The sequence below is a fragment of the Molossus molossus genome, unplaced genomic scaffold (assembly GCF_014108415.1).
Source record: "Molossus molossus isolate mMolMol1 unplaced genomic scaffold, mMolMol1.p scaffold_m16_p_3, whole genome shotgun sequence".
Taxonomy (NCBI): Eukaryota; Metazoa; Chordata; class Mammalia; order Chiroptera; family Molossidae; genus Molossus; species Molossus molossus.
Window position 1 is genome coordinate 95,907,242 of NW_023425366.1, and position 72,089 is coordinate 95,979,330.

The 72,089-nt window shown below is 39.1% G+C and overlaps 1 protein-coding gene across 4 annotated transcripts; it reads left to right on the forward strand.

Annotated features, from left to right (window-relative positions):
* Positions 1-7,939: 7,939 nt before the first annotated feature.
* Positions 7,940-54,719, forward strand: LOC118641936 (cytochrome P450 3A12-like). Of its 4 annotated transcripts, none has more exons than XM_036279590.1 (13): positions 7,940-8,094; positions 11,878-11,971; positions 13,596-13,648; positions 15,663-15,762; positions 18,629-18,742; positions 19,000-19,088; positions 20,390-20,538; positions 26,528-26,655; positions 28,226-28,292; positions 41,801-41,961; positions 45,117-45,343; positions 47,702-47,864; positions 54,529-54,719. In XM_036279590.1, exons 1-13 carry the CDS (start codon positions 8,024-8,026, stop codon positions 54,622-54,624), a joined length of 1,512 nt encoding a protein of 503 aa, XP_036135483.1. In that variant the 5' UTR covers positions 7,940-8,023; the 3' UTR covers positions 54,625-54,719. The 4 variants fall into 4 exon arrangements, with proteins under 4 accessions (XP_036135483.1, XP_036135486.1, XP_036135484.1 ...); XM_036279592.1 differs by lacking the exon at positions 7,940-8,094 and adding an exon at positions 11,635-11,717; XM_036279593.1 differs by lacking the exons at positions 47,702-47,864; positions 54,529-54,719 and adding an exon at positions 45,921-46,108.
* The last annotated feature ends 17,370 nt before the right edge of the window (positions 54,720-72,089 follow it).

The window sequence follows — 72,089 nt, forward strand, 5'->3', positions numbered from 1 at the left end:
AAAAATGTCATTATTTCATGAAAATAGACTCTAGAAAATGACATCTAGAGGCAGTTGTGCCCTAATGAGTCTTTAGAACTGCTGGCTTTTCTCTGATATGTGGCCGGGATTGGAACCAGTCATGCCCACCACGTTCAATACCTGCTTTGAATCTGGTCTACTGGAGAGCAGTGCCAACAGAGGTCTCCAGAAACTCTCAGAGCACAGTGAAGACAAGTCTTTTACATCAAAAAGTGTTTTGTTTTTCCCTCTTCTGGAACGAACACCCTCCTTAAATATACCGCTTCCCTAAATGGTGTTTGCATTATTTTACATGACTGGGATGGCTGCTCCAGGTGACCAGACAGATTCTTCTTGATCACTGTTCTCATTACTTGACAGTTCCCAACTTTATCTCCCTGGTTACTAGTTTATTGGCTGGTTACCAGATTAGGAGATACTCACTGTCTCACTTGCTACTGTTTTTTATTTGTGATGTCCAGCCCGTCCTTTGCTATCCTCCTGACTCTCATTAAACTTCATCGATTTCATTCATTGGGTCAGCCTTCTATTCTTTCAACAAACATTTACTAAAGGTCTGTGATGTGCCAGGCAGTGTAGTGGGTCAGGGATTTGGAATCAAGAAGTCAAAGTTCTTGCTCTGAAGGAGAAAACCCATGCACTGTGTATCTTATATCCTTTAGCAACTCTCATCCCTGGCTGCATGTTAGCGTGGCTTAGAGGAGAAGGTTTTTATTTTGGTGTTATTTTGTTTTGTAATACTGATCCTTTCTCCTACTCTCAGATAGGCCCAGGTGTCCATATCTTTTAAAGCTCTCATGCACATGGATTGTGCGTGAGGCAGTGGAATGATGCACTAGTTGACTCCTGAAGAAATGGCTAAGAATTCATCAGATGTAAGATGGTTGGCCTATTCCAGGCAGAAGAACAAGTGTCTCATTTGGAGCTCTTGGGGAGTGGCAAATCTAACTATTTTTTTAAAAAACATGGAAAGTGGACTGAGAGGAGACAAGGGTCGTGTGTTGGTACCCTAAGGCATTTATCCTATGGATGATGGGAGCTGTTGGAGGGATTTGACAAATGGAGAAATGTTATAAGATCCATGTTTTAGCAGATGGCCCCATAGAGGATTCTCTGCACATTCTCAGGCAGCTACAGTCAGACAAAACACGTTAGGAGGTTACACCAACAATTAGGTTAGACAGTGAAGGTGTTGTCCCTCTTTTCCAATACATTATGAGGTGCTTATCTTTTCCTTCATTTACCCTGCCTGTTTTATTAATTTTCTTCCAGGAGGTTTTCTGCAATTTACCCACCATTCTCTGCTTCCTCTTTCACTGGTTGATTTCATCACCTTGTACTTTGTTTTCTTGGAAACCTAAATTATTCTGGTTGTAACATGTCAGAATGTTTGCAATATCCCCTTTCTGCTGACACCACGTGTTTAGTGAATACAAGATTTAGTAATTTGTAGAAGGACGTGCATGTCATTTGGGGGTCACAACCAGCTCTATAGCATCTGTCAACTACAATGGAAGTGTGCTGGGAGGTGTGGAAGAAAAGGTTATCCCATGTGGGGCTGACAATCTGCCAAGTTATTTCAGGATGCCCCTTAGAATCAAAGCCTGCATGCTGCTGGCACAATTTGGAATCATAAAATCTGGCTCCATGCCCTGGATTAATGGTTTAATTGCTTGAAAAAAACTCTTCTCAATCCTGAGCTTCTGTTTCCACATCTGCAAATTGGAAATTAAAATAACACAATACTGCTGATCTCACAGAGTTTTCATGAGGGTTAATTAAAACAGACATGAAAGAACTTCTTAAACTGTACATTGAGGTAGAGATGTTAGTGGTTTGCTAATGAGGAAAAAGACACTCTGGGATGAAATAGAAAGTGAGCAGCCATGAGGAGTCCTCTTCCTCCTCTTTCTTTTGCTCTAGAGTCTATGGAAGTGCTTCTACTTTGAGGCAAGGAAGACTACATGGTGCAATGTGTGTGGCTCAAAAAGGATATATCCTGCCCAGCAGTGTGGCTCAGTGTTTAGATTGTCCACCAACATACTTGAAGGTCGCAGGTTCAATTCACATTCAGAGCACATACCTGGGTTGCAGGTTTGATCCCTGACCCCAATCAGTGTGTGTGTGGGGGAGGCAACCAATCAATGTTTCTCTCTCACATCTGTGTGTGTGTGTGTGTGTGTGTGTGTGTGCGTGCGTGCACAGTCCTCTGTCTCTCACTCATTTCTTTTCTCCCACCCATTCTCTCTGAAATCAATGAAAAAAAAATCCTCAGGTGATGTTTAAAAAAAAGAAAAACATACCCTTGCTTCATCCCTGCCCTTCTTCACAGGCTTGCTAGGGGCCTTACCTCATCTCTGTTGTGTTAGAGTGTTGGTCACAATCCTCTCAGAAGGCCTGGGCTCTTGTAATAGTTGCCCCACTAAATTTTGGGCAAGGTTGACCCTGGTTAAAGTTAAGACCTTGGGCTCTAAAGCTAGACAATTGGAATATGAATCCCAGTTCTGCTAGTAATTGGTGCTGAGACCTGTATGGTCACTTAAACTTTCTGTCCCACAGTGGGCTCATCTATAAAAGAGGGGTCATAACCATACCTATGTCATCGAATTTGGGGGTAGAGTGAATCAGTTAATGCATCCAAGAACTCAGAACAATAAATGTGAGCTATTGTTTTCTAAAGTTAGGTTTTGCTGTGTGTGTGTGTGTGTGTGTGTGTGTGTGTGTGTGTGTGGTGTCCCTTTCCCTGAAGTCCCAGCTGTGAAACAGTCTAGAATTAAGAGCTCAGACTTAAAAAGACATTTCTTCCTCCAGGTTCATCCTCTTTCATCTTTATTCTCCAACTTGTCCTCAGGTAGTCTTGGTTCCTGACTGGGCTGGGGGACCTAGGGACCCTAAATGACAGGGGGAAGAATAAAAGAGGAAAAGGGTGGGTTTAGAAAATGCTAAAGGGAAACCGAGCCTGAGAGAAACAGAGAGTGAAGAGGACTTGTGATTAGGATAAGGTCCTTTTAGGTCAGTTCTGGTCAGTTTCCCTTACAGAGAGATGAGGAAATAAGTGCAGACATGCCCCAGGCCACACACTTCCAATGCATCAAGTCCCATGGATTCTGTTGTCTTCATATCTTTCAAAAGAGAAGAGAGTTTAAGGAAAGAAAGAAAGTTCCACTGTACCAAATACTCTAACTTCATAGCATATGTCCAGATTTCAATTCGACATTTATTTGTGTGTTTAATTGTTTGGTGTCTTTACCTCTCGTTGCATCATGAGGGCACAGATCCTGACTTTTATATTCAGTCTTGGCCCATGGACTGATCACAGCAGGCATAGAACCCAATCAACATGGACTGAACCCAACCAACATGCCCACTTCCTCCACACTTTTCTTTTTTCAGTTAATTAATTAATTTTTGTTAATGATATTCCTTCTTTTTCTCCCACTGACTCCCTCCTCCCTGCTCCCATACCACCCACTTCACAGCATTGTTGTCTATGTCCATTGGTTATGCATATAAGTTCTTTGGTTTATCTCTTCCCACCTCCCCATCCTCTTTCTCTAAAGTTTGTCAGTCTGATCCCTACTTCCATGTCTCTGGGTCTATTTTGTTCATCAGCTTATTTTGTTCATTATATTCCACAAATAAGTGTGATCACGTGATATTTGTCTTTCTCTGATTGACTAATTTCACTTAGCATAATACTCTCCAAGTCTCTCCCTGTCATCTCAAAGGGTAAGAGATCTTTCTTTCTTAAAGCTGCAATGTACCACATCTTGTTTATCCACTCATCTACTGATGGACACATGGGCTCTTTCCTCCCCCATATTTTTTACCACTTCTCCACCAACCAGAGGCCCAGCCACCAAAACTTAGATACCACCGGTTACTGTGAATTAGCATGATCAAGTTTTACCCTACTGAGAAAAATGGGAGTTTGAGAGTTGAGTTAGACACATAATCTTGCTTTCATTTTTTTTGCATACTCAAGACTGTAACCTGTGAAATTTGAATCTAATGCATAAACCATTTCAGAATAACTCTGCCTCCTCATACTGTGAGCAATTTTCTTCCAGTGGGTGTGCCACTTGGGCTAACATTATAAAAGAACAGGAGTATCAGAACAGTGGTGCTCCTCACATCACTGAGTTCCTGACACCCTGTCCTATTATACTGATGTCTGAGCCTAATGCTTCCCTCAGTGTTGTCTGAGATTCAACTTTGTTTGCTAAGGAGACTGAGAAAACAGATAAGCTGTTCTCTGCTGATGAGGACATTATGTTTCTCATACCTATATAATTACTTTAACTTGCTTGTACTAAAATTATCTGTTAATTTGTCTCTATATCAACCTGTCTGGCTCTTAGTCATATTTGGACCCTAAGCATTTAGAGCAGAGTTCTGAAAGTAGATGATAAGCACATGAATGAGTAGATGAGAGACAGGATGTATGGGGTGTTCTCCCAACACACAGTGTATATTTTTATACTTTAGCACAAGTCTTAGTATGTAAGTCTTTACTTGTTAGTGTTTCTTTCTGTGGGATGAAGGGACACAAAGATCATGCCTTCTATTATTTCCCCTTGAGGAGTAAGGCCATTTGCATTGTTGAGGACATGGTACTGGCTACATTTTAGCCCTAAGGAATGACTATCCTTGGGATATATTTCAATCTGCTAGAACAGTCCCTAAGGTGAATAGGGCCAGGGGGTGGTCATATTAGGCTTAGTTATGAAATCAAGGCAGCTAAGTGTGATTTTAGAAGAAGAATAAATCATATTAGTTTTTATAGAAGATTTGTTTCCAAAAAGAATAATAAAGGCTTTATGTTTAGGTGAATGAATTAAGTTGTCAATAGTTATCAGATGAACCCTGCTCTTTCCTTGTTTGGATGTATTCTGTATACTTCTCTGGACGGGAGCATAGAGTGAAGATACTAACCAACAATACCCTTAGTAGTTATGCATCTGTCTTTGTTCCTACTGAGATGAGTTGGAGTCCTTTCTTCTGGAAGACCCATGGAGGTGCTTCAGTGGAGGTTGTCATGGAGAACCAATATTTTAATCAATTGCCATTGCAGCCTTGGGTCTCACTATTTCCCATAGTGATTCTCATTAGGGAACAGCAAAAGTTAAATATTGATGTTTAGGAGCAGCAGCAGGCTTTTCAGTTTCCATTCATATTAGCTTATTTCTAATATATTGTTGTGATCAATAGCTTTTGGGAAGCTACTTGCAGTTATAGAACCTCAGTTTATACATCTATAAACTGGGCATAGTAGCATGACCCTATTTAACGTTGCCCAGGGGTGGGCTGCAAAAAAGGGCAGACTAGTTGGAATTCCTGGGACTTTCTATGCTACTTTTTCTGTGGATCAACTTCTAACTTTCATGTCTGTCTTTTGTTGGTATTCAAGTTTGCAGCCCATTCTTAATTACCTCTCTGTATGGCTCTATTGTCCCAAGTCTTTCAGAGGTATGTCACAACCTGGGTACAGTTATTTGTCTCTCCCTCTTCACTGGGAAGCTACTCTGAGGATGGAGACTGTAAGGCTTGTAGCCCACAGCATGGATGATAACTACACATATCATCACACACTTGGCCTTGAATCAATGCAGAGATAAATAAATGTATTTGTTCATTACACTTTCCAGTGGCAACCATGGAGTTTAACAGGTGCCTCCTGAAGAAAACCTTAACTCAAAAATGACAAACTGTGATGATAGAAATTTCAGGCTGCATGACTAGCTTCCAAGTAAATGAAAGGAAGTGGGTAAGATAGTTGGGACTTTCTGCATTTTACCAAGGAGACATCCACCTACTCAGTCCCATGTCATGCAACCCTGAATAATTTCTGGCTGGAGAGACCTAAAGAATTAGCAATGGGTGAGTATGACATTTTGCAGAAGGGCTGAAAGCGAAAAAAAGGATAAAGTGAGAAGGAAGTGCACAAACACAGCACTTCCTGTTTCTTTGAGTTTTAGGAACATTTAAGGTTTCACTTTTGACATAATCCATGGTATCTCCAGCCAAGCAGACACAGAGCATGGGTCTGAGTGGTGATATTGAGCTGGTGGAATTGCTAGACCTTCAGTACTTACATCTCACCCATCAGGGATGTGGCAGAAAGGTCACAGGTGACACTGACTGTTATTGCAGCCTTCCTCCAACCAGCTCCTCTCAGCCCATTAGAAAATCCTCTACTGGTAAAAAAAAAAAAAATACATATATAAGAAGAAGAAAGCCATCTTCTCTAACTCCATTTGCTCCAGAAAAAAAGCTCATGTCATGTTTCTGGAATCCTGTGTGCTATGAATGCTGCCGGGAGTGACATCTGCCATATCAGTGCTGGCTAAGGTGTTCAGGGTTCACTTGGTCATCCAGCTGCTGTTCTCCTCGTCACACCCATTGTCCTTGGACTTTTGGTCTTTCCAGAGAGAGAGCCATCTTTTTTTTTTTTCATGAATCTATCTAACTCCCTACCTACTGCAGGACCCTCTGAGAGATGAGACAGGAAGCAGAATAAATTGACAAGCTTGATGTAGCCATGACCATCTTGTTGATGTTCTGCCTCTCCTTTGGGGGCCCCTTGTCAAGAAAATCCTGATTGATCAGCCTGAATGTGCAACAATGATGACTGAGGCATAGCCATGCCCTCTTGTATTAACAATCCAGGAAGATGAAGTGATCACCAAAGAGCCACAGGGAAAAGACATGCAGGGGACCCAGCAATATCACTTTTACCAACTCAACTCCTCCAACCTTTCTAAATACCCACTATGCATAAAGTATTCTGCTGGGGAATAGGAACATACTGTTGACTAATACCCAGACTGTGCCTTTGGGAAGCTCTTATTGGGTAAGGGAACTTGGTGTAGAGACCAAGATTGGTGCTGCATGGTAGAGAGGATGATACTGAATCCAGGTTTGGCTGTCTGCCTCCTGAAAGTCAATAATAAAGAAGCAAGGGCTGGTGCAAGGAAAGTCAGTTTATTCAATAGCCAGCAGCTTGAGAAGACAATGGACTAATGTTGCAAAGACCATCTTAACAGTTCAGTGCAGGCAGGTGTTTTTATGAGCAGGGGAAGAGGAAGGCAGAACAAAGGAAACCGGAGGGAGGGAGGGAGTTGTGGGCTCTCTGTTGAGGGTGCTGTGTTTGAGTCAGCACAGTCTACTCAATACCATCAAGGAGCCAGTCAAGTGATGGTCTGATTTTGTTATCCTGGTTTTATAGTCAAAGGTGAACAAATCTCCTGGAGCCAAAATGCCTGAGGGCTGGATTCTGCTTCTTTTCCTCCTAGACTCCTTTAAGCAAACAGGCTGTTTATCTGTAGCTACATGTGAATTTACAAGTCATAAGGTACAGAAGTGGTGTTCAAAAAATGGTGGCCTGGGTTACAAGGACAATAATAAAATTGTCTGCCAAGGATAGAGTTACCCAGAGGGGAAGCAGTTATGTCCATTCAAGGAGGTTAGTTAGGAAAGACTGCAACAGAAGGGCTTTTGTCTAAGCTGAGCTTTGAAAGATGAGTAGGGGCCTTGTAGGGGGCATGAAGGAACAAAACTTCATGGGTAAAGATCTGTAGACCTAGCTTGTTTGAAGCATCTCAAGTATTTTTTAGTGCAGGCAGCCATGGAGTCAAGGGCAGTTGAAAAATTTAATGCCAGTGACTTTACTTGAATTTCTATAACCTTTGGGTTTACTGATAAAACTGAGTGAGTTGTTTATTGATTTCCCACAGAATATGAACTCAAGGGAGATTAAAGTGGGAGTGTCCATGATGTTTTGCCAACTATCAAAGTAGAGAGGTCACAAGTAGTTTGAGCACAGATGGCCCTCCTACTGGCTGAAGCTCAAGCCCCACCCCCTCTCCCAGTGCATAAACATCCAGTCTCACTGAAGAGCCACTGAGTGGGAAGAGAAACTCCCCATGCACAGGCCTGCTAAGTAGAGCACACGCTGCTACAAGAAAAACTCAGAGGAGAAAATCTTGGAAGGAAAGTGGCTATGGACCTGATCCCAAGCTTTTCGGCAGAAACCTGGGTTCTCCTGGCTACCAGCCTGGTGCTCCTCTATCTGTGAGTTACTGTCCAGGCTCATGGCCTCTGTAGTCTTGGGCTTGGGGAGCTCATCAGGCCCCCTTTGCCTCATGTATTTTCAAGATCCAACAGTTAACAAAGGGGTGGTCGCTTAAGTGTTGGGTGCACAAACACCAAAGGGGTTATTATCGATCTTACCCTAATCTACTGAAGGACAAACTACCCTGTGTTCACCTGACTCCCAACTTCTGTAACCCAAGGGTTTTGGTAACATTATTAGCTCCTGGGAGTGATTTTGTGATTGAATGCCAGTTTGGGTTGACCTAGACTAATTAACCAGAATTCAGCAGAGGCAGATGAAAAACAACTGGCTTCTGTGCTTGGGGGTCCGCATTCCCTTTTCAGCTCTGGGGGTCCTGAGAGCAAAAGGAAGTGACCAGGGGTTTTGTCTCATTATCTTCCCTTCGGAGTTCTGTGTCTGCTGCAAGAGATGTGTGCAAGGATTGGCCCTTGTGTCACTAGGTTTGTTCCTGCTCCACTCCCTCTCCCTGCCTGACATAATTGACACCATGCCTCAAGGTGTACCCCAGACTTCAGAAGAGACGGAAGACTGCCCCTCTTTTCTTCCCACTAGCTCTTTTCTCTAGTCTGTGTCTCTCCCCTGACATTCTCCTCCTAAGACTCAGTTCCCATACTCTGTAATAGTTAGAACTATTGCCCCTAGATGAGAAATCTCTAGAGCAGAAGAAACTTAGCAGAAATCTTGAAATTGCCTTCTTTTCTTTCACCTTATTCTTCTAGTCTTTCGGGAGGGTTGGCATTATTATAGAGAGTCTCCCCCAATATGAATTGTTAATAATTTAGATTTAAATATTTTTCCATGAAGTTACAGTATAGGCAGATGAATCAAACCATCTAGCAGAGGAATTCCTTTCAAGTGTAATTTCCTGGAATCATAAAACAGGTTTGGAGAGGAGTTATTTTGGACATGTGGGTAAGGAAGGCCCCCTCCATGTCCCATTTTACCTCTACTTCAATTTCACTTTTACTAAGAGTAAGAATCATGATGACATGAATATAGAAAATATAAACTTTGTTTCTATTCCAGGAAAAAATATTATAAATACAATATTGTGACAACATGTTTACTGCCTAAAGACATTTAAAAATTAATAGATGGTGTTTAATTTCATTCAATATAATACTAGATTCTTTAGTGAGATAAGACTCTTCCCGGCATGTTCTTTTTGGAGGCTAAAAAGGGACTGTTTTCCGGGCCGGTTTGGCTCAGCGGTTAGAGCATCGGCCTGCGGTCCAGAGAGACCCGGGTTTGGTTCCCGCTAAGGGTGCATATCTCAATTGCAGTTTGTCCCCAGCCCTGGTTGGTTGTGCGGGTGACAGCCACTCAATGTGTCCCTTTCACATCAATGTCTCTCTCTCTCTCTTTCTCCTCTCTCTCCCTCCCACTCTATCTGAACAAAAAATGGAAAAAAAAAATGTCCTCAGGTGAGGATAAAAAAAAAGGCTGTTCAGATCTTTTGGTGTGTAAATAACCTCACTCATCTAGAATATCAGGACTGTGAGTCCATTGTACAAGTATATATTTCTATGACATGGATTGTATATATGTTTTTAAATATACCTGCTCAGCCACTTATTTTAATCTCACAGTACAGCAGCACAGTGGAATTGTGAGCTTGTGATGATAAGAGAGGCATCCAGGTAGCAGTCTGGATGGAGTGGGAAAACATATCTCCCAGATACCCTCGGCCTGGGCCCATAGGCAGCAGAGTAGGCATCTCATCTGTTTCAAGCCTTGGGATAGGGACACCATCTAAGTCACACTGTGTGGTCTTTGTGGTAGTAAGTCCTCTACTAGATACTGTCACCACTAGCAAAACAACACTAGCCTTAGAAGACACTGGTACAGCCAGGAGTCAGTAGCTATAGAGTAGACAATGCACTCTTATGGCAACACAGGGTAAATGCAATAAAAATGATAGGCTGTAATGTCAGCCCCTTCATGTGCACCCAAAGCAGCATTTCTCTACCCAAAAGAGGAAGCTAGAAAGGAAAATTCATCTAGCCCGCTCTGCCTTGATATGGAAACCATGTGAGTTTCAACACTAAAACAGATCACTCAGTGGGATCAATGTTGCTAACACATTCACTCAATTGCTTGGTCTCACTTGAGGGTTCATGTAACATTCTGAAAGTTCAGAAGCAGAAATGGTTGATTTTCCATGGTTGCCATGGCAAAGAAAGAAACTGGGGTGGGAATAACCAAGGGTACCTCAGGTATTGACAGTCGGTACCCACGACTGAACCAAATTTCTAGAGGAAGGATCCAAATACCCATGTGGGCCTGGCCCAGATGTCTCTGCTGTCCTTCAGCACAAGTCCTTTCATTCACGTTCTGGGTTTATTTTTCACATACAAGATTTTTTGGAGTTGTACAAAATATTTGGAACCTGTACTTTTCTTAAAAGTTAACCTCCAAAGAAGAGGAGACAAGGTTTTAATTCAACTTTCTGGAACATTTAATGGATGCTCATTTTATGTTGCAGAGCACATATTTCTCTACGAACAGGAAGAGACTGAGTTTGGAAGCCCCCTTTTAGCTGAAAGTGCTTGTAGGGCATATTGAACCATTATACAGAGCCTACTTTTCTAATTTGCCGCTATGGGGTGAGCCTTGTAGGCCTAGTAACTTCCTCCTTAAAATAGTTGCCAGCATCCTCTTTCCTCAGCCTCTCTTCATCTACTACTCTTCATCCCTCAGTAACAGTAGAGTGGGAAGGTTTGCAAGGATCCAGAATCCCCAGTTGAGAAATTCCACAACTGACACCTGAAAGATCAAATGCAGGCAGGCCTACCACAAGAAGGAAACACTGGCATTAATGGGAATTTGAGGTAGTTAACATGCAGAGGCAGTAAACTAACTGTTTTGTGAGTGACAGCTTAAAAATGAGTGAGCCTGGCACTGTGCTTAGCAGGTGAGCATCACAGGTTGGAGAACCAGATGCCATGAGGGGAAGATTGGTCTGGAAATGGATTCTTTATTCATTGTTTCCTTTGGACAGTTTTATTAGGAAACTTGTGGGTTGATCACTCTTCTATAGAGCTCAAGGTAACCAAATCGCCTGACAACAGAGACCTGGGTGTAGCTGAAAGGCACTCACATTTCTGTGATGCCAATGAAAGCCCTGCACACAGTTTTAATTCTGTAGAAATAAGTACATGGTGGCTATGCCAAGACCTCTTTATGATGATATTTAAGAAGAACCAGAACCTATACCAGGGTCAGGGTACAGAGGGAAGAAAAAGCTTAAAGGTCACTGAGCAAACTAAGGACTATATCTCAGTATGCTCATAGTAACTCTCTGTTGCTGAGGGCACAAAGTTAAGCAAAATCTTATCATTGGAGCAGACTGTTTTTTGCATGTGTTCATAGAATTAGAATCTCCAAAGTCATGGAAGAGTCAACTTCCTGAAAAACATGACTCAATTTTCTGGAAATATTCCAGCCAGAACCTTTCAGGCGCACTCCTATTTCGAAACATTTATCAAGCATTCACTCTGGGATTGGGTCCATGAAGACTTTAGCTGCTTCTATTTAATCATTACTTTTTGTGGGTCTCACACTGGAAGTGGGAAAAGAGGTGATTAGTGAATGTAACTATTGCTGTTGGAGTGGCTGTTATTATTTATCACCTACATGTTCATTCCCTAGCTTGATGTGCCGGTTCTGACGCAGTGACTGGCCAGCCCCAGCACCTATTCCATAAGTCCCATAACCTGGCTTTCTCTTCCACTTTAAAGATATGGGACCTATACACATGGACTTTTTAAGAAGCTGGGAATTCCTGGGCCGACACCTCTGCCTTTTTTTGGAACTGTTCTGGGCTACCGTAAGGTAAGTGTTGTTGGAGCTTCTCCTTTTGCTTCTCATGGTTACAGATCACAGCTTAGTTCCCCAGTGAAAGGGCCCTGCTCCAGGGGAAGTTCTGAGGTTTCACACTTTCCAGAAAGGGCAGCATAGGCACCCAGCAAGGGCCAGGTTTACCCCAGGGCTCTATGTCCCCTGTTAGGAGCCTCAGGGTTGCCTCAGTGGGGTGGCAGAGCTCTCTGGCTGACTCAGCTCATGACTTGAAACTTCAGTGTATCAGGCAGACCTAGTGTTCACCATCGGATAACGTGCACAATGTGTTTGAATTCTCTCAAGAACGACTAAATCCCTGCAGTTATTTCCATGACTGTAACTCACCCTTTGCTCCTCATGATGTCTTTGGGGGTTTGAGAGATGAAACAAGAGCTGTCTGCTTGGCTTCTCTTCCCTCAAAGGAGGCACCCTATGGCTGAGTCTTTAAGGGAGTAGGTATAACTGAGACAGATGGTGTATGTCTATAGACTTCAGATAATTACTTACACAAAATCACTAGAAAGGAAATGATCTGACCACATTATTAAACATTAATTTTTCTGAATGGAATGAACTCAGTGACACATAGACTGTGTATTTTGGTAGTCTTTGTGCTTGATCCAGCCCCTACCCCTGTGCAGAGGGTTCCGAGCTCACGTCCATAGGCCAGCAGGCAGGGCCTTGCATGCAGACTGCACTCTGCCTCAGATTCCCTTTCCTGCAGACCTCAGGCTTGTTCTCAGTTCCAATTCTCCAAGCTCAGATCTTCAGTGCCTCAGTTAGTTCAAGAAATCCTATACTTTTTTTTTTAACCTCTGAAGAGGCTAGAATTTCCTTTCCCCCTTTCCCAGGTGAACTCCTTATAGGTTCTCCCCAAAACCCACATTTCTAGGACTTTCCTTTGCATAGTTAAAACATCAAATATCACAGCTGAAACTTAGCAACAAAAAGATGTGTTTTTTAATTACATAAATGAAAATGCAAAGGAAGTGTTTTAATTTCTGTCCTGGAGTGTTGTCATTTCCCTATCTTTTCCGTGGTAAGCTGGAAAACTGGAAAATGAGTCACTTTGTCATTTATTCATTCACACACTCACTTTCTCACTCAATCAACATGCCCTAGACTTATTTAAATCTGCTAGACTAAAGAAGGTCACTGGTGTCTTAAACTTTCTAACTCTGCTAGGATTCTAGAGTGGATAATGAAATAGATTAAAAGGGTGCTTGACCAGAGGGTCAAAGAGTATGTACATCTCTCATACTGTCCCTCAGCTTCACTTCTGGAGTGTCTATGGAGGTAATAATTCCGGGTGTTGTATAATTTTAGAGACAACACATGCACAACAAAAACCTTTTAGAAAGACAAGGAGTTGCTTAGTATCATAGACAAGGGTAAGTCAAATATCAATACTCTTGGAGAAAATTCAAGTGACTTTAAATTCTCTGTTTCAGATATTTCCTCTATTTTCTTTGCTCCCCACGGCACCTCTGAATAAGAGCTTCCCTCTATCTGCCAAGACAGTAAACCTAATTTCAAGGGATTTGAGTAATTTTGATCCCAGTTGGAAGTAGAGTTCAGTACATTTAGATTAATCATCTAATTTTGTTTCTCCTTGCAGGGTTTTGGGAATTTTGACATGGACTGTTTTAAAAAGTATGGAAATATGTGGGGGTGAGTATTCAGGAAACTCCCATTGGATAGACTTCCTATTTTGATGAGGCCCCATGGTGCTGAGGACAAGCTCAGCTCAGAACCTCTTAGGATGAAGCCCCCTACTGTAAAGCATCTGAAGGCGTGTCCTACCAGGACCCCAGATTTCATCAGGTGTCCAGGTCTGCATTCTGAATCAAGCTGGGGACTTGCAGGTTATCATACTCTCCAGACTTTGATGGCCTAGGGACTCCTGACATCACTTTCTGTCCAGTGTCTCATTATTCCCCTTCTCTCCATTTTCCTCCCTTAGGTCTCATTTAATGGGATGAAATGCATTATTCCAGACCCTTCTAACATATGCCTATCATAACCCATTTCCTACATAATTGACTATTCATTAAAAGCTGAAATCTTTCATTTTAAATTTTATTTTGTTATATCCTTTTGAAAAAGCACTGTGGGTACAGGTAAACAGAATGGGAAACCACATCACTCAGCTTTGGTTTTCCTTCCTCCACAAGTATGGAGTTTGGTTTTAAAATTTTTTAAGCCAAGACTTCTCTATAGATGTTTAGTTTATACAAGCATTGCTTTATCTAACCTATTCTAAACCACACTGTTTCCTGGTGGGCTGATGGACTTGAGGATTTTGTCAAGTGGTCTCAGCGAGCTGCAGCAGCTTCCTTCGGAGCTGCTAGAGGTGTGGTGAGAGCAGCAGGAGAGGTGTAAGGTGGTGCTTGTGTCCTAGAGCCAAGTGGGAGAAGGCTTTACTTCTCAGTACTTTTTCATCCTCTTTGAAATCCTCAGAAACCATAAGTTCTACTGAGTTGGCATGGTCCAGAAAGGCTACGTAATGAAGAGGAAAGAACATACAGCAGCAGGTCCCTACCTACCCAGGTCCAACTGCCCTTCCAACATTGACTACTTGTGAGCTCTGAATGGAGTCGCTTTCTTTCTTTACAAAATGGTTCTCATGCTTGGGTGTGTATAAGAACCCCCTTAGAGAGCTTGTTAGGTATACAGATTCTTGGGGCCTACCCCCCGGAAACACCAAATCTGGGGAATCTGGACTGGGACCCAAGAATCTGAATGTTGCCTGGTAGTGTATCAAACTCTAAAGCTGGTGTGAGTTCATAAATGTAAAGACTTACCCAAAACCTTGTGTCTCTTCACCCAGGTGTTTTTGAAAAACACAGAAAGGGTCGGCTTTGTGTGGTACCTGTGTCAAAAGTGGGTTTGCCCTGTTGCTGACTGATGTCACCAACGTGGAGCCCAAGGCACCCTTAAGACCCACATATACAATAAATATAAGTAAAGAAAAGCAAATATTTTACAAATGAATTGTACATTCTCCTCTGTATTTATTCTCTTTGTCCTTTGTTTTAAATATTTCTAAACTTGATTCTATCAAGGACTTCTCTTTAATAGTTAAAAAACTTCTTTTAAGCAATATTAAACTAGTAAACAAATTTTAGAAAATAGGGCAAAGAAATCATTCATATTCCTACTATATCTTTTTGAACATTTCAAATATTTTTTATTTGCAGACACATTTTTCCATATTTGTGATCAGTATGTCTATGAAGTGGGGTACAGACGGACAATCCCCTAAAGAGGGGGGTGGTGGGGGAGAGATAAACCACAGAACTCTACACTTTTCATCTAATATTTTGTCATATACATTCTTTATATATCTTCAAAACATTTTTTAAGTGACCGATAGATGGGTTCTCCTTTTTATTTTGTTTTGTTTTTTCCTGTTTTTAAATAACTTACTGGCCTTTATCTATTTACCACCTTAATTATCTTTTTGATAATGAAATATTTTAAACATATAAAAAGTTATAAAGAATAGTATAGGAGCTACCAATGTACACACCATGTAGATTTAAATGGTCTGATGTTATTTCTAACAATGATCTCTAGGAATATAGATTATGTAGCACCAGAATGAACGTCTGGACTCCCAGGAGTGACTCCAGCTGCAGACACTGGTTTGTTCAATTTAATCAGCTCTGTTTTCCCGACACAGGTTCTATGATGGTCGACAGCCTGTGTTGGCGATCACTGATCCGGACATGATCAAAGTAGTCCTGGTGAAAGAATGTTATTCCGTCTTCACAAATCGGCGGGTAGACATCCATTCTTTTACAAATTAAATTGTTCTTTATTTTTAATTTTTAATATTGAATTAATAGATTAAAACAAAGGTGCTAAAAAATATACCCAGGTAGGTCCCATATCATGTATCCTTCATTTTGTTTCCTCCAATAGTGCTGTCTTATATGACTATATTACAATATCAGAGCAGAAAATCCACAGAGCTTATTCAGTTTTATGTGCACTCATGTGTGTACGTGGTGCTTATAAAACTTTATCATGTATGTAGATTTGTGTAATTACCACCACAATGAAGATACAGAACTGTTCCATCACCACAAGTCTCCCTCTTACTATTCTTTTATAGTCACAATGTGTAGCTCGTCTTTTCATTATCAGAGTCCTTACCAGTGCAACCATTTTTTTTTAATTGATGAAATTAATGCATCAATTTTTCCTTTTATGGGATGGGCTTTTTGTGCCAAGTCCAAAATCTCTTCACATAGCCCTTGGTCCCAAAGATTTTCTTCTTATTCTCTAAACATTATATAGGCTTATGTTTTACACTTAAGTACAGGATCCATCTTCTTCTTATTTTTGTATAAGGTGTAAACTATAAGACAAGTTTCTTTTTTTTCCCCCTATGGATGTCTAATTGCTGCAGCACCATTTGTGAAAAGGCCATCCTTCCTCCACCCCACACTCCACTTCTCTCAAGGGAAGGAGCCAGGAGCCAGCCCATGCAGAGCCAGGAGGAGAGTCTGGAAGATTTTTCTAGAACACGAGAGTCTCAGGCTGCAGAGTGGGCAATGGCAGGGGGAAGGAAAAGAGGGAAAGGAGGCCAGCACACAAATATAGGGACTCCTCTCCCAATGGCCCTTGTATTGTTTTCCTAAACAACTGTACCTGTGCTACCTCCACACAGTTACACTTAAAGCAGGCACACCTGCACACCCACCTGAACTCCAAGGTCCTTGGGTACATTCCCACATGCTTGAGAGGCGCACTTACCTGTGGAATAAAGTTAATGTTTCTGGTGGAGGCTTGAACTAACTAAAAACAGATTTTGTCTGAGTTTTGTTTCATTTGCTGGCAGGTGGAGGAACAGGCTCTGACCTGCCAAGTCCCCTAGCAATATGAATCTTGAGAAGAGGCAGACTGTGGGACCTGTTGGAAACAGGGCGCAGGTTGTTTCAGAGGTGCTGAGTTAGAGCATATTAGAAAAGAGGTTGGGTTTTGTTCTCTCCAGATGTGCATAGTTGACACCCTCAGGCAGCCAGCCTGATACTAAGCACTCACTGAAAAGCTGCAGGGAGTGGGCTGGTATTGTGCACATGCCCAGCCCCATATACCAGGGCTGGCTGCTGGAGTGGATCCCATGGCTCAGAGGGGTAGCACAACTTGGGGTTTCTCTTGTGGGTTTGGAGGGTGGTAAGTCAGGACTCAGAATGCTAGAGTCTGCAAATGTGAAAACATGTGGGACTATAAGCAGTGAAATCAGCTGTGCTCACAGTACAGGGTGTTCACAGTAGCTGTACTGACCATTGATTTCTTTCCTCAGCAGCTATTGAGGTCTGTTGTGGTCTTCATGAGAGCAGAACATGGAAAATCATGATAGCTTCTGACAAATAACTCTACTAGCAATTCCTACTCTTCTTCTTTGTTCTTTGATGTCACTAGATTGTTCTTTTCTATCAGTATAGTGGACACAGTAAAAACAAAGCAGGCCATTTATACAGTGCCCTATAAGTTTAGAAAAAAATTGTCCTTGCCCTGTTATTCTTTTCTCAGCAAGAGGAAGTCTCTCAGTCTGGTGTTTCCCTCTTGGCAACAAGCAGTGCAGGGACTGAGGGACGAGATGATGTAAGCGAAATGAAACTACCCTCCCTATTCATTTTATACAGTTATTCTCAGAGTTTTGGGTTTTGTTGTTGTTTGTTTGTTTTGTTTTGTTTTGCTCCATTCTGTTGCTGAAGATTCTTGGGTGAACTACTGAACTCTCCTAGGCCTATTTTTGTTTGTGAATCGCAGTCTAATTTTTCTTTGTGGGGCATCAGAAGCTGGAGTCTCTAAAGTTGCTATCTTGGTGATGTTACTCCAGGCTTTTATTAATAAATGTGATGTTAGCTGTATGTTTATTTTGTAGATACTCTTTATCAAGTTGAGAATGTTTCCCTCTATTCCCACTTGGTGATTTTTATCATGAATGATACTGGAGATATACATTTTAAGACAAAATATAGTGTGAAAAGATGGAAGAAAGTGTCAAGTAGGTTGTTTTGATAGGCCAGTACAACCTGAGAAATAGAATTACCTCTCCCATTATTTTTTTCTATCCCTGTTGGAAAAAATAAGGGAAAAGGATTTCCATGTAATTTTACTATTTTTTAAATAACAGCCCATAGATTCCTAATATTTTAAGTATTAACTACTTGTTAAAATAATCACTTAATAAGACATCCTGTGTTCAAATTGTTTATATTGTACATACAGGTAAAGATAGAACTGGTATGAGGCAATATACAGTTTGCTAAAGCTATCTGGCTATCAGTCAAGAATCCCTTTCTATCCTACACAGCCTGGGAGGGTGTACTAGGTCTTATTCCTATCTATTCCCCCTCGAAGACCAGTTTCCCTGACACATGATCATTTGCACTGAAAAAGGTGATTAGATAAAAGTCTGGAAGCCACGTCAGGTGGCTGGATGTCTCCTGTACCTTCATGAGGTGCTAGACATTTGGGTTAAACACTTATTGAGTATCTAGCATAGGGCCTGCTTCTAAGTAGACAGTCACTAAATATTCATTGAATAATTAATGCCCATTCAACAAATTGTCTACAACTGTTGAGACCTCCAAAACTTATGTAGGGAAAAATGTCATTTGCTTTAAACTCTAGCCTTTTGGTGCAATGGGATTTATGAAAAATGCCCTGACTATGGCTGAGGACGACACTTGGAAGAGAATACGAACATTACTGTCTCCAACCTTCACCAGTGGAAAACTCAAGGAGGTAAGAATATAAGAGGATATTTAACTTCAAACTTCAAGAATGCATCTGGGGACAAGTAGAAAATAAGTTAGTTTCTTTCCAAGGGAACCTTGCTGAATTTGAGCTTCCTAAAAATAGTCTTCTATCTTTATGTCCTAGAAGTAACATTGTAAGATTCATTATAAATATCACTTACTGCTCCATGATTGAGAAAGCTAGGCCTTCTAGGACATGAGTCTTCACATTTAATGTCGGGAGGTGTTGTCTTTTGTGTCTAGATGTTCCCCATCATTGGCCAGTATGGAGATGTGCTGGTGAGGAACCTGAGAAAGGAAGCAGAGAAAGGCAAACCCATCAACTTGAAAGAGTAAGTAGGAGTCCAGCTGCTGGGATTCTGAGCTATGACCCAAGACCCTGCCAGAGCTGAAATTCCCACTGTTGAGTTACTCTAGTGGCCAAACAGACATAGGTGTGTGGTGTTAGAACTCCAGTGGGCTACCCAAGAAGATGTGTCTCACCCAAAAAGGCAGGGAAGCCAGGAGAGAAAGATCTTCTATGTACATGAACCAGGATTAATTTGTCTGCTTAATTGTCACCTAGGATATTCTGGAAGTTAAAAATATATAGTTTAGAAAGAAGAAACATGATTTACCAAAGTTTCCAAGGTAGAGAGTGTTAAATTGTGGCAGGGAAGGCACAGGTACACACTGGTGGGCAGTGGGTGGGACAGAGAAGTTTCAGTGTGGAACCTGGAACAACTTAAACCCCTTCATGAGTTTGGTGAGGATACTAGCAAAATACTGACTATTAAATCTTACCACCACTTCTCCTTTCTTTAGTCTCAAAATAAAGAAGGTCCTCTATAGACTATGGGTAGGGTGAGCATACCATTTACTGTCTAAAGTAAGATAATTTTTAATTATGCAGGAAAAACATTGGTAAAATGGTACTGGTTTGGGAAAACTGGAGACATATGATCATTTATCTATGGAATTCCCCCAAATCGATTTTGGAGTGATTTATTATTATTACTTTTTAAACCAGGAATGTTCTTAGTTCTTATATTTTACTGAAAAGAGTCTGCCCTCAAGCAACTTTAGATCACTGGAGTTGAGGAGAGTGGGTCTTTCAGGAGCTTTAGCAGGAGTGCAGAGAAGGAGGGATGGCATTCCTGTCAACTCACACCAGGATGCCTCTGTTCTGTAATGTGCTGAAACAGAATCAGCTCTGAGTATAGATACTGTGGGAGGCAAGACCCAGTCAATGTCACCGTTCTTGATTCCACTAGGAAGAGTTCAGTATCTACCCTTTGTCCTGCTCGAGCACAGTGCAGCTACTACTGTCCAGACTCAAAACACTACTATAATTTTCTGATTATGGGTCTCCATCCCTCTGACTGCTCTCCCTGTGCTCACAGGTGGGTCTAACTTGCCTTAGTGTCCCCATAACCAGGCACAGGGCCAGCTGCATCACTGGCACCTGATAAACACCTCATGATTGAGTGTGACAGGAACACAGACTCTTTAGATGCTCCAGCAGATGGTTTTGACAGTTGTGTGGCTCTTTTCCTGATATTTGAATTTACATGCCCTTCTTGTTGTATATGTTTGATGAGGATAGTAAAGAGGTGATGATTTTAATGTTCTATGTCTTTCTTTCTCCATTCAGCATCTTAGGGGCCTACAGCATGGATGTGATTACTAGTACATCATTTGGAGTAAACATCGATTCCCTCAACCACCCACAAGATCCCTTTGTGGAAAATATCAAGAAGCTCTTAAAATTTAAGTTCCTTGATCCGTTCTTGGTCTGCCTAAGTAGGTGGACTAATATATTTCATTTATTTTTCCTTCATTTCCTTCCTCCTTTCCCCACCTCTTCTCTCTCTCTCCCCCTCTCTTTCTAGAAAAGCTCATTTGAGATATAATTCGCATACTATATAATTCATCCATCTAAAATGTACAATTCTATCATTTTTACAACCTAGTGTCTGTCTGTTGAATGATAAACTGATAAAAAAAAAATTGGCATAGATAGGTAGATAGATGATAGATAGAAGATAGATAGATGATGATGATAGATGATGAAAGAAAGAAAGAAAGAAAGAAAGAAAGAAAGAAAGAAAGAAAGAAAGAAAGAAAGAAAGAAAGAAGGAAAGAAGGAAATTATTCATTCATAAAAGGAAGAGAATCCTGTCATTTGTGCATTTGTGACCACAATGATGAACCTTGAGGGCCTTTTGCTAAGTAAAATAAGTCAGACAGAGATAGTCAAATACCATATGATTTCACTTATAAGGGGAATCTAAAAAAATACCCAAACTCATAGAAAAACAAGAAGTGATTTGTGGTTATCAGAGGCAGGGTTTGAGGGTGGGGGAATTAGATGAAGGTGCTCAAAAGGTACAAACTTTTAGTTACAAGATAAACAAGTGTAGATTCTTAAAGTCCTCATCGCACAGAAAGAAAAATATTTTTAACTATGTGAGGTGATTTATGTTAACTAAATGTACTATGGAAATTATTCCACAATGTATGTAACTCAAGTCATTATGCTGTATACCTAATCTTATACAGTACTGTATGACAATTATAACTCAATAAAATGGAAAAAATTGTTTTTAGTACATTCAGGAATATGTACAGCCATCATTATGTTAATTAGAACATTTTTGTCAACTTAGATATACAGTATTTTTTAACTTAAACATCCCAATACCCTTAGGCCCAAAGCAACCTCTAGTCTACTTTCTGTCTCTATGGATTTGCCTATACTGGACACTTCATATAAACTGAATCATATATGTGGATTTTGTGACTAGCTTTTTAAACTTTAGTATAATGTTTTCAAGGTTCATCCATGTTGTAGCATGTTTCTGTGCTTTATATTTTATTATGGCCAATTAATATTCCATTGTATGGACATTCTGCATTATGTTTATTTATTCATCAGTCAATGGATGCTTGAGTTGTTTCTACCTTTGGGCTATTGTGAATAATGCAAACATTCTGTACAAGTTTTTTTGTGATTATCTGTTTTAGGTGAGGGGGGGGGCTCTTTTGGTTTTAATTCTTCTACTCAGGGGTGGAATTGCTAAATCTGTGTTTACCTTATTAATCTGTATTTACCTTATTAAGGGACCGCTAAACTTTATTGTACAATAGTGACACCATTTTACATTCCCATGAGTAATATATGAAGGTTCCAATTTCTCCACATCCTCTCCAACACTTGGTTGAAATTTTTCTATCTTTTTAATTATGGCCATTCTAGTGGGTATGAAGTAGTATCTCATTGTGTTTTTTTATCTGCACTTTCCTAATGACTAATGATGTTGAACAACATTTTATGTGTTTGTTGGCCGGCCATCTTTGTATCTTCTTTAGATAAATTTTTATTCAAATTATTTGCACATTTACAGTTGTGTTGTTTGTCATTTTGTTGTTGAGTTGTAAGAATTCTTTATGTATTTCAGGTAAAAATTTCTTATCAGATATAAGTTGAGAATTTTTTTCCCATTCTGTAGGTGTTTTTCCTTTTCCTTCATAGAGTTCTTTGAAGCACAAAATTTTTTATTTTTATGATCTATAACTTATGTATTTTTTTTTCTTTTATTGCCGGTGTTTTTAGTGTCATGCCTAGGATCCATTGCCAAATATTTCATGAATAGTTACCCTTTGGGTTTTTTAGTAGAGCATAAAGTTTTCGCTTTTATACTTAATTTTGTATCCATTTTTATTTTGGTTTTGTATATGGTGTAATGTAAGAGTCCAACTTCATTCTTTTGCATATGGCTATCCAGTTGTCCCAGAATCATTTATTTAAAAGGCTGTTTTTCATCATTGAATAAACTTAGAACACTTCTAAAAATAGGCATTTCTCTAAATAAAACATACCGATGGTCAACAGACACACAAAAAGATGGTCAACATCACTAATCATTAGGAAAAAGAAAATCAAAACCACAATGAGATATCACCTCATACCTGTCAGAATGGCTATGATCAATGAATCAACAAACAACAAGTGTTAGTGAGGATGTAGAAAAAGGCAACCCTCGTGCACTGTTGGCAGGATTGGAAATTAGAGCAGCCACTATGGAAAACAGTAAAAAGGTTCCTCAAAAAATAAAACTACCATATGACTGAGTAATTTAGTTCTGGGTATTTATCCAAAGAAATCCAAAACACGAATTCAAAGACTTATATACACACTATGTGCATTGCAATATTATTTACACTAGCCAAGATATAGATGCAACTTAAGTGTCCATCAATAGACAAATGAATCAAGTTGTGATACATATATACAGTGGAATGTTAGCCATAAAAAGTGAAATATTTTTTTTTTATCCTCACTCAAGGACATCCTTCCATTTTTTACTCAGACAGAGCGGGAGGGAGAGAGAGGAAGGGAGAGAGAGAAACATTGATGTGAAAGGGACACATCGAATGGCTGACACCCGCACGACCCAACCAGAGCCGGGGACAAACTGCAAACGCAGTATATGCCCTTAGTGGGAACCAAACCTGGGACTCTCTGTACTGCAGGCAGAGGCTCTAACCACTGAGCCAAACCGGCCAGGGCGTAAAATTGAAATCTTGACATTTGCAACAACATGGATGAGCCTAGAAGGTATTATGCTAAATGAAATAAGTCAGACAGAGAAACACAAGTACCATATGATTCCACTTCTATGCAGAATCTAAAACAAAACAAAACAGAAACAAACTCATAGACACAGAAAACAAATTGATGGTTGCCACATGGGAGGGTGGCTGGGGGGATGGAGTAAAAGGTAAAAGGAAGTAAGAAGTACAAATTGCCAGTTATAAAAAAGTCATAGGGATGTACAGTATCACATAGAAAATATAGTCAATAATGTTGTATTAAGAACGTATGGTTTCGAATGGGTAATGGATTTATCAGAGTGATCATTCATAAGATATATAAATGTCTGATAAATATATTGATCACCAGAAACTAATATAATATTATATCTCAACTGTAATTAAAAAATAAATTTAATTTTTCAAAATTTTAGTTGACCTTAGACACATGAGTTCATTGGACCCTAAATTCTATTCTATATGTCTATCCTTGTGCCAGTACCATATTGCCCTAATTATGGTTTTGTGGTAAGTTTTGAAATTGGGAAGTGTGAGTTCCACAAATGTATTCTTTTTTTTTCAGATTTGACTATCCTGGGTCTTTTGCAATTTTATAAAAATTTTACATTTAACTTGTCAATTTTTATAAAGAAACAATCTAGGAGCCTGATAGAGAATGCTTTAGACTATAGATCTATTTGGGGAGTATTGCCATCTTAACAATATAGAGTTTTCTGATCCATTGAACATAGATGTTTTTCAGTTTTCTTAAATCTACTTTAATTTATTTCAACAATGTTTTTGTAGTTCTCAAAGTTGAGTTTTGCACTTCTTTTGTTAAATTTATTTCTAAGTATTCTTTTTATGTTATTACAAATGGAACGATTTTCTTAATTTCATTTTTTGGGATGTTTATTGCAATTCATAAAAAAAAACTGATCTTGTATTCTGAAACCCTACTGAACTTGTTTATTAATTCTAATAGGTTTTTAGTGGATATTGAAAATGTTCTGTATGCAAGATTATCTTATCTGAATACAGAGGTAGTTTTTCCTCTTCATTTCCTATGTCAATACCTTTTATTTCTTTTTTAAAAATCTACTTCCCCTGGCTAGAATCTCTAGCATAGTGTTAAATAGGATGGTGAAAGAGGCATTTTTGTCTGGTTCCTATACATAAGGGAAAGCATCTAGGCTTTCACTATTAAGTATGGTGTTCACTATGGGTTTTTCATAGATGCCCTTGAACAGGGTGAGGAAATTCCCCTACATTCCTAGGTTGTTGAGTGTTTCCGTTACAAAAAGGTGGTGAATTTTATGAAATGCTTTTTCTGAATTTGTTGAGATGACCATGTGGTTTTTGTTTTTTATTCTATTGGTATAGTGTACTACACAACCTCGCATTTCTGGGATAAACCCTATTTGGTTATGGTATATAATTCCTTTTATATGTTTCTGAATTGAGTTTGCTAGTATTTTATTAAGGATTAGTGCATATATTGGCCTGTAGCTTTCTTTTCCTGTGATATCTTTGTCTGGTTTTAGTGTCAGGGTAATTCTGGCCTTGGACAATAAGTTTGGAAGCATGCCCTCTTGTTTCTATTTTGTGGAAGAGTTCATAAAAAATGGTGTTCTCTAAACATTTGGTAGAATTCACCATTAAAGTCATCTGGACCTGAGCTTTTTTTTTGGTGGGTAGTTTCTTGATTACTAATCCATTATTTTTCTTTTTATAGGTCTATTCAGATTGTCTATTTTTTTTTAATCCTCACTCAAGGATATTTTCCCATTTTTATTCAGATAGAATGGGAGGGAGGGAGAGAGAGAGAGAAACATATGAGAGAGACATATCGCATGGTTGCTTCCCGCACGACCCCAACAAGGGCCAGGGACGAACCACAACCAAGGTACATACCTTTAACCAGAATCAAACCAATAATTCATTGGTCCATGGGCTGATGCTCTTATTGCTGAGCCAAATCAGCCAGGGCCAGATTGTCTATTTCTTTTTGAATCAGTTTCTAAAGTTGTGTCTTTCTAGAAGTTTGTCCATTTCATCTAAGTTATCTAATTAATTAACAAAGAGTTGTTCATAATATTTCTTTACAGTTTTTTTATTTTTTAATGTCAGTAGTAATCTCCTGTTTTTCATTTCTGATGCTAGTAGTTTGAATCATCATTTTTTCTTGGTCAGCTTATCTAAATGTGTTTAAAGAATCATCTTTAGATTTCATTGACCTTCTCTCTTGCTTTTTATTCTTTATTTAATTAGTTTCTTCCCTCGTCTGTATGATTTGTTTCCTCCTGCTTGAGTTTGGTTTTGTTTGCTCTTTTTCAGTGTGTTTATAAGGAAAGTTTGGTTATTAATTTGAGATCTTTGTTCTTTTTAAATGTAGACATTTGTAGCCATAAACTTCTCTCTGAGAACTGCTTTTGCTGCATCCATAAATTTAGTCATGTTGTCTCTTCATTTTCATGTATCTCAAAGTAATTCTTAATTTCCCTTTTGCTTTCTTGAGGGACCCATTTCTTATTTAGGAGGGTATTTTTTAATTTCCACAAATTAGTAATTTTCCCAAATTTTTTGTTATTGATTTCTAATTTAATTCCATTATGATTGAAAGACATACACTGTATTAATTCTATCCTGACTACCAACTCTTTTTAAAAAATATATTTTGGTTAATATTTATATTATTATACAACACACATTTCTCACAAAATTTTCAGAATTTTTTTAAAAGACAAAGAAGAAATAAAACTTGCTTATAATTAAACTCTCAGATAAAGTAGTTACTGATATCTTACTGTCTAGTGTTCTACTATGTCAATGCAAGTGCATCCAATTGCTATTTCTTGAACAGTGCGATTAACTAAAGTATCAGACTCTGGTGTGGTTTATTCAAAGACAGTCTAGTTTAATAGATAAAAGGAAAAGCTGTTCAGGAATGCAGCCCTGTTCTCTACTCACCCCAAAAAATGAGGAAGGAGCCACTTATCTCAATGCTATAGTGATGGCCCATATGTGTGGACTTGCCCCTGCTCAGCCATGGGCTGGGAAGTCTGAGCCAAGGTCAGAGAGGGACTGGCTCCTGGGTGAGCAGCCTGGTGTCTTTTGCTCATCTGATTGGTACAGAAAATTATAATCGCTCCAGGTACATTTTGTATTTTCATTGCACTTTCTTTTCTTCTTACAGCACTCTTTCCATTCCTTGGCCCAGTTTTTGAAGCATTTGATATTTTAATATTTCCAAAAAGTGTTACTGATTTTTTCAAAATATCTGTAGAAAGGATGAAAGAAAGTCGCCTCAAAGATCAACAAAAGGTAAGATCTGGTGGTAGTTACATGAGTGTGTTCACTTTATGATCATTTATTGAGCTGTATATGTATGATTTTGTGCACTTCTCTTTTTTAGATAGAGAACTCTAGGTTTACAAGAGGAAAGTTTGAACATTTTGTGGGGGAATGAAGAAGGTAGTGGTTAGAAAAGGAAATAAAAAATGAGTCAGAGACATTGTCTAAATGTAATAATGGGCACAAAGGTTAGTATATCACTGCTAAATATTATTGAGATTATAAATTTACCACTTCCCTTCAATAAACTGTCGAAGTATAAGAATTACTGTTTACAAATTATTTCCCTGATATCATAATTCCACAGATTTTAAATTGGCAAAGAATCATATCAATTCCAAGCCTGTTATTTTATACACTCTGCAGTGGAAGTTCCCATCAGGTGGAGTGTGCTCTGTGTTATATTGACACCTGCTGTGACACTGGAGAGGGCAGTAGTCTTCTCAGGACATTGAGGTCGCCAGCTGGCTAACCCAGCTTTGCCTTCATGGACTTGGAGGCCAGCACAAGAATGTTTTCGGGTCATGGTGATAGGACTAGAAATCCCAGGATTGCACTGAACATTGTGGCGAGTTCTGGGATAGTGGGGTATTTGAAGCAGAAAAACTGCCAACAAACTATTCAAATGTCAGGAGATTAATCCATGTCACCATTCATTAAGAATTAAGGCTAGAGGTGAATCAAAAGGATTGAGGTCAGGGAATTTTGTGAGCAAGCAGGCAAGACAGGAGAGATAGCAGGCAACTCTTTGGCCAGGAAGGTGTGTTCAAAAGCTGGTGAGACTGAAGCCTGGAGAGAATGAAGACCAAACAGCAGTTGGACATGATGGTTAGACTTCTCTCAGGGAAAAATCTTGTTCTCCAAGATTTGTAGCTGCATGTTTTTGTTTTTGTTTTTTATTAATTAATTTTTGTTACAGATGTTTCTACTTTCCCCCCCACTGATTCCCCCCTCTCCTTCCCTCCCTGCCCTTTCCCCAGTTTGTTGTCCATGTCCACTGTTCATGCATACATGCATATAAGTTCTGTGGTTTATCTCTCCCCCACCACCTTTCTATTTAGGGGATTGTCAGTCTGTATCCCATTTCCGCATCTCTGGGACTACCCCCTTCCTCAGACTGTTATGTTCATTATATTCCACAAATATGTGAGATCATATGATACTTGTCTTTCTCTGTTTGGCTTGTTTCACTTAGGATGATACTTTCCAGGTCCCTCCATGTAGTCTCAAAGGATAAGAGGTCTTTCTTTCTGACAGCTGCGTAGTACTCCATTGTGTATATGGACCACAGCTTTTTTATGTTTTTGGCTTTTGTATGTGCCCCAGCGGGAAACGAACCCCAGCCTCTGTGGTCCACAGGCTGATGCTCCAGCTGCTTAGGCAAACCGGCCAGGGATGTAGCTGCATGTTTTTATTCACTAATGACTCAAGCAACACTAGGCACACTTCTGAATTGAAAGGGGTCATCTTATCAGGAAAGAAATTTAGTACTGCACTCTTGATTTAATTCTAACATTGAAATGTTTCTGTTGGCTTCCAGCACCGAGTGGATTTTCTTCAGCTGATGATTAACTCCCAGAATTCCAACGAAGCGGGTTCCCATAAAGGTAAACAAGGCCTGCTTCAGAGGGCCAGTGATGGGGAGGCTCACAGGTAGAGGTGGTTCTGAAAATGTACAGGAAGGTTTCCATGCAGATAAGAATTTCTGGCAAATTGAAGACACATGCTCAGATATAAATGGTAGCCAGAGACACATGCAAGCACAGTTTTGTTCAAAACTTGATGGGTACCATAAACACGAATTTTATGCCCAGAATTCAGTCAGTGGTCTGTGGATCACCTACACCGGCACCTCTGGGAAGCTGGTTTGCAGTATCTATTCTCTGGTCTCATCCAGCAGCCTGGAAATTTGCATTACGGCCTTTCATCACATCAAGAAGCACTTTGCCCCAGTGTTGGTGACCTTAACTTGGAACAGCTGGTTATAACTGTGTTCACGCCCTGGCCGGTTTGGCTCAGCGGTTGGAGTATTGGCCTGCAGACCAGAGAGTCCCGGATTCGATTCCCGCTAGGGGCACATACCAAAAAACAAACAAACAAACAAAAACAAAAAAAACTGTGTTCACTAGCGTAATCTACTGTAAAGTTTTATTTTTCATTTGTAACTAATAAGTAACTTGTGGGGAAGCCTCTGAGACTAAGTAAATATTCTGCTCCTCTTCAAACTTTCGCCTACAAGTTTTATCATCCATAGATGTTTTTTTACTAATCATTATTACTACCATGGTTACAAAATGATGACTTTATAATTCCATTATTTCTTCTACATTTACAAGTTGATGTTTCATCTTAAGGAAGAACTTTCCATTCTCCCTCATTTATTCATTTATTTGTATAAATATGATCTCATATGTTATAAATTTACTCTCTTACATCATTCTTTTTTATGTCAAATTATCTCAGGTTTGTCCGCTGCAGTCCCTTTAAGTGGACTCTGGGTTTCTTCTTTCTTTCTTTTTAATTTTTTTATTTTTCCAATAGTCTTTATTTTTTAGGGTAGTTTTAACTTCACAGAGAAATTGAGTAGAAGGTACAAAGATTTCCAATATCCCACTACCCCTATCTATACACAGATTCCTCAACGCTCAAAGTCCCTCACAGGTGTGGATCATTTGGTACCATAGTGAACCTACAGTAATACATGGTTATCACACAAAGTTCACAGTTTCAATGTAAACTATGTATATTCTAGGGTTTTGACAAATGTATAATGACATATGCACACCAATATAATATACAGTGTCCTGTATTATTTTTACCTATCATTTTTTGTGCACTTCCTTGCTTTCTGGTATGAGGAAATTCTAGGTTTCTCTTTATTACCCCTGATCGGACCTCGAATCAGTCATTTCTCAAGGAGTTCTCGTTCATTATAGTGAGAAGTGATGTTTAAAAACCAGTATCTGTAATCTGGGAGGGCTCATTCCTACTATGGTTTTTTCTTCTAGATCTCCTTAGTGGACAAACCTAATAACCTCAAATATATTTACACAGGTCTGATAAACATAAATATTTCTATATATACCCATACCCAGGTCAGCGATGTAAACACATTCTCTCTCTCTCTCTCTCAAAACTCTGATTCATAATTTATTTCCATAATATAATAATTCAATTATGGTTTATTTTATATTTTTAAACTCATCTTTACTGCTGAGTGTATTACAGATGTTTCTTCTCCCTTTTTTCCCCATTCACCCCCTCTTCCCCAATCCCGCCCCCTCCTGCCTTCCCCACACTATTGTCAGTGTCCATTGGTTATGCATATATACATAGAAGTTCTTTGGTTTATCTCATCTCACCCACCCTCCCCCCTTCCTTTTGAGGATCATCTGTCTAACAACCTATTTGTACTTCTTAATTTCATCTTTTCACCCATCCCCCCAGGTCCCACGCATCTGGCAAATAAAAAGTTCTCTGTATCTATGAGTCTGTTTCTGTTCTGCTTGCTCATTTTGTTTGTAAATTCAATGGTTGATAGATATGTATTCATTGCCATTTTATTGTTCATATTTTTGTTCCTCTTTGCCTTCAATAAGACCCTGGTTTGGTGATGATGAATTCCTTTAGCTTTTTCTTGTCTGAGAAACTCTTGATATAGCCATTGATTCTAAATGATAGCTTTGCAGGATAGAGTAATCTTGGTTGTATGTAAGTCATTGCTTTTCATCACCTTGAATATCTCTTGCCACTTCTTTCTGGCCTGCAAAATTTCTCTTGAGAAATCAGCTGACAGTCTTACAGGAGCTCCTTTGTAGGTAACGGACTGCTTTTCTCTCTCTGCTTTTAAGATTCTCTCTTTGTATTTAACCTCTGGCATTTTGATGATGATGTATCTTGGTGTGAACCTCTTTGGGTTCAACTTGTTTGGGACTCTTTGCTTCCTGGACTTGTATGGCTGTTTCTTTCACCAAGTTAGGGAAATTTTTTATCATTATTGTTTCAAATATGTTTTCAATTTTTTGCTCTCTCTCTTCTTCTTCAGGCACCCCTATGATGCAAATGTTGGCACACTTGAAGTTGTCCCAGAAGCTCCTTACACTATCCTCATTTTTTTGGATTCTTTTTTCGTTTTGCTGTTCTGATTAGGTGTCTTCTGCTTCATTATATTCCAAATTGATGGTTTGCTTCTTGGCTTTATCTACTCTACTATTGATTCCCCATAAATTATTATTTATTTCAGCATCCTTAATTTCTGACTGGCCCTTTTTTATGTTGTTGGTGTTCTCACTAAGTTCCTCGGAGGTCTCCTTAAGTTCCTTGAAGGTCTCACTAAGTCCCTTGGATGTCTTACCAAGTTTCCTGAGCAACCTTGTAATTTGTGTTTTGAACTCTGCATCTGTTAGATTGCTCATCTCCATTTTGTTTAGTTCTTTTCCTGGAGTTTTGTTCTTTTCTTTCCTTTGGGACATGTTTATTTGTCTCCTCATCTAGGCTGCTTCCCTGTGATTGTTTCTATGTATTAGGCAGAGTTTCTATGCCTCCTAGGCTTTGTAGGGTGGCCTATTGTTGTAGGTGTCTTGTAGAATCCAGTGGCACAGTCTCCCTGATCACCCCAGCTGGGCCCTCAAGGTTCATCTCTAGTGTGGACTATACACCCTTCTGTTGTAATTGAATCTTTTTTTTTTAATCCTCAACCTAGGACATTTTTTCATTTTTTGTTCAGATAGAGCGGGAGGGGAGAGAGAAAGAGAGACAGAGAAACATCGACATGAAAGGTACACATCAAGTGGCTGCCACCCACATGACCCTACCAGGCCAGGGACAAACTGCAACCGAGGTACATGCCCTTAGCGGAAACCGAACCCGGGTCTCTCTGGACCGCAGGTCGATACTCTAACCGCTGAACCATACTGGCCAGGGCAGTTGTAATTGAATCTTGATTGCTGTTGGTACGTCAATGGGAGGGGTTTACTCAGGTTGATCAGCTGCAAGGACTGGCTGTGCCCACTAGCCACTGGACTCTGACTACCTTGGAGAATCAGCTGTGCAGGGGCCCACCACACAGAGCAAGACTTACTTCATCAGGGCTCTGGTACCCACTGAGTCCACTCAGTGAGTGTGTCACTTGTGGAGGTGGTTGGGTAGTGGTGTTTCAATGTGGTCTGAAGCTGTCCACCAGGTATGCTGGCTCTGGGGCAAGGTCAGCCACTGCCTGTGCTCTATCCAAGGCCACCCAGCATAAGCTACAAAGTGATCTGCAGATGGCTGCTTCTTGGGCTTGGCTTGGAGGTGTCCAGGAAAAGCCAAGTTGTGAACCAGAAGTTATGGGGACTTTTCTTCCTGGCACTGAGACCCTGAGCTGGGCATCTGGTGTGGGACAGGGACTCCTCACTCCTCAGGGAAGACCTTCCTGGCTGATGTCTCTCTTGATTTTTATCTGCCACACATGGGTGTGGGACCAGTCTGTCCGCACCTTCACCCCTCCTACCACTCTTGATGTGGCGACTTTTTAAATTTCATAGTTGTAGGACTTCCATTCAGTTTGATTTCAGGTGGTTCTGAATGATGGTTGTCTGTTTTAAACTACCAATAGTTTGACAACCATTTCGCAAAATGTCTGAATATTTAACATTTTGTTCTAGAGAACAGGGATGAGTGACTCCATTTCACCACTATAAATACATGGATATCTATGCCTAGATTTATGTATTTAGTTCTTCCTTTTTCTTCTTTCCTTCCTTCCTTCCTTTCTTCCTTCCTTCCTTCCTTCCTTCCTTCCTTCCTTCCTTCCTTCCTTCCTTCCTTCCTCCCTCCCTTCCTTTCATTATCTCTTTATCCATCTATCTATCTACAGTGGTCCCATACAACCTTCTGTGATGAAGAAAATATTATCTATATTATATATTTGTGTTGCTCAATACAATAACAACTAGACATAAGTGATTATTGAGCATTTGTCTTGTGGCCAGTGCAACTGAAAACAATCTTAAATTGTATTTAATTTTAATTAATTAAAATATAAATTTGAATAATCACTTGTGGCTTGTGACTACCATATTTGACAGTACAGCTCTAAACTTTGAATATTATGGGGTATATGCTAAATGGGGCAAAGTATTTGATAGTTGGCTAATTGGGGAAAATAATTTGATAGTTGAATTTACTCCCCCAAAAGCATCACAGAAATCTTCATAGAAAAATCAGATCTCTGTAGACCTTCCATAACCTTGTTTTATATACTTTTTTCTTTATTGATTCCAGAGAGAGGGGGAAAGAGAGACAGAAACATCAATGAGAGAGAACATCAACTGGCCACCTCCTGTATGACTCCCACTGGGGATCATGCCCACAACCTGGGCATGTGCCCTGACCAGGAACCAAACGGGTGACCTCTTGGTGTGTGGGTCAACACTCAACCACTGAGCCACACAGGCCGGGTGTATTTTTTTTTTATTGTTGAAAGTATTACAGATGTCTCCCTTTTTCCTTCACTGAACCCCCTCCTCCCCACTCCCACACCATTCTGCTTTCCCCAACCTAATGTCTGTCCATTGGTTGTACATATATGCATATAAGTTCTTTGGTTTATCTCTTCCCACCCTTCCAACACCCACCCCCGCCCATCCCTCTAAGGTTTGTCACTCTGTTCCCTTCTTCCATGACTCTGGATCTATTTTGGTTGACAGTTTATTTTGTACATGATGTTCCCTAAATAAGTGAGATTATGTGGTACTTGTCTTTCTCTGACTGGCTTGTTTTGCACAGCATCATTCTCTCCAGGTCCCTCTAGGTCCTCTCAAAGGGTAAAAGATCTTTCTTTCTAATCCAATTAAAAATGGGCAGAGGAACTAAATAGACACCTCTCTAAACAGGACATACAAATGGCTAAGAGACATATGAAGAAATGCTCATCATCACTAATCATCAGAGAGATGCAAATTAAAACAACAATGAGGTATCACCTCACACCTGTCAGAATGGCCGCCATCAACAAATCATCAAACAACAAGTGTTGGCGAGGGTGTAGAGAAAAGGGGACTCTAGTGCACTGCTGGTGGGAATGCAGACTGTTGCAGCCACTATGGAAAACAATATGGTGTTACCTCAAAAAATTAAAAATTGAACTTCCATTTGACCCAGTGATCCCACTTCTAGGAATATATCCTAAGAAGCCTAAAACACCAATCAGAAAGAATATATCTACTCCCATGTTTGTAGCAGCACTATTTACAATCGCTAAGATCTGGAAACAGCCCACGTGTCCATCAGACGAATGGATCAAAAAGCTGTGGTCTATATACACAATGGAGTACTACGCAGCTGTAAGAAAGAAAGATCTCTTATCCTTTGAGACAACATGGAGGGACCTTGAAAGTATCATCCTAAGTGAAACAAGCCAAACAGAGAAAGATAAGTTTCATATGATCTCACTTATTTGTGGAATATAATTAACATAACAGTCTGAGGAATGGGGTAGTCCCAGAGACGCGGAAGCAGGGTACAGACTGACAATCCCCTAAAGAGGGGGGTGGTGGGGGAGAGATAAACCACAGAACTTATATGCATGTATGCATGAATAGTGGACATGGACAACAATCTGCAGAAAGGGCAGGGAGTGGGGAATCAGTGGGGGAAAAAGGAGAATCATCTGTAACAAAAATTAATAAAATAAATAAATAAATAAATAAATAAATAAATAAATAAATAAATAAAATAAAAATAAAAAAATATAAAAAAGATCTTTCTTTCTTACAGCTGCATAGTGTTTCATTGTGTAAATGTACTACAGCCTTTTTATCCACTCATCTACTGATGGGAACTTAGGTTGTTTCCAGATCTTAGCTATTGTAAATAGCATTACTATGAATATAGGGGTGCATATTCTTTCTGATTGGTGTATCAGGCTTCTTAGGATATATTCCCACAAGTAGAATCACTGAGTCAATTGGCAATTCCATTTTTAATTTTTTGAGGAAGCACCAAATTGTTTTCCATAGTGACTGCACCAGTCTGCATTCCCACCAGCAATGTACTAGAGTACCCTTTTCTGCACATCCTTGCTAACATTTGTTTGAGGATTTGTTGATGACCACCAATCTAGCAGGTGTGAAGTGATATCTCATAGTAATTTTAATTTGCATCTCTCTGATGATTAGAGATACTGAGCATTTTTTTTATATGTCTCCTGGCCATTTGTATGTCTTGTTTGGAAAAATGTCTATTCAGGTCCTCTGCCCATTTTTATTTTTAATCTTATTTATTTTTTAATTTTTAATAATTTTATTAATTTATTTCTGTTACAGATGTTTCTCCTTTTTCCCCCATTGATACCCTCCTCCTGTCCCCAGCATTGTTGTTTATGTCCATGGTTACACATACATGCATATAAGTTCTATGATTTAACTCTTCCCTCCCCCCTGCGCCCGTCTATCTGTACCCTACTTCTAAGTCTCTGGGTCTATTTTGTTCATCAGCTTGTTTTATTTATTATATTCCACAAATAAATGAGATCATGTGATACTTGTATTTCTCTGATTGGCTTGTTTTGCTTAGGATAATACTCTCTAGGTCTCTCCATGTCATCTAAAAGGGTAAGAGATCTTTCTTTCTTACAGCTGTATAGTATTCCATTGTGTATATGTACCACAGCTTTTTTATCCACTCATCTATTAATGGACCTCTGCCCATTTTTAAATTAGATTGTTCGCCTTCCTTTTGTTGAGTTGTATGAGTACTCTGTATATTTTGGATATTAACCCTTTATCTGATGTACCATTGGCAAATATGTTCTCCCAGAGCGCGGGCTCCCTTTTCATTTTGATGCTGGTTTCTTTTGCTATGCAGAAGCTTCTTAGTTTGATGTAGTCCCATTTATTAATTTTTTCCTTTGTTTCTCTTGACCTAGGCAATGTATCAGTAAAAATTCTGCTACATATAATATCTGAGATTTTTCTGTCTACAATTTTTTCTAGGGTTTTTATGGTTTCATGGGTTACATTTAAGTCTTTTATCCATTTTGAGTTATTCCTGTGTATGGTGTAAGTTGGTGGTCTAGTTTCATTGTTTTGCATATAGCTGTCCAATTTTCCCAACACCTTTTATTGAAGAGACTGTCTTTTCTCCATTGTATGCTCTTGCCTCCTTTATTGAATATTAATTGTGCATACTGTCTTGGGTCAATTCTGGGTTCTCTATTCTGTTTCATTGATCTATGTCTGTTCTTGTGCCAGTACCAGGCTGTATTGATTATGATGGCTTTGTGGAATAACTTGATATCTGGTATTGTGATCCCTCCATATACTTCTTTTTCAAGATTGCTGTGGCTATTCGGGGTCTTTTTTGGTTCCATAGTAACTTTTGGAGTATTTGTTTTAGATCTGTAAACTATGTCATTGGTTCTTTAATAGGGATTGCATTGAATCTGTAGATTACTTAGGTAGTATGGACATTTTAATGATGTTGATTCTTTCGATCTCTGAACATGGTATATGTTTCCACTTTTTTATATCTTCCTCTTATTTCTTTTTCAATGTCCTGCGGTTTTCTGAGAACAGATCTTTTACCTCTTTGGTTAGGTTTATTCCTAGGTTTTCATTTATTTTTTGTTACAATGGTAAATGGGATTTTTTCTTTAGTTCCCTTTCTGAGTGTTCATAATTGGTGTATAAGAATGCCATTGAGCCATGGCCAGTTTGGCCCAGGTGTGGAGTGTCAGCCCACTGATCAAGTAGTCAAAGATTCAATGCCACTCAAGGGCACATACCTCAGTTATGGTTCGGTCCCCAGCCCTGGTCATAAGGGAGGCAGCCATTCAGTATGTCCCTCTCACATCATTGTTTCTCTTTCACTCTCTCTCTCTCTCTCTGCCTCCCACTCTGTTTGGGATAAATGGAAAAATATCCTCAGGTGAGCATTAAAAAAAAGAAGAAGAAGAATGCCATTGATTTCTCAATGTTAATTTTGTATCCTCCTACTTTGCCAAATTCATTTATTAAATCTAGTAGATTTATTATGGAGTCTTAGGGTTTTCTATGTACAGTGTCATGTCATCTGCTAACAATAACAGTTTCACTTCCTTCTTTCCAATATGGATCCCTTTTATTTTTTTCTTGTCTAATGCTGTGGCTAAGACTTCCAGTACTATGTTCAATAAGAGTGGTGAAAGTGGGCACCCCTGTCTTGTTCCTGTTCTTAAGGGAAATGCTTTTAGTTTTTGCCCACTGAGTATAATATTGGCTGTAGGTTTTTCTATATGTAGACTTTATTGTGTTGCGATATATGATCCTTCTATTCCCACATTGCTGAGTGTTTTTATCAAAAATAAGTGCTGGATTTTGTGAAATGCTCTTTCAGCGTCTATTGATATGATCATATGATTTTAATCTTTCACTTTGTTTATGTGGTGTATCATATTTATTGATTTGCACATATTGTACCAGCCTTGCATCCCTGGGATGAATCCCACTTGGTCTTGGTGAATAATTTTTTAATGTATTGCTGGATCAAATTTTCTAATATTTTATTGAGGATTTTGGCATCAATGTTCATCAGGGATATTGGCCTGTAGTTTTCTTTCTTCGTAGTGTCTTTATCTGGTTTTGGAATTAGGATTATGCTGACCTGATAAAAATAGCTTGGAAGTCTTCCTTCCTCTTGAATTTTTTGTAATAGTTTCAGGAGAATGGGTGTTAGTTCTTCTTTGAATGTTCGGTAAAACTCCCCTGTGTAGCCATCCAGACCTGGGCTTTTGTTTGCTGGGAGTTTCTTGATTTCATCTTTAATTTCCTTAGTTATTTGTCTGTTCAGGTTTTCTGACTCTTCCCAGTTCAGTCTTGGGACACTGTGTGATTACAGAAATTTGTCCACTTCACCTACGTTGTCCAATTGTTGGTGTATAATTGTACATATTATTTTTTAAACTATCCTTTGTATTGCCGTGGTGTCAGTCGTTATTCTCCTCTTTCATTTCTGATATTTTTTATTTGGATCCTCTCTTTGTTTCTTGTGAGTCTGGCTAAAGGTTCATTAATCCTGTTTACCTTTTCAAAGAACCAGCTCTTGGTTTCATTGATCTTTCATATTGTTTTTTTTAGTCTCTATGTCATTTATTTCCACACTGACCTTCACTAGTTCTTTCCTTCTACTTACTGTGGATTTTCTTTTTGTTTAGTTTCTAGTTCTTTAAGTTGTAGGGTTAGAAATTCAATTTGAAATTTTTCTTGTTTCTTGAGGTAGGGTCACTGAACCCCACAGATTTTGTGTTGTGTTCATTTTCATTGATTTACAGAAAGTTTTTTGATTTCTTATTGACCTCCTTGGTAACCCATTCATTGTTTAATAACATGCTATTTAGCCTCCAAGTGTTTGAATGTTTTTGAGTGTTTTTATTGTAATTAATTTCTAGTTTCATGCCATTGTAATCTGAGAAGATGCTTGATATAATTTCAATCTTCTTGAATTTGTAGAGACTTTGTTTATGTCCTAACATGTGGTCTATCTTTGAGAATGTCCTATGTGCATTTGAGAAGAAAGTATATTCTTCAGTTTGGGGGTGTAATTCTCTGTAAATATCAATTAAATTCATTTGATCTAGTGTATTATTTAGGGTCTGTGTTTCCTCCTTAATTTTTTGTCTAGAGACTCTATCCACTGATGTCAGCAGGGTGTTGAAGTCCCCTGCTATGATTGTATTGCTGTCAATTTCTCCTTTGATGTCCTCCAGAAGGTTTTAAATATATTTTGGTGCTCCTATATTAGGTGCATATATGTTTACTATGGTTATATCCTTCTGCTGGGTAGATCCATTCAATATTATGTAGTGGCCTTCTTTGTCTCTTGTTATGGCCTTCATTTTGAAGTGTATTTGATCAGATATGAGTATTGCTACCACAACTCTTTTTCCTTTCCATTTGCTTTGAAAATTTTTTCCCGTCCCTCTACTTTCAACCTGTGTGAGTTTTTGTTGTGAGGTAGGTCTCTTGAAACAACATATATATGAATCATGCTTTCTTATCCATTCAGCTACTCTGTGTCTTTTGATTGGATCACTTAATCCATTTACATTAAGGTAATTATTGATATGTACTTATTTATTACTATTTTTATTTATTATGGCTATTTTTTTTTCTCTATTTCTTCTGCTTATTGCAGCAGTCCTTTTAACATATCTTGCAGTGCTGCTTTGATGCTATTATATTCCCTTAGCCTTTTTTGTCTGTGAAGCTCTTTATTTCACCTTCTTTTTTGAATGATAGCCTTGTTGGATAGAGTAGTCTTGGATTCAGATCCTTGTTTTCATTACCTTGAATACTTCATGCCATTCCCTTCTGGCCTGTAGTGTTTCTGTTGAGAAACTGGCTGATAGCTTTATGTGGGTTCCTTTGTAGTTTACCTGTTGCATTTCTCTCTCTTTGTTTTTAATTTTGGGGATTTTAATTACTATGTGTCTTGGTGTGGGCCTGTTTGGTTTCCTCTTACATGGGGCTCTCTGTGCTTTCTGAACTTGTATACCTTTTTATTCACCAAGTTAGGGAAGTTTTCTGCCATTATTTCTATTTTTTTTTTTTTTTTTTTTATCCTCACCCGAGGACATTTTTCCATTTTTTGTTCAGATAGAGCGGGAGGGAGAGAGAGGAAGAGAGAGAGAGAGAAACATCGATGTGAAGAAACACATCGAGTGGCTGCCACCCGCACGACCGACCAGGGCCGGGGACAAACTGCAACAGAAGTACGTGCCCTTAGCGGGAACCGAACCCGGGTCTCTCCGGACCGCAGGCCGACACTCTAACCGCTGAGCCAAACCGGCCAGGGCTCTGCCATTATTTCTTCAAATATATTCTCTAATCCTTGCTGTCTTTTTTCTTCTTTGGTAATCCTATAATGTGGATGATTTTATGTTTCATGTTGTCCCACAGCTCTCTTAAACTGTCTACCTGTTATTTAATAGTTTTTTCTTTTTGGTTCTCTGATTGAGTGATTTTTTTTCACCTTTTCTTCTAATTCACTGATCTGATCCTCAGCTTCCTCTAATCTGCTGGTTATTCCTTCTAATGTGTTCTTTTTTTTTTTTTTTTTTTTGGTACATGCCCCTAGCGGGATCTGAACCCAGGACTCTCTGGTCCGCAGACCGACAGACCGACATTCCCAACACTGAGCCAAAGCGGCCAGGGCCTAATGTGTTCTTTATATCTGCTATAGCATTCTTCATTTCTGCTTAGTGGTTTTTTATTTCTAATTTGTTGATTTTTGTTGTTTCTATATCTTCACTCATGCTGTTGAGCTTCATCATAATCATTACTCTGAACTCTACATTTGATAACTTGCTTAATTTCATTTTATTTAGCCCTTCATCTGTAGAATTCTCTTCTTCTTTCATTTGGGATTTGTTTCTTTTCTTCATCATTTCAGCTGTTTCAGTGGGTTTAGGAGCCTGCCAAATCTTCCCTGTGAATGTCAATGTTCCGTTGATTGTGAGTCCCTCTGCTGGGTGTGAATGATTATGGAAGGGACCATGCTGAACAGTGATGTCTGATCTTCCTTTCCTGGGTAGAGTCACAGGCCAAGCAATGATTTAATTATCCCAGAGGTTTTGCCTGCAGGCTCACTATTACCCTCAGTTAGTTAATGAGCCTAGGGTTGTAGCCCTCAGCTGAATGAAAAATCCCACAGGGAGGCAGGGTAAGATTGACAGCAGGTGGGGCTATTGCTTTCCCCTTGGCTAAAGTTGCTTTGAGCAGGAAATGGTTGCTGCAGTGTGGGTTAATGGCTCTGCACAGGGACCCAGGCCTCAGCCTTTACAGCTTAGTCCCCAGAGCCATGAAACCCAACACTGAGAGCCAGGTCCAAGACTTAAAGCCTTCAGAGGCTCTTCTCTGCCTACTGGTTGGCTGGTAGTTTCTAGCTATTAATGAGCCTCAGGGTACACTTCTCCAGGCAAGGTGGTGGTAAATTCCCAATGGAGGGACAGTTGTTTCTCCCTCTAGGCTAAAGCCACTCTGATGGAAGGGGCTTCTTGAGGAATATGGCTACTGCTGTGTGGGCACAGAGCTCCTGATGGCCTCCTTCCCACATCTCTCCTCAGTTCCATGAACACCTGACTCTCCCCACACAGCTCCAGTCCAGTCCACCCACCCTCTCTGAAGCCCAAGGTGAGTGACTGTAGCTGTAATTCAGTGTGCTAGCGCTTTGGGGAAGTACCAGTGTTCCCAGCGCCTCTCCCTGCCAGACAGAACCTTTGTTCTGGTGAATTTCTCAGCCAGGTGTTATGTGGACATCTTTTTCTGTTCCACCACACTGTGCTGGGGAGCCAGCTTGGCATTTAAACCCCCAACTTCTCAGAGGGAGCTTCTCACAGCTAAGCTAGCCCTCAGCTGCTGCCTGTGAAAACTCAGCAAGCCCACTCATGCCTCCAAACCTCCTATCAGTCTTAAGTTGGGGTCCTCTTTACATCTCTGGTTATAAGGGTTATCTACAGCTGCTCTTCAATTGGTTTTCCAGATGACTTCTCTTTATTTTAGTTGCAATTCCAGTCTGATCCTGGGAGATGGTCTGTGAGGCTTCCATTCATTCCACTGCCATTTTCCCTCTATTGTCTTGTATTGTTTTTAGTTGTCAATGATATAATTGGGGTGAGCACCATGTTTATTTAATGCTCTAGGTATCTAAAGGTTATAATATACTTCAAATAGATTACAGCCTGACCATGCTTAGCTTCTCTCAGGAAAATATAAAAAGAGGCCAATTTAATCACAAGGGCTATTTGCTGAGCATAAAATAAAGCAAAGAGAGGGGGCATGTATGAGAAAGATGACATTCAGGTTATGACTGAATAAACATTGCTAATTGCATTCACTGGACCCTATAGGAAAAATTGGAAGAGCAATTCAGCTTAAACTGGAAGTGTTTTTCACTCTGATGTGAATGTTACAAAGCCAGAAAAAGGCAAACATTGTCTTAATTTAGGTTTTCCCAAGATCTGTTCTATTCTTGACTACCTGCTTCTGGTTATGCCACCCTTCTAGAAGTTTGGAGTTTCATTTGGATTTCTCATCATCTAAACTGTGATGATGTACATTGACCTGCTTTACCTAAAATGTCTTTCTTCTCCTTTTAGCACTGTCTGATCTGGAGCTCATTGCCCAATCTATTATATTTATTTTTGCTGGCTATGAGACCACTAGCACTTCTCTCTCCTTCCTTATGTATTTGCTGGCCACTCACCCCGATGTACAGCAGAAACTTCAGGAGGAGGTTGATGCAACATTTCCCAATAAGGTGAGTGGGTGATACCTCCAGTGGGAGGGAGAACATAAAACCTTCGCACGAATGCCTCCTCACCACTTCCTAGGAGAATTTTTGCAAAGAGCAAAAGCATCAATTATTGTACTCGTGCTAGTTAGAAAGGATGGCAAAAAACAAAAACTAGCCCTGGCCGGTTTGGCTCAGCGGTTAAAGTGTTGGCCTGCGGTACAGAGAGACCCGGGTTCGGTTCCCGCTAAGGGCGCGTACCTCGGTTGCAGTTTGTCCCCGGCCCTGGTTGGTCGTGCGGGTGGCAGCCACTCGATGTGTCCCTTCACGTCGATGTTTCTCTCTCTCTCTCTCTCTTCCTCTCTCTCCCTCCCGCTCTATCTGAACAAAAATGGAAAAATGTCCTCGGGTGAGGAAAAAAAAAAAAAAACAACTAACAAATAAATATAGGTAATGTTTGCTATTCACAGATATATAAGATCTTTGAAAAAGTGTTGGTCCTGTTGTATCAGTTATCTGTTATCACAGTAATGTCAAGTGAAAAAAGAAACCTCGGGGGCAATTAACAATAGGAATTTATTGCTCAAGTGTCTGGATAATTATCTGTGTTGATACTGACTGGACTTGCTTTGGTCTGGCTCTTGGCTAATCCAGGCTGGCCTTGGCTAAGCTGGCTGAGGACATCTAGCCTGAGTGTGTTCTTCTCAGGCAATGACAGAGGGAAAGAGCAATAAGCCCAGTCATATGGGTGCCTTTCAGAACTCTGCTTGCATGACACCTAGCTAACATTCCATTCATTCAAAGCATGCCACATGGCCAAGCCCAGCATCATAATAGGAGGGTACAAAGTTAGAGGACTAAAGGGCATAGACATTGGAAGGGATGGAGAATTGGCACTATTACTGCAATCTACTATCCTTGGTAAACTTTGCAGTCTAGAAGAAGCCAGGAAAGAACATAGGGTAAGAAATGGAAGACATGAGTTTGAGTCCAGACTATTATTTTGGATAGATCTTAAGACCTTTCTTTGTCATAGTTCCTTCAAATATAAAAATACATTTTAGGGTCCAACTAAATTAGAGATTATCTTTCATCTCTGGGTAAGCCTATATTGGTATCCATCAGTAAGATGGAAAGGTCACTAAGAGACAAAGACTAACTAAAGCATTGATATTCTCCCCTCTTTTTTTAAAATATGTTTTTATTGATTTTTTTAGAGAGCAAGGAAGGGAGAGAGAGTCATAGAAACATCAATGCAAGAGAAATACATCAGTCAGCTGCTTCCTACACGACCCCCACCAGGGATCAAGCCTATAACCCAGGCATGTGTCCTGACCGGGAATCAAACCAGGACCTCTCAGTCCATGGGACAATGCTCAATCCACTGAGCCACACTGGCAGTGTGGCCACACTGAGCCCCTCTTTATAATAATAATTGCAATGGCAACAACAACACTAATAGCTAACATACACTTCCCACTATATATGTCTTTTCTAAATGCTGTATATTTATAAATGATTTTAATATTTAAAAAACAGGTGTTAAAAATAGAAACAGACTCATAGAGAGAGAACATACTGACAGCTTCCAGAGGGAAGGGGCGTAGGAGGCTGGGTGGAAAAGCTGAAGGAATTAAGAAAAAAAGAAAGAAACTCATTGACACAGACAAAAGAAGAATGGAGGGTAGAGGAGATAGAAGAGGGCCTAGAGGGGATAAATGGTAATGAATGGAGACTTGACTTGGGGTGGTGAACACACAATACAATATACAGATGATGTATTATAGAATTGTACAACTGAAACCTATTCAATTTTATTAACTAATGTCACCCCAATAAATTCAATTAAAAAATGATACATATTAGTAAGGACAGGCTAAGTTATGCCACAGCTACAGATTGGTCCTCAAATCTCAGTGGCTTTACATAACAAAAGTTTACTTCTCATATTTGTATGTTCAACATAGATTGTTAGAGCAGGATGAGAATGGGAGTCTCTGTTCCACACAGCTACTCAGAAATATAAGCTAAAAAGATCCCACTTTCTTGTAGCTGCACTTTCTAGAACACAATGCCTTCATGTTGGTTGGGGAATTAAGAACTAGAGTGTTGCTCACTGGATTTTCATATATTTTGGCTCTGAACTGAACCTCAGCTCACAGCCCATTCTTAAAGCAGATTTCCCCGAACTTCAAGTGGGCTGGGAGATGTGGAGACTACATGGATATTGGGTGAGCAGTGAATGTCTCTGCCACGCAACCCTATGAAGTGTCAGCTCCAATTATCCCCATGAAAACTGAGCTACTGAATGATGAAATAACTTTCATACACTAGTCATGTAGCTAGTGGTGAATAAGCCACTAGCCAAACCCCTAACCTCTACCATATTGCTTCTTCAATATAACCAAGGGATAACCACATATTGCCCACACTGATTTCAGGTATCTGACAAAAATGGTACTCTCTGTGGTGTAAAGAGACTGGCCTCTGGGGCTGGAGAGGCTTGTTTGAGATCTTTACAGCTTACAGTCAAACCCTGAAGCAAGAGCTAGGAGACTTTTCCCACAAGGCAGCGTGGGGCTGAGTGGGGTTCCACTTCTTTCTAACTTTCACTAGAATTAAATTGTGTGCCCTGGTAGCTATCATCCAGTTATACCCTTCTTTTGCGATATTTGGTTTAGAAAGGAACTTGTTTCTCTCCAAGTTATTTATAGAGTTGTTATATGGTATTTCTCTCCAAATTATATATAATCTACAGAGTTATCAGGCAGGATTTTCAACTAAAAAAAATTGTTTCAAGTAGGGATTTTGCTCTTTTACACATTCTCTTTTCTTGCTACAGAAGTGTGGCCTCCCTTTTGAAAGGAAACAGTGACTTTGACATATTTTGGTTAAGAATAAGGGTCATAGTCTATTAGTCACATTTGTTCCCACGAAATCACTACATGGTAATGTGAGGGATTTGGGGTCCTGTTTGAGATCTTTGGGAATTGTCCCCAAGGTTTCCCATAAATACTACACATGTCTCAATGGGCCATTAAGCAGGTCAAAGGAAATGTCTATAAATCATAAGGTCCTTTACCAAAATAAGTTATTCTTTGAAGCACCTTTAGAACTACATAGACTGGATTGAAAGTTGGTCTCAAATCTCAATTTATCAAAATCTGTTTCTTTCTTCCTAGGCACCTCCCACCTATAATGCCCTGGTGCAGATGGAGTATCTTGACATGGTATTGAGTGAATCTCTCAGATTATTCCCAATTGCTGGTAGACTTGAGAGGTTCTGTAAGAAGGATGTGGAAATCAATGGAGTGTTCATTCCCAAAGGGACAGTGGTGATGGTGCCAAGCTTAGTTATTCACCAAGACCCAGTGCACTGGTCAGAGCCTGAGGAGTTCCGTCCTGAAAGGTACTGGGTTCATGGGAAAGGGAACCCACTCTGATCCAGGCTGGCAGGGGCATATTCTGGTGTCTGTTAGTAAAATCATTTATATCTACATCATTTTTATTTTTAGAAGTTTGTCTTTTTACAAGAGTAATCATTGTTTGTTGACAAAATTTTACAAACTCTAGACTAGATAAAAGAAAATTGTATCTGTTCATAGTCCTAATATCTTAAGATAGGCCTCATTAACAATATGATATGTGTCATTATTGATATTTTTTTCTAAGCATATATAGATTTTTAAGATTAAAAATAGTAATATATTGTTATTTATAACTGTTTACTCCATTTAACAGTAATCTATAAACATTGTCCTATTATATACAACCATCACATATAGGTTTACATACATATAAATATCTATGTGTATGTGACTACATGCATATGCCATACATTAGTTAACCATTATCTGATTTTAGGGATACAGGGGTTTTTATTTCTTTAAGTTTTTCTGTGTTCTCTTTAGCTCTCTGAATTTACCACTGTCATTCCCACATTCTGTTTTTCTTTTTTTTCTTCACATGGGCTGCTGTTCCTTTAGCATTATTGGGAGCGTGCAGGCTGACAACCTGAGAGTTCCTCATCCCTGATGATTTAAGCAGCCCCAAGAGAACAGAGGTGAACACAGGTCCCCTGGTGCTGTCTTTGGCTGCAGTCCCCTGCCAGCTTCTTCCTACTCTCAGTATTTGGTGACTTCCAAAGGAAAATCACCTGCTCTCTAAATGTTGAAGACACTCCCCCTAGGATGGTCTTCAGCATGTTCTTCTGGAAATTCAGAGCCAATGTCTAGTTTGGGGCACAGCTTGAACTCTAGAAAGAGCTGATGGTTCCCATTTAGTGTATTGGTGAGAAAAATTGAAATGAACTATTGAGGGCACTATATGTGGGATCTAGATTTTCATTAGCCCTACTATAAGATCCCTAATGGCAAGGACCCTCTCATTTGCCATGGTGTTCTTAGTTCTGGCTTATTGTCTACACATAGCACTTGTTGAAAGAAAAAGTTAGAGATTACCAAATCCTCTGTTTTCTGGACCAAGGGATTTCTGTGGTTCCTCCCCGCTCAGCAGTTTCCTCCCCTTGTAGCTTCATGGACATAAAACCAGAGATCACTGACTGTACTTCTCTTTGATCATTCAGAGAGTAACAGCTTACCATGTCAGGAAGTGGGAAAGGCAGTGAGCAATCCAAATTTTAAATGCCTATTACGAGAATTTTTGACATTTACACAAATATATGTGTATTTTATATATACAAATGTATTTTCTTTTTTTTTTTTTTTATCCTCACCCGAGGACATTTTTCCATTTTTTTACTCAGATAGAGTGGGAAGGAGAGAGAGGAAGAGAGAGAAACATCGATGTGAAAGGAACACATCGAGTGGCTGCCACCCACACGACCCAACCAGGGCAGGGTACAAACTGCAGCCATACAAATGCGTTTTCTAAAGACACAAGTTTGAGGAATACTTGTAATGCATCTATGTGTGCCCATCACATGCCTTACAGCCATCAACCTATGTCCACTGCTCCATCCACACGCCCCTTCGACCATCTTCCTGAATCCCATCTTGTGTTAAGGCACACCATCTCTAAATATTCCAATGTTCTCCAAAATATAAGCACTTTTTAAAAATACATAACCACAATGCCATGATCACTTTGCCAAATCCACATTTTTTCTTAAAATAATTAAATATTGAGGAATCAAATTTGAATAAAACATAGGCCTAACCTTCAAGCAATTTATAGCCTAGTGGAGATAGACAAGGATATCAGAGATTATATTAGAGTAGAGGAGCATCATATGCCCAGACAAGTAATCTGATTCAAACTATTCATTGGGAGAGAGAGGGACAGAAGAAGTAAAGGAAGGAGAAAAAAGAGAAGGGGATAAATAACTATTTAACTAAAGGGAAATATGATTCCTACTTCCTTCCTCCATAAACATGTGACCAACATGAGTTTGATGGAGGCAGGAACCTACTTTTTCTTCAATCAGTCTCATTCCCTACTTGCCCTTCAGAGTGTAAACATCTCAACACCCAGAATGTAATTTAGTGTTTAAAGAAAGATAAATGTTCCTTGAAATAGCATTTGTCATCTCTTCAATGAGACTGAAAGCTCCTATAGGGTAAAAGGAATTAAAAGGATCATTAGCTTAAAATTCTCACAGCAAAATAACCACAGCAGGATCTCACTAGCTAGCCCACAGTAGTATTCTGTATACTACTGGTTGAGAAGCCTAAGTAAGGACCACAATATGTAGCTCTTATGGTGTTTATGTTTTATTAATTGTTTTCATCTACTGTTGTGAAACCAGGTTCAGTAAGGAGAACAAGGACAGCATAAATCCTTACATATACACGCCTTTTGGAAGTGGACCTCGAAACTGCATTGGCATGAGGTTTGCTCTCATGAATATGAAACTTGCTATCGTCAGAGTTCTGCAGCACTTCTCCTTCAAACCTTGCAAAGAAACACAGGTCAGACACTTAACATGTTACCACTCTGCATAAATAATGCTTGATTGAGAGTTTTCTTAAACAGATGTGTATATATATATATGTACATTCATTGCTTAATAGTTTGTTCTGTTGGCCAAAGAATCTATTTGGAGTCATCAGTGACCGTTAAGATCCCAGTATACTAGAGTGCTAAGCCTTTGGCTTTATAAATTCCCAACTATAACGGTCATCTAGAGTCAATGCAGTTAGCATGACATGATAAAATAGAGTCTTTTCAGAAAAGTTTAAATTTGGTTTCAAGTCTACTGGAAGAAAGGGGAAGAACTGTGCAACTCCCTGAAGTACAGTGATAATAATTGGGGCATGACTTTTTTTTGTTTGTTTTAAATAAATTTATTTATTTTTGTTACGGATGTTTCTCATTTTCTCCCCACTGATTCCCCCCTACCGCTCCCTCCCCACCCTGTCCCCAGCTTTGTTGTTCATGTCCATTGTTCATGCATACATGCATATAAGTTCTGTGGTTTATCTCTCCCCCACAACCCCCTCTTCTGGGGATTGTCAGTCTGTACTCCACTTCCAAATCTCTGGAACTACCCCATTCCTCAGACTGTTAGATTCATTATATTCCACAAATAAGTGAGATCACATGATACTTGTCTTTCTCTGTTTGGCTTGTTTCGCTTAGGATAATACTTTCCAGGTTCCTCCATGTCATCTCAAAGGATAAGAGGTCTTTCTTTGTTACAGCTGCATAGTACCCCATTGTGTATATATATACAACAGTTTTTTATCCATTCCTCTAATGATGGACACCTGGGCTGTTTCCAGATCTTAGCTATTGTAAATAGTGCTGCTACAAACATGGGGTACATATATTCTTTCTGATTGGTGTTTCGGGTTTCTTAGGGTATATTCCTAGAAGTGGGATCACGAGGTCAAATGGAAGGTCAATTTTTAATTTTTTGAGGTAACACCATATTGTTTTCCATAGTGGCTGCACCAGTCTGCATTCTCACCAGCAGTGTACTAGAGTCCCCTTTTCTCCACACCCTGACCAACACTTGTTGTTTGATGACCAACACTTGTTGTTTTAATTTGCATCTCTCTGATGATTAGTGATGTTGAGCATTTCTTCATATGTCTCTTGGTTATTTGTATGTCCTGTTTGGAGAGGTGTCTATTCAGCTCCTCTGCCCATTTTTTAATTGGGTTCTTTGTCTTCCTTTTGTTGAGCTGTATGAGTACTCTATATATTTTGGAAATTACCCCATTGTCTGATATATCATTGGCAATTATGCTCTCCCATACAGTGGGTTGCCTTTCCATTTTGATGGTTGTTTCTTTTGATGTACAGAAGCTTTGAGTTTGATGTAGTACTATGTGTTCCTTTTCTCCTTTGTTTCTATTGCCTTAGGTGATGTATCAGTGAAAATTCTGCTGCATATAATGTCTGAAATTTTGATGCCTACAGTTTCTTCTAGTATTTTTATGGATTCATGAGTCACATTTATGTCTTTTATCCATTTTGAGTTTATTCTTGTGTAGGGTGTAAGTTGATGGTCTAGTTTCATTTTTCTGCATGTAGCTGTCCAATTTTCCCAGCACCATTTATTAAAGAGGCTGTTATTACTCCACTGTATGCTCTTGCCACCTTTGTCAAATATTAATTGAGTATATTGCCTTGGGTGCATTTCCGGGTTCTCAGTTCTTTTCCACTGGTCTATATGCCTGTTCTTGTGCCACTACCACGCTGTTTTGATTACAGTTGCTTTGTAGTATAACCTGAAATCTGGTAATGTGGTCCCTCCAACTTTGTTCTTCCTTTTCAAGATTGCTGTGGCTATTCGAGGTCTTTTTTGGTTCCACGTGAACGTTTGAAGTATTTTTTCTAGTTCTGTGAAGTATGTCATTGGTATTTTGATGGGGATTGCACTGAATTTATAGATTGCTCTGAGTAGTATGGATATTTTAATGATGTTAATTCTTCCAATCCATGAACAAGGTATGTGCTTCCACTTTTTTATATCATTCTCTATTTCTTTTTTCAATGACCTGTAGTTTTCTGAGAATAGGTCTTTTATTTCCTTGGTTAAGTTTATTCCTAGGTATCTGAATATATTTTGCTGCAATGGTAAATGGGATTGTTTTCTTAGTTTCTCTTTCTGTGAATTCATCATTAGTGTATAAGAATGCCATCGATTTGTTGACATTAATTTTGTATCCTGCTACTTTGCCAAACTCATTTATTAAGTCTAGTAAATTTTTTATCGAGTCTTTGGGGTTTTCTATGAATAGTATCATGTAATCTGCAAATAATGATAGTTGTACTGCCTCCTTTCCAATTTGCATCCCTTTTTCTTCCTGTCTGATTGCTGTGGCTAAGACTTCCAGTACTATGTTAATTAACAATGGCAAAAGTGGGCATCCTTGCCTTGTTCCTGTTCTTAAGGAAAATGCTTTTACTTTTTGCCCATTGAGTATGATGTTGGCTGTAGGTCTTTCATGTATGGCCTTTATTATGTCGAGATATGATCTCTCTATTCCCAGAATACTGAGCATTTTTATCAGAAATGGGTACTGGATGTTGTCGAATGCTTTTTTTAGCATCTACTAATATGATAATATGATTTTTATCTTTCATTTTGTTTATGTGCTGTATCACATTTATTAATTTGCAAATATTGTACCAGCCTTGCATCCCTGGGATGAATCCCACTTGGTCGTGGTGAAATATTTTTTTTATGTATTGCTGGATTCGATTTGCTAGTATTTTGTCCAGGATTTTGGCATCTATGTTCATCAGGGATATTGGCCTGTAGTTTTCTTTCTTTGTAGTGTCTTTTTCTGGTTTTGGATTTGAATTATGCTGGCCTCATAAAACGAGTTTGGAAGTCTTTCTTGTTCTTGAATTTTTTGAAATAGTTTGAGGAGAATGGGTATTAGTTCTTCTTTGAATGTTCGGTAAAATTACCCCGTGAAGCTGTCCTTGCCTGGGTCTTTGTTTGCTATGAGAATCTTGATTAAATCTTCAATTTCTTTTGTCGTTATTGGTCTGTTCAAGTTTTCTGTCTCTTCCCAGTCCAGTTTTGAGATACTATGTGTTTCTAAAATTTTTACATTTCACTTAGATTATCAAATTTGTTGCCATATAATTGTTCATAATATTTGTTAACAATCCTTTTTATTTCTGTGGTGTCAGTTATTATTTCTTCTCTTTCATTCGTGATTTTGTGTCTAGTTATGGTCTTCATTTTGAAATCTATTTTATCAAATATGAGTATTGCTACCGCTGCTTTTTTTTTCTTTTCTGTTTGCTTGATAGATTTTTTCCATCTCTTCACTTTCAACCTATGTGAGTCTTTTGTTGTGAGGTGGTTCTCTTGTAAACAACATATATGTGAGTCATGCTTTCTTATTCAATCAGCTACTCTGTCTTTTTATTGGAGCATTCAAACTATTCACATTTAAGGTGATAATTGATATGTACTTATTTATTGCCATTTTTGTTTAGTGTGGGTATATTTTTCTTCCTTTTTCTTTTACTAATTACAGCAGTGCTTTTAGCATACCTTGCAGTGCTGGTTTGGTGTTTATATATTCCCTTAGCCTTTTTTTTTGTCTGGGAAGCTCTTTATTTGACCTTGCTGGGTAGAGTAGTCTTGGATTCAGATCCTTGTTTTTCATGACATTGATTACTTCATGCCATTCCCTTCTGGCCTGTAGTGTTTCTGTTGAGTAGTCAGCTGAGAGCCTTATGGGGTTTCCTTTGTAGGTAATCAGTTGCTTATCTCATGCTGCCTTTAGGATTCTCTCTTTGTCTTTAATTTTTGGCATTTTAATGACTATGTGTCTTGGTGTTGGCCTGTATGGGTTCTTCTTACTTGGGGCTCTCTGTGCTTCTTGAACTTGAATACCTTCCTCCTTCACCAAGTTAGGCAAGTTTTCTGTCACTATTTCTTCAAACATATTCCCTAACCCTAGCCCATTTTCTTCTTCTTCAGGGACTCCTATGATGCAAATGTTATTATGTTTCCAGTTGTCCCACAGTTCTCTTAAGCTATTTTCCTGTTTTTAATTATTTTTACTTTTGGTTTTCTGATTGGTTGATTTTTTTCACCCTGTCTTCAAACTCACTGTTCTGGTCCTCTGCTTCCTCTACTCTGCTGCTTAGTGTTTTCAATGTGTTCTTTATTTCTGCTATGTCATTCTTCACCTGGGGAGCTCCACTACTGTACACCGGTCTGTGTTGACACAGAGTGTCCACTTGTCCGATGTTGCCAGGTGCACTGGTAGGCTCAGGTTGCTGGGCCCTAACTGCTCCCACTGCCTCCTTTTAGGGAAGACCTGGATCTTCCCAAATGGTGGGACCTCCCCATGGCACAGGGAGAAGCACCCTGAGGAGCTACTTCTTGTGGTAGCCGGCTGCTCCCATCCTCAGCACAGGGACTTTCTGCTTCGTGACTCTGCACTGGTCGAGTTTGGTTGTCCACCTTTATGTCCACTCAAACTCTCTCACACACCAGCTCACTCTCTCACACATTCACCCTCTCTCCAGTCCTGCCCGTCGCCATCTCTCTGGGTCATGACTTTTGAATGCTGCTCTTTTCCACCAGAATTTACAGAAGCTCTTGTGATAGTGGTTCTCAACCTCTGGCTATACAGTGAAATCAGCAGGGATTTTTAAATATCCTACGCCTAGGTCATTTCAAATTCTAAATAATTTATCCTGTGTGGCTTTATCATTATTATTATTACTATTATTATTATTATTATTATTTTGTATTCCTCACCTGAGGATATATTTCTATTTATCTTCTGATAGAGTGAGGGACAGAGAGAGAGAGAAAGAAACATTGACGTGAGAGGGACTCATCAACTGCTTGCCTCCCACACGACCCCGACCAGGGCCAGGGACGAACCACAACCGGGGTACATGCTCTTGACTGGAATCAGACGAGAATCATTGGTCTATGAAATGATGCTCTAGCTACTGAGCTAAACCAGCCAGGGCATCCTGTGTGGCTTTAAAAGCACCCCTTGAGTTCTCATGAGCAGCCAAGGTTTATTAAAGTATTTCTACCTGATGTAAGAACTCCCACAGTCATAGCCATCCTGGCTACTTGATACCTGCTTCTGGGAGCCATGTTGCAATCAATTTGAGTCCATTTACATCCTAATAAGAACTCTGTGATGTTCTTCTCACTCTTCTCCCATTCTGTTCTCATCCTTCAAATCCTAGTGAACTCCCAAAGCCCCTTCAGGAGCCTTCCCCATCTAGAGCCCATTCTTTCCTCAGCTCTGTTATCGCTACTGTAGAATGGTATCCATCAGTCATACCACTTAACCTAAAACTTTGTCCTTAAACCATCCAATGTGGTTCTCTATATTTTCTTTCTATCTAAGAATGTCTTAAACTCTAGCACCTCATTTTATTCCTTTCATAAATTCCCAGTGGCACCTTTCAGGAAATGCTTAAATGGTGATTTGTAGTTGATTTGGAGACCTTAGGACCTAATATTAAATTATTTAATTTGAAAAATTTAACAAATAACATTTGTAGTGTCCATTTTCTATGTGTGTTGGTCTGTGTACAGGGGAAATATATACATGCCATTTGAAATTATAAAATAGAAAGGTTTTTCATTAATAGGAAGATCTGGAATCTCTCCTCTGAAGAACATAAAGAACAATTGCCATTGATTCATGTCAAGCAAGGCCTTATATCTAGGAATCATGCATTTATTATGCAGCTCCTTTCCTTAAGTAGGCTTTCTCAGAGAAGAGGAGCAGGATGGAGATGGTTTCCATCTTATTTGTGGCTTTTGGCAACTGTGTAGCAGTCCTGCAAGTGTGTACAAATGGGGGACTCAGCCTACAGAGGAAGTGGGTTTCTGGCACACCTGGGGTGGGAAGACACTCCCTACAAGCTCCGAGTCATCTATGGCTGGTGCTCCTCAATCTCCATGACAATTTTCTTGCCCTTCAGTCAACCCAGATCAGAAGGTTACTGTGTTGGTAGCTCTCCCAACACTGAGGGAGTGAGTGGGTGAGAATAGAGCTAAAAAAAAAAAGTAGTTAAAACATTTAGGTCTTCAGAAGTTCACTATTTATACTACACTTGGGAGCCAGGAGATGTTAAAAACAGGCACAATGCTTCATAAAGACCTTTACTCATCAGGAAACTGTATGGCTTCCAAAGGGAGAGGTGACTAGACTCTTCAGACTTTAGAAGTCATGGATAATTCAAATAATTAAAATGTATAATACATACTCAGGATTGCCTTGCAAGTTCCAATATGCACAAAATTAATTCTATATGGCTTTTATTTTCTATATGGCTTTTTAAAATAGTTTTTCATAATGCCTAAGAATTGGATTTAAATTTTTAAAATGTATTCTTTTGCTTAAAATTTATACCAAAAATAAACACAAACCTACAAGATTTTGTCTCTGGTCTGGTAACAAATAGGTGCTAGATTGATATTTTCTTGAATGTATTAATGAATGTTTTCCTTAACCAGTCTTGAGACAGCTTACTAAATAAGCATATATATTGTGCTAAAAGTAATTTCTATATATTTAAAAAGCCTTAATTGTCCTCAATGTATGTCATCTACTTTGCTTCTTTTGCTAACAGTGTTTCATTAATTGGTTCTCATGTGGTGTTTAACATTTGCAGATCCCCCTGAAACTAGATTTTGAAGGAATTATTCAACCGGAAAAACCCATTGTTCTCAAGGCTGAGTTGAGAAACGAGACTGTAAGTGGAGCCTGACCTTCCGTAAAGACTTACACTTTATTCTTCAAAGGAGCTGTATTCCCTGACACCAGAGATCTAAATGTACTTTGTGAATAAAACCCAGAAATAAAGATGGGCTTCAAGCTCTATCCAGTTTGGCTCAGCGGTTAGAGTGTCAGCCTGGGGGCCAGAGAGTCCTGGGTTTAGTTCCTGCTAAGGGCATATATCTTGGTTGCAGTTTGTCCCCGACCCTGGTTGGGGTCGTGAGGGTGGCAACTACTCGATGTGTCCCTTTGACATAGATGTTTCTCTCTCTCTCTCTCTCTCTCTCTCTCCCTCTCGTTCCCTCCCACTCTATATGAACAAAAAAAGAAAAAATGTCCTCAAGTGAGGATAAAAAATTTTTTTAAAAGATGGGCTTCACCTACTGCACTTGATGAATGACTAGGGAGTCTGTACATTCATTGAGTTTTCTCAGTATCTATACAGAATATTATATATTGTGTAATATAAGGGAGGTGACTAAATAAGTGTCAGATATGTAGACCCAGCTTACTGTGTTCTTATTATACTCTTTCTATCTATCCCCACTAAGTACCATTTACTTCCTAAGCACTAACCAAGAATACAAATTTCTCTATGATTTTATCAACAAACTTTAATAAAAACAAGAATTATTGTAGTAACAGCAGTTTTATTTTGAATATCATGTTTTATTTTGAATATTCTAAATTATATATTATATTGAGCAACTCAATAAACATCTCTTCACAATAGTACTATCTAATGATTTTGTGCACAGTGTGGGGGGCCTATGGAAGCAAATCAGTGGGAGCCAGTGACTAAATGTTTTTGACCATCACAATCACTAATTGGGAAAGACCTTTTTCAGAATTCCAATTTGATATATTAAGATAGGTGACAGCTACTCTACTGTGATTTTTCCATTACTTAGAAACCACATTCATAATTTAATTCTACCTCTTTTGGAGCACATAGTTTTTATAACAGTCAGCTGAGGCACTTATTATTATATTATTAGTTTTGATATAATGTTTCATCTCATCTTTCCTGGCATTTTTGGAAGACAGGAAACATGTTTTCTTTCTTTCTTTTTTTTTTTTATTCTTGAAAGTATTACAGATGTCCCCTTTTTCTCCCCATTGACGCTCTCCTTCCCGCTCCCACCCTGCTCCTGCCTTCCCCAGCTTAGTGTCCTTATCAACTGGTTGTGCATATATGCATATAAGGTCTTTGGTTTATCTCTTCCCACCCCACCAACCCTCTGAGGTTTGTCAGTCTGTTCCCTATTTCCATGATCCTGGATCTTTTTTGGTCAACAGCTTATTTTGTTCATTATGTTCCCTAAATAAGTGAGATCATGTGGTACTTGTCTTTCTCTGACTGACATATTTTGCTCAGCATAATACTTTCCAGGTCCCTCCATGTCATCTCAGAGGATAAGAGATCTCTCTTAAGTTTGATGCAGTCCCATTTATTAATTTTTTTTTTTGTTTCTCTTGCCCTAGGTGATGTGTCAGTGAAAATTCCACTACATGTGATGTCTGAGATTTTTCTGCCTACATTTTCTTCTAGGATTTTTATGGTTTCACAGGTTACATTTAAGTCTTTTATCCATTTTAAGTTTATTCTTGTGTATGGTGTAAGTTAGTGGTCTAGTTTCTTTTTTTTTCTTTTTTCTTTTTTTTGCATCTAGCTGTCCAATTTCCCCAGCAGCATTTTGTTTTAATCCTCACCCAAGGATTTTTTTTTTTCATTTATCTTTAGATAGACCAGAAGGGAGAGAGGGAGAAAGAGAGAGAGAGAGAGAGAAACATCAAAGTGACAGAGACACATCAATTATTTGCCACCCGCACAACCTACACCGGGGCCGGGGACGAACTCCGCCAGCAGTGAACTAGTGCTTTCTTTTCTCCACATCCTTGCCAGAACGTATTGTTTGTTGATTTATTGTCTATTTCTTCTTCTTAAAGAAGGTCCTTTAATATTTCTTGCAATATGGATTTGGTGGTAATGAACTCCTTTGATTTTGGGGGGGCATCTCGAAGCTCTTTATAAATTCAAGAAGATTTGTATCATATCAAGTATCTTCTCTAATCATAATGGTGTAAGATTAGAGATCAATTTCAAGAAGGAAAAAAAGAACAACGTTGAAAAACATTCAAACACATGAAGGCTAAATAACATGTTACTAAACAATAAATGAATTAACAATGAAATCAAAAGTTACCCTGAGGCAAATGAAAATGAACACACAAAACCCCAAATCTATGGAACACAGTCTTAAGAGGGAAAGTCATTACAGGCCTACCTCAAAAAGCAAGAAAAATCTCAAATAAACAATCTAACCCGACACCTAAAAGAACTAGATAAATAAAAACAAAGTCCAGAGTAAGTAGAAGGAAGAAAATAATAAAGATTTGAGCAGAAATAAATGACATAGAGATGAAACACACACACATACACACACAAAAACAATATAAAACATGAATGAATCCAAGAGCTGGTTCTTTGAAAAGATAAATAAGACTGACAAACCTTTAACCAGACTTGTCAAGAAAAAAAGAGAGAGGACATGAATAACTAAAATCAGAAATAAAAGACAAGTAACAACTGACACCACAGAAATATAAAGGATTGTAAGATAATTAAAAAACTTGTGCTTCAGTGTCACCTACTACAAAATAATAAAAATACTTCTTATTTTCCATCTATTAGGGGAGTGTTATTCATACATAGATGCCTAGACAGAGAAGGACTCCCTCAAATATCATGAATTACCGAGGTAATGACGCAGCTCCAGAAGAAAATAAAAGATCTCCGTAAAATAAATTTAAAGACATAGAAATATGTGACTTAAATGGCAGAGAATTCAAGATTGCAGCTCTGAAAAAAACTCAACAAGATGCAAGAAAACACAGATAGCCCTGGCCGGTTTGGTTCAGTGGTTAGAGCGTCGACCTGCGGTCCTGAGAGACCCGGGTTCGGTTCCCGCTAAGGGCGCGTACCTCGGTTTCAGTTTGTCCCCGACCCTGGTTGGTTGTGCGGGTGGCAGCCACTCGATGTGTCCCTTTCGCATCGATGTTTCTCTCTCTCTCTGTTCCTCTCTCTCCCTCCCACTCTACCTTAATAAAGAATGGAAAAATGTCCTCGGGTGAGGATAAAAAAAAAAAAAAAAAGAAAGAAAACACAGATAGGCAGTTTAATAAATTCAGAAACAAAATCAATGAGTACTTTACCAAAAAAGTTGAAACTTTAAAAAAGAGCCAAATAAAATTCTGGAGATGAAGAACAAAAAAGATCAAGAATTAGCAAGCACAAGAAATAGAGCTGACCAGATGGAGGAAGGAATTATTTATATTGATGATAGAAATATAGAAATGATGCAGAGGGAAGAAGAGGGAGACTTGAGCAAGGAAGGAAGGAAGGAAGGAAGGAAGGAAGGAAGGAAGGAAGGAAGGAAGGAAGGAAGGAAGGAAGGAAGGAGAGGGAGGGAGGGAGGGAGGGAAAGAAAGAGAGAAAGAAAGAGAGAGAGAAAGAGAAAGAAAGAAGAAAGAGAAAGAAAGAAAGAAAGAAAGAAAGAAAGAAAGAAAGAAAGAAAGAAAGAAAGAAAAGAAAAAATGAAAAGAAAGTAGGAAGGAAGGAAAGAAGAAATAAAAGAGAGAGACAGAGGGAGGGAGGAAGGGAGGGAAGAAAGAAAGAAAGAAAGAAAGAAAGAAAGAAAGAAAGAAAGAAAGAAAGAAAGAAAGAAAGAAAGAAATCCACAAGAACTATGTGACTCCATCAGAAAGTGCAATATAAGAATAACAGGCATATCAGAGGAAGAGAGGGAAGGAATGAAAAGGCCATTCAAAAAAACAGTTGGTGAGAACTTCCTAAAACTGTGCAAAGAGCTAGATCCTTGAATCCAAGAATCAAACAGAACACCTAATTACCTCAATCCAAAAAAGCCTTCTCTAAGGCACATTGTATCAAGACTGTCAAATATGAATGACAAAGAAAGAATTATCAAAGCAGCAAGAGAAGAGAGTAACTTATAAAGGAAAGCTCGTTAGATTATCATTGAACTTTTCCAAAGAAACCCTACAAGCTAGAAGAGAATGGAATCAAATATTCAAATACTGAGAGAAATTACCAGCCAAGAATATATCCAGCAAAGTTATCCTTTAGGTATGAAGGAGAAATACTTTTCCAGACATACAGAAGCTGAGGGAATTTACCACCAGAAGCGCTTCATTGCAGGTAATACTCAAGAGAGGTATTCTACCTGAAGCAAAAGGTCACAATGCTATGAGTAAGATCACCACCAAACTCACAGTATAAATAGGGGTAATTTGTGTCAACAACAACATGAAAGGAGAGAGGGTAAAGGTTTGAATTTACATAAAACTTTCTTTTTACATAAACCTAATGGTAACCACACACACACACACACACACACACACACACACTGAGACACATAACTTTTAAAAAAAAGGAAACAGAAGGTATGGGGAAATAAATGGTGATGAAAGGAGACTTGACATAGGGTGGTGAACACACAATTCAATATACAGATGATGTATTACAGAATTGTACACCTGAAATTTATATAATTTTATTAACCAATGTCACACACAAAAATTCAATAAAAAGTAAAAAAATAATTATCTTTTTTTAAAAAGAGAAACAGAGGGGGAAAGTATGGAATACCAGCTAATAAAAACCACAGACAGAAACACAAAGAAAAAGAACCAATGGAGGCACAGAACTAACAGAAAACAAAAGAGCTATAGGAAATCCTCATACATCAATAATTATCCTATATGTAAATAAACTTAATTCACCAATGAAAATATATAGCGTAGCAGATTGGATCTAAAAACAAAACCCAACCCAGGCCGGTTTGGTTCAGCAGTTGAAGCATCGGCCTGTGGTCCAGAGAGACCTGGGTTCGGTTCCTGCTAGGGGCACTTACCAAAAACAAAAAACAAAAAAAAACCAACCACATGCTGCCTTCAGGAGACACATCTCAGCTGCAAAGACAAATATAGGTTCAAAGTGAAAGGGTGGAAAATGATTCTCCAAACAAATGGCATCCACAGAAAAGCAAATGTAATCATATTATATCTAACAAAATAAAGTTCAAGATAACAAAGGCAGCAAGAGACAAAGGTGGATATTTTATATTCATAAAGGGGACACTGCATCAAGAAAACATAACAGTTTCGCCTTGCTTGGTGTGTCTCAGTGGTTAGAGTGTCGACCTGCACATCAAAGGGTTTAATTCCCTGTCAAGGGCATGTACTTGGGTTGCAGCTTCAATCCCTGGCCCTGGTTGGAACACATGCGGGAGCATCCAATAGATGTGTCTCTCTCACACCAATGTTTCTTTTTCTCTCTCCCTTCCCTCTCCTTCCCTCCCTTTCTCCCTTTCTCCCTTCCATTCTCTCTCTACAAATCAATGGAAAAAAGTATCCTCTGATAAGGATTAACAACAACAACAAAAGACGTAACAGTTCTTATTACGTATGCACCCAATCAGGGAGCATTGTAATATATAAAGCAACTACTAACAGAATTAAAGGGAAAAAATGACAAAAACACAATGATAGTAGGGGACCTGAATACACCACTGACAGCTATAGATAGATCATCCAAACAGAAAATCAATTTTAAAAATCACCCCTTATAGGTTAATTTCCAATATATAGAGAGTGCTCATACAACTAAACAAAAGGAAGGCAAAAAACCCAATTAAAAAATGGGCAGAGGAACTAAATAGACACCTCTCCAAACAGGACATACAAATGGCTAAGAGACATATAAAGAAATGCTCATCATCACTAATCATCAGAGAGATGCAAATTAAAACAACAATGAGGTATCACCTCACACCTGTCAGAATGGCCGCCATCAACAAATCATCAAACAACAAGTGTTGGCGAGGGTGTGGAGAAAAGGGGACTCTAGTACACTGCTGGTGGGAATGCAGACTGGTGCAGCCACTATGGAAAACAATATGGTGTTACCTTCAAAAATTAAAAATTGACCTTCCATTTGACCCAGTGATCCCACTTCTAGGAATATACCCTAAGAAGCCTGAAACACCAATCAGAAAGAATATATGTACCCCATGTTTGTAGCAGCACTATTTACAATAGCTAAGATCTGGAAACAGCCCCAGTGTCCATCAGTAGATGAATGGATAAAAAAGCAGTGGTACATATACACAATGGAGTACTACGCAGCTGTAAGAAAGAAAGATCTCTTTCCTTTGAGACTACATGGAGGGATCTGGAGAGTATCATCCTGAGTGAGGCAAGCCAAAAAGAGAAGGACAAGTATCATATGATCTCACTTATTTGTGGAATATAATGAACATAACAGTCTGAGGAATGGGGTAGTCCCAGAGACGTGGAAGTGGGGTACAGACTAACAACCCCCAGAAGAGGGGGTTGTGGGAGAGAGATAAACCACAGAACTTATATGCATGTATGCATGAAAAGTAGACATGGACAACAAAATGGGGACAGGGCGGGGAGGGATTAGGAGAGGGGAATCAGTGGGGGGAAAAGGAGAAACATCTGTAATAAAAATTAATTAATAAAAAATAAAAATAAAAATCACCCCTTATAGATGATGTATTATAGAATTGTAAACCTATATAACTTTATTAACTAACGTCATCCCAATAAATTTAATTTTAAGAATTTTTAAAGAAACATCAGCCTTGCCCTGGCTGGTTTGGCTAAGTGGTTAGAGCATCGGCCCATGGACCAATGAGTCGTTGGTTTGATTCTGGTCAAGGGCACATATCTTGGTGGTGGTTTGTCCCTAGCCCTGGTTGGTGTCTTAAAGAAGGCAGCCAACTGATGTCTCTCTCTCACATCGATTTCTCTCTCCCCATCTCTCCCACTCTATCTGAAGATAAATGGAAAAATATCCTTGGGTGAGAATAAAATAAAAAGAAAGAAATATCAGTCTTAAATGACACATTAGACCAAATTGATATAATTGACATTTACAGAGTCTTTCATTCCAGAACACCAGTAGTGCACATGAGACATTCTCAAGGATAGACTATATTTTGGAATACAAAACTAGCCTCAACAAATTTTTTAAAAATTGAAATCATACCAAGAATATTCTCTGACCACAATGCTTTGAAATTAAAAATCAACTGCAAAATGGAAGAATATTCGCATCATAGGAGTCCCCAAAGAAGAAGAAAATGAGCAAGGGATAAAGAATATATTCAAAAAAATAGTGACAGAAAACTTCCCTAATTTGGTGGAGGAAGAAGACACTCAAGTTCAAAAAGCACAGAGAGCCCCAAGTAAGAAGAACCCAAATAGGCCCACACCTAGAAACACAGTGATTAAAATGCCAAAAATTAAAGACAAAGAGAGAATCCTAAAAGCAGCAAGAGAAAAGCAACAGGTTACCTACAAAGGAAAACCCATAAGGCTATCAAGTGACTTCTCAACAGAAACACTACAGGCCAGAAGGGAATGGCATGAGGTAATCAAGGTCATGAAAAACAAGGATCACACACACACGGAGAACAAACAGCATGTTCCTAAAAATAACTGGGTCAAAGAAGAAGTAAAAGGTGAGAACAAAAGATATACACTGAGAATCCGAAAATGGCGGCAGAGTGAACAGAAGCTACACAGACCATCTACTCGACCCAGCAAGGCTATCATTCAAAATGGAAGGTCAAATAAAGAGCTTCCAAGACAAAAAAAAAAAAAGGGTAAGGGAATACATTAGCACCAAACCAGCACTGCAAAAAATATTAAAAGGACTGCTGTAATTAGCAGGATAAGTAGGAAGAAAAATATAACCAAACTAAACAAAAATGGCAATAAATAAGTACATATCAATTATCACCTTAAATGTAAATGGATTGAATGATCCGATAAAAAGACACAGAGTAGCTGATTAGATAAGAAAGCATGCCTCATCTATATCTTGTTTACAAAAGACCGGCCTCACAACAAAAGACTCACATAGGTTGAAAGTGAAGCAAATGGAAAGCAAAAAAGGCTGGGATAGCAATACTCATATCTGATAAAATAGATTTCAAAATGAAGGCCATAACTAGAGACAAAGAAGGCCACTACATAATATTGAAAGAATCTATTCAACAGCAGAATATAACCTTGATAAACATATATGCACCCAATATAGGAGCACCAAAATATATTAAAAGTCTTCTGGAGGGCTTCAAAGGAGAAATTGAAAGCAATACAATCATAGCAGGGGACTTCAACAACCCATTAACATCACTGGATAAATCCTCTAGACAAAAAATTACCAAGGAAACAGAACTCTAAATGAAACACTAGAACAAATTGATTTAATAGATATCTACAGAGAATTACACCCCAAAACTATAGAATTCACATTCTTCTCAAGTGCACCTGGAACATTCTCAAAGATAGACCACATGATAGGACACAAACTAAATCTCTTCAAGAGGATTGAAATCATATCAAGTATCTTCTCAGATCACAATGGCATGAAACTAGAAATCAATTGCAACGACAACATGCAAAGACATTTCAACACATGGAGGCTAAATAGCATGTTATTAAACAATGAATGGGTTACCGAGGAGATCAACGAAGAAATGAAAAACTTCCTGGAAAACAATGAAAATGATCACACAACAACACAAAATCTATGGGGTGCAGCAAAAGCAATTCAGAGAGGGAAGTTCATAGCACTACAGGCCTACCTCAAGAAACAAAAAAAAATTTCTATTTGACTGTCTAACATCACAACTTGAAGAATTGGAAAGCAAACAAAAAGAAAACCCCAGAGCAAGTAGAAAAAAAAATAGTAAAGATCGTAGCAGAAATAAATGACATGAAGACAAAAAAAAAAATTCAAAGGATCAATGAAACAAAGAGCTGTTTTTTTTTTAAAAAAAGATAAACAAGATTGATGGACCCTTAGCTAGACTCACCAAGAAACAAAGAAAGAGAACCCAAATACACAAAATCAGAAATGAAAGAGGAGAAGTAACAACCGACACCAAAGAAATACAAAACATTGTTAACAGCTACTATGAACAACTATATGGCAACAAATTCAACAATCTAATTGAAATGGACAAATTTCTAGAAACACACAGTCTCCCAAAACTGGACCAGGAAGAGACAGTAAACTTGAAAAGACCAATAACAACTAAGGAAATTGAATAGGTAATCAAGACTCTCCCAGCAAACAAAAGCCCAGGCCCAGATGGCTTCATGGGGGAGTTTTAACGAACATTCAAAAAGAACTAACACCCATTCTCCTCAAACTATTTCAAAAAATTCAAGAAGAAGAAAGACTTCCAAACTCGTAATATGAGGCCAGCATAATTCTAATTCCAAAACCAGAAAAAGACACTACAAAGAAAAAAAAAGACAGGCCAATATCCCTGATGAACATAGACTCCAAAATCCTGAACAAAATACTAGCAAATCGGATCTAGCAACACACCCAAAAAAATTATTCACCATGACCAAGTGTGATTCATCCCATGGATGCAAGGCTGGTACAATATTCACAAATTAATAAATGTAATACATTACACAAACAAAATGAAGAATAAAAACCACATGATCATATCAATAGATACCCAAAAAAAAAGCCTTTGACAAAATTCAGCATCTATTTCTGATAAAAACGCTCAGCAATGTGGGAATAGAGGGATCATATCTCAACATAATAAATGCCATATATGAAAGACCTACAGCCAACATCATACTCAATGCGCAGAAATTAAAAACATTTCCCTTAAGAATAGGAACAAGACAGGGATGCCCACTTTCACCACTCTTATTTAACTTAGTACTGGAAGTCTCTTAGCCACAGCAATCAGACATGAAGAAAAAATAAAAGGAATTCAAATTGGAAAGAAGGAAGTGAAACTGTCATTATTTGCAGATGACATGATATTATACATAGAAAACCCTAAAGACTCCATCAAAAATCTACTAGATAATAAATGCATTTGACAAAGTAGCAAGATAAAAAATTAACGTCAAGAAATCGATGGCATTCTTATACACCAAGGATGAACTCACAGAAAGAGAAACTGAAAAAACAATCTCATTTACCATTACGGCAAAAAAATTAAGATACCTAGGAATAAACTTAACCAAAGAAATAAAGAACTTATTTGCAGAAAACTACAAGACATTGAAAAACAAATAGAGAAAGATATAAAAAAGTGGAAGCACATACCTTGTTCATAGATTGGAAGAATTGACATCATTAAAATGTCCATACTTCCCCAGAGCAATCTATAGATTCAATAAAATCCCCATCAAAACACTAACGACATACTTCATGGAACTAGAAAAAATACTTCAAAAGTTCATATAGAACCAAAAAAGACCTAGAATAGCCACAGCAATCTTGAAAAAGAAGAACAAAGTAAGAGGGATCACATTACCAGATTTCAGATTATACCACAAAGCCACTGTAATCAAAACAGCCTGGTACTGGCACAAGAACAGGCATATGGACCAGTGGAACAGAACAGAGATCCCAGAAATGGACCCAAGGCAATATGCTCAATTAATATTTGACAAAGGTGGCAAGAGCATACAGTGGAGTAAAGACAGCATCTTTAATAAATGGTGTTGGGAAAACTGGACAGCTACATGCAAAAAATGAAACTAGACCATGAACTTACACCATACACAAGAATACACTCAAAATGGATAAAAGACTTAAATGTGACTCATGAATCCATAAAAATCCTAGAGAAAAATGTAGGCAACAAAATTTCAGGCATCATATGCAGCAGAATTTTCACTGACACATCACTTAAGGCAAGAGAAACAAAGGAGAAAAGGAACACATAGGACTACATCAAACTCAAAGCTTCTGCACAGCAAAAGATACAATCATCAAAATGGAAAGGCAACCCACTGTATGGGAGAGCATAATTGCCAATGATATATCAAATAATGGGTTAATTTCCAATATATATAGAGTGCTCATACAACTAAACAAAAGGAAGACAAAAAACCCAATTAAAAAAATGGGCAGAGGAGCTGAATAGACACCTCACCAAACATATGGCTAAGAGACATATGAAGAAATGCTCAACATCACTAATCATCAGAGAGATGCAAATTAAAACAACAATGAGGTATCACCTCACACCTGTCAGAATGGCCGCCATCAACAAATCATCAAACAACAAGTGTTGGTGAGGGTGTGGAGAAAAGGGGAGACTAGTACACTGCTGGTGGGAATGCAGACTGGTGCAGCCACTATGGAAAACAATATGGTGTTACCTCCAAAAATTAAAAATTGAAATTCCATTTGACACAGTAATCCCACTTCTAGAAACATACCCTAAGAAGCCTGAAACACCAATCAGAAAGAATATATGTACCCCCATGTTTGTAGCAGCACTACTTACAATAGCTAAGATCTGGAAACAGCCCCAGTGTCCATCAGTACACGAATGGATAACAAAGCTGTGGTACATACACACAATGGAGTACTATGCAGCTGTAAGAAAGAAAGACCTCTTATCCTTTGAGATGACATGGAGGGATCTGGAAAGTGCCATCCTAAGTGAAACAAGCCAAACAGAGAAAGATAAGTATCATATGATCTCACTTATTTGTGGAATATAATGAACATAACAGTCTGAGGAAGGGGGTAGTTCCAGAGATGTGGAAGTGGGGTACAGACTGACAACCCCCAAAGAGGGGGTTGTGGGGAAGAGATAAACCACAGAACTTATATGCATGTATGCATGGACAATGGACATAGACAACAAAACTGGGGACAGGGAGGGGACAGAGGGGGAAGGGGGAATCAGTGGGTGGGAAAGGAGAAACATCCGTAACAAATATAAATTAATTAATTTAAAAAGAAAGAAACAACATAGTTAAAAGTGTCCATGTTACCCAAAGCAATATACAGATTTAATGCAATCCCCATCAATATCTCAATGACATTTTTTTAAAAAAATAGAACAAAAAAATATCATCAGATTTGTATGGAACAACAAAAGACCCCAAATACTCAAAGTAATCCTGAGAAAAAAAGAACAAAGTTGGAGATGTCACACTCCCTGGCTTCAAATTATAGTACAAAGCAATGATAATCTCATAGATACAGAGAACAGACTGACAACTATTAGAGGTGAGAGGATTAGAGCTGGGCAAGAAAGGTGACAAAGTTAAGGAATGAAAAAAAAGAAAGTCTTTGGACACAGGCTACAGTATGGTGATTGCCAGAGGAAAGGAGGAAATGGAGAGGTAGAAGAGGATAAAGGGGGGATGAATGGTGATGGAAGGAGACTTAACATGGATGGTAAACACACACAGATGATGTACTATGGAACTGTATACCTGAAACCTATATAATTTTATTAACCAATGTTGTCCCCAATAAATTCAATTAAAAATAAATTTTAAGAAAAATTTTAAAATAGCTTGGTATTGGCAGAAAAACAGACACAGAATTTCGAGTTCAGAAATAAACCCACATGTATATGGGCAAATAATTTTTAACAAAGAAGCCAAAAACATACAATGGAGAAAAGAAAACCTCTTCAATAAATGGTGCTGGGAAAATTGGAAAGCCACATGCAAAAGAATGAAACTAGACTACTGTTTGTCCCCACATAAAAAACTTAACTCGCCCTAGCCGGTTTGGCTCAGTGGTTGGAGTGTCAGCCTGCGGTCTAGAGAGACCCGGGTTCGGTTCCCGCTAAGGGCATGTACCTCGGTTGCAGTTTGTCCCCGGCCCTGGTTGGGTCGTGCGGGTGGCAGCCACTCGATGTGTCCCTTTCACATCGATGTTTCTCTCTCTCTCTCTCCCTCTCCCACTCTATCTGAACAAAAAATGGAAAAATGTCCTCGGGTGAGGACAAAAAAAAAAAAACTTAACTCAAAATGGACCAAAGACCTAAATATAAGACCTGAAACAATAGACAACATAGGTACTATAAAAGACAACATAGGTACTATATTTATGGACCTTGATCTTAGAGAATTTTATGTATTTGACCCCAAAGGTAATGGAAATAAAGACAAAAATATGTGAATGGGCCCTGGCCAATTTGGCTGAGCGGTTATTGAGTAGGCCCACATACCAATGACTCACGGGTTCGATTCCAGTCAAGGACACATACCTTGGTTGCAATTCGTTCCCGGCCCTGGTTGGGATCATGTGGTAGGCAGCCACTCCATGTGTCCCTTTCATATCGATGTTTCTCTCTCTCTCTCTCTCTCTCTCTCTCTCTTTCTCTCTCTCTCTCTTCCTCTCTCCCTCCCACTTTATCTGAACAAAAATGGAAAAATGTCCTCAGATGAGGATAAAAAAATGTGAATAGGACTATATAAAATTAAAGGCTTCTGCACAGCAAAAGAAACCACCAGCAAAACAAATGCAACCAACTGAATGGGAAAAGATATTTGCAAACAACAGTTCAGACAAGGGGTTAATATCCAAAGTATGATATAAAGAACTCATACAACTCAACACCAAAAAGACAACTCAATTAAAAAATGAACAGAGTGTCCATCAGTAGATGAGTGGATAAAAAAGCTGTGGTATATGTATACAATGAAATACTATGCAGCTGTAAGAAAGAAAGATCTCTTATCCTTTGAGATGATATGGAGGGACCTGGAGAGCATTACGCTAAGCAAAACAAGCCAAGCAGAGAAAGACAAATATCACATGATCTTACTTATTTGTGGGATATAATGAACTAAACAAATCGATGAACATAGAGGTGGGGTACAGACTGACAAATCTCAGAGGAGGGGCATTTGCGGGGGGGAGATAAATCACAGAACTTATATGCATGCATGCATGACCAATGGACATAGACAACAGAGCTGGGGAAGGGGCAGGGGAAAGGGGAAGGGTGTTAATGAGGAAAAAAGGAGAAACATCTGTAACAAAAACAAATTAATTTTTTCAAAATAATTAATTAATTAATTTAAAAATGAACAGAGGACTTGAACAGACACTTCTTTCAAAAAGACATACAAATGGCCAAAAGATATAAGATGCTCAATTTTACTAGCTATTAGAAAAATGCAAATCAAAATTACAATGACATACCACATCACCCTGGTTAGAATGACTATTATCAACAAGACAAGCAATAAAAACTTTTAGAGAGGTTGTGAAGAAATAGGAACCCTTATTCACTGCTGGTGAGAATATAAATTGGTACAGCCACTATAGATAACAATATGGAGGTTTCTCAAAAAATTAATAATAGCATTACCATATGGCCCAGCAAACCCTCTTATGGGTATCTACCTGAAAAAAAAATTGAAAACATGTATTCATAAAGATATATATATATATTCACAGCAGCATTATTCATGGTGGCCAAAACATGGAAACAACCAAAGTGTCCCTTGATAGATGATTGGATTAAGACGATGTGATACATATATACAATGGAATAGTATTCAGCAATAAGAAAAGATAAAATACTGCCATTTGTGACACCATGGATGGACCTTGAGAATTTCATGCTAAGCAAAACAAGTAAGAAAAAGTTAAGAAACATACGATTTTATTCATATGTGGAATATAAAACTGAAAGCAACACATGAGAAAACAAGAAAAAACCAACAAACAAAAACTCATAGATACAGACAACAGTATTGTGATTACCAGAGGAAAGGGGAGAGGGCAGTAATAAAGAAAAGTGGGAGTCAAATACATGGAGACAGAAAATTATTTAACTTTGGGTGGTGGATACATAATGCAATATATAGATCATGTATCACAGAGATGTACACTTAAAACCTACATAATCTTATTAATCAATGCCACCCCAATAAATTTAATTTTAAAAATAGGAAGCACCAGAGAGGCCTGTGTGACCGAGCAGGGACTGTGCAATCCAGTACCCCCAAGACCTGCGGAGTGCTGAAGCACCAAAGAGTCCTGCGCAACCCAGCAGCCCAGGGTCCCCAAAGAAACTGTGCAATCCAGTTACCTGTAAGACCTGCAGAATGGGGGGGGGGGGCAGAGAGGCCTGTACGACCCAGCTGCTCACAAGATAGGCATAGAGGATGTGAAAATGGAGGTGGAGTAAATGAAAGTTACACAGACAATTTTCAGGACCAAACAGGAATTACAACTAAAATAAAGACAAATCTGCCCTGACCGGTTTGGCTCAGCAGTTAGAGCGTCGGCCAGTGGTCCAGAGAGACCCACGTTTGGTTCCCGCTAAGGGTGCATGCCTCGGTTGCAGATTATTCCCGGCCCTGGTTGGGTTGTGCAGGTGGCAACAACTCGATGTGTCCCTTTCACATCAATGTATCTCTCTCTCCCTCCCACTCTATATGAACAGAATATTGAAAGATGTCCTCGGGTGAGAATAAAAAAAAATAATAATAATAAAATAAAGACAAATCCTCAGAATAAAGCAACAAAAAAGCAGAAGGACAGGACCATATAACCAGGGACACAGGTACACTGGTATGATCTGCGAAGGCGAGAGAGAGTGGCAGGCTGAGAGCCCACAGACAGCAGCAGTATTAGCTGTGAGCAGTGCCCTTGGGGAATAAAGACCAAGCCCACTCCACAGCACAGAGTTCCAGGAAAGAACACTAAAATAGCCATAGCCACTCACCTGGGGGCTACAGCAGAGGGAGGGCAGACTGGGCTGGAAATCTGTGGAAACACCCAGGATTTAAAAGGCACTCAGAGTTTTTGCTGAGTTGTGGCCATGAAAGACGGTGGCCAGTGTGCTCCTTCCCAGAGCTGTGAGAAAAAGCAGAAGCCCCCCCCCCCCACCTCGGATATTCACCCTTTTCCAGGTGAGGCAAAGAAATGCAAATTGAGGCCCATTAACAACCAGCATCTATCCCACCCTCTGGAAATCCTCTTATGCAGAACACCAGGGCTACATTCCAAGGCACTGAGTAACTGAGACTACTAGCCACCAGGAAAAAGCTAGACACTAACTGAACAATTCCTGGGCTTGCAAATCTACCCAGGAAAGTAAGACTTGACATTAGTGTTTAACGTGGGCCCACCCAGGCTCATCCAAACCCAGTAGAAAAAGCCACAAACACCAGAACACGAACACCCACAGGGAAAATCTGGCAGGCTCCAAAACCCACTGAGATAGCCAAAATGGTGAAACAAAGAAACAAATCACAAATGAAAGAACAAGAGAACTCTATCGAAGATGAGATCTATTAAATAAAGTTAAGCAATTTATCAGATGTAGAGTTCAGAGCTATGATCTTGAGGAAACCCAACAGCATGAGTAAGGACATCAGCACCACGAGTAAAGATATAAAAACATGGAGATTCCAAAATGGCGGTGGAGTGAATGGAAGCTACACAGACCATCTCCCTGAACCAAACTGGAATTACAACAAAAATAAAGACAAATCATCAGTAAAATGCAACAGAAAAGCAGCTTGAAGGATCACATAACCAGGGACACTGACTCAATCCTGGTAGGCTTGTGGAGATGCAAGAGGAGGGGCTGGAAGCCCACAGTCACAAGGGCCTTGGCTGTGAGCAGCGGGCTTAGCTGGGAGCAGCGGCCTTGTCTGTGAGTGGAGCCCTCAGGTTAAACTCCCAAGCAGCTCCACAGTGCAGAGCCGGGACAGAGGCTAAAATAGCAGCAGCTACTTACCTTGCACTCTGGCAGAGAGAGGGCAGACTGGACTGGAACCATGTGGGGTAACTTGGGATTTGGAGGGTGCTCAGAGCTTTTGCTGAGTTGCAGCCACACAGGACTGTGGTCATCTTGTTCCTTCCAAGGGCTCTGGGGAGAGGCAGCAGCCCCTCCCTCTAAGATTAACACCCCCAGCAATGGCCTTTGAAAGGCTAATTGAGGCTCATTAACAACCAGCAGCTGCCCCACCCTCATGAAATCCTCTTATGCTGAGCACCTGTGGGAGTTTTTCATTCAATGAGAAGCCAAGGTTCTTCAGGTAACCGCTACTGATAGCCTCCAGGAAAAAAGCTAGAGGATAACAGTACCATTTCCTGGGCTAGCAACTCTAACCAGGAAAGTAAGATTTCACAGTGGTGTGTAACATGGGTCCTCCCTGGCTCATCCAAACACAGAAAAGGGAGCCAAAAACAGAACACCAAAACCCACAGGGAAAATTTGGCAGGCTCCAAAGCCCACAGTAATAGCCAAAATGATGAAACACAGAAACAAAAACCAAATGAAAAAAACCAGAGACCTCTACTGAAGAAGAGATAAATGAGGTGCAGTTAAGCAAGTTAACACAACTAGAATTCAGAGCCATGATCTCGAGGAAGCTAAACAGCAAGTGTAAGGACATGAGCATCATGAGTAAAGACATAGAAATGTTGAAAATCAACCAATTGGAAATTAAAAACCACCACAAACAAAATGAAGAATGACATAGCAAAAATAAACAACACATTGGAAGGTCTAAATAGCAGAGTAGAGAAAGCTGAGGACCAGATCAGTGAGTTAGAAGACAGGGTAGAAAAAAATC

Coding starts and splice junctions, on each gene's coding strand:
- LOC118641936 (XM_036279590.1), top strand. CDS start 8,024: ATGGACCTGATCCCAAGCTTTTCGGCAGAAACCTGGGTTCTCCTGGCT. Junction 19,089..20,389: donor AAACCCATCAACTTGAAAGA/GTAAGTAGGAGT, acceptor TTCTCCATTCAG/CATCTTAGGGGCCTACAGCA. Junction 45,344..47,701: donor GAGGAGTTCCGTCCTGAAAG/GTACTGGGTTCA, acceptor TTGTGAAACCAG/GTTCAGTAAGGAGAACAAGG.